The sequence below is a fragment of the Nicotiana tomentosiformis genome, chromosome 6 (assembly GCF_000390325.3).
Source record: "Nicotiana tomentosiformis chromosome 6, ASM39032v3, whole genome shotgun sequence".
Classification (NCBI taxonomy): Eukaryota; Viridiplantae; Streptophyta; class Magnoliopsida; order Solanales; family Solanaceae; genus Nicotiana; species Nicotiana tomentosiformis.
In genome coordinates, this window is record NC_090817.1 from 53,361,921 (window position 1) to 53,434,009 (window position 72,089).

Sequence of the window (72,089 nt, forward strand, 5' to 3'; positions counted from 1 at the left end):
TTCCAATCTTTAATCAATCAAGTGAATACATGTCACACTTATACAATCTTCCCATGGGATACGCTCCCACGACCTTCCGCACCAGGTAACAAGTCTGCACATCCATACCACCGGTCACACTAATGCTGAAAAGCAAATCAAGAAGCTGCAAATCAGTACACAAAGCCTCTTACACAGGACACCGATCTCAGGTGACGCTAAGGACAATACCAGCTGACTCTAACCATCTGAGTCCTTTCTCGCTCATCCGAGCTTGTGACATTTTTGTCGACATCAACTGCAACTTTGATCCTCAACTTCCAATTCCCATGCCGCTCACTGCACCTAACATACCAATACGCAAGAGTACAAGAATTTCATCATAACTCCCGAACCACCAATAGGGTACACACTTCATCGTATAGAAAATTTTCACTTAACTCATTTCAGGAGAACCATAGCGACATGCGACTGAATTCCCATAACCGTAGAAAATACAAACCTCAAGTAGTGGTCTAAACCACCGTAACTCTTCCGGGATCCCTCTACACATAACAAGGCCACAATACTCAAATGCCCCCAAATAAAGTCAATTACGGTGGCCGTCAAGCCTCGCACGTACCGCCACAAATCACATGCATGGTTTAACACGCTGAAGGAACTGATCATTGCCGCCATCATGCCAATTCAACTATTGCTAACCGATCCGACTTCTTCTAATTTACCTTAGACTTACCTTAGGAATAATGATAGCTTCATTCAACACATAACAACCTCAATCCGCACTCATCCTGAGTGATCCCATTTCTCGAGACCACATTATCTCCAAAATCCACGAACCATCTCATACCCTCCTTGTGCGCATATTCGCGTATTTAACTGGTATATCCATTCTGACAATTGCTCTATGAATCCGAAGTCGTTTTCTCCCATTCCTCTCATGTTACACCGCAGACCAAAGATAGCACAGAACACTCCGAGCCCCTTTTCATAATCCGCTGCAAAAGCTCGATACTCAACCATACTACTGACTCGAAATCCTTAGGCACCACACTTTAACTTTTGACTCCACTAGGTCCGTTGTTGAGATTCACCCACTCTGACTTGGTCCCGAATATAATCAAACTCCAAGGCTCCACTAGCACATGAACGCCCTCTCAAAGAAGCACCCGGCTGAATCACTTTCCTTGTAAATCACCTCTACACGAAGCATAAATCCCGAATCTTCCCAAAGCCCGAACATGAGTCAATAAGGCCAACTATAGCACACATTCCTCAATCCTTTTCTCAAAATTACCGCTGATGTTCTCTTTCCTTAGTCGTAATAATCCACCAATATGCCGATAACCAGAAATCTCATAAGTAGACAACCATGCAATCCCATCGTAGGCGGTGGGGCTCTCCTACTTAGCTTGAAGCTACCATCGCATAACTCTGGAACCCACCAAGATTCCTTATCCCCCATTGACATGATTTTGCACAATCAACTCGCCAGAATTCCTCAAAATCCTTTCATTAACACTTCATGAACATTCTGAATCACTAGCCACATTTATATATCCGACCTTTTACCGGATAGCTAGTAGAATCCTTCGCCGAAGTTTTGTCAACACCACACGACCGCTAACCTGCTCACGGGAGATAACCCACCTGTGGAAATTACATGCCGACATCTTCTAACGGCGCTGTACCGAGTACAATTACTATGAAATTCTTAAACCATCCTGAGCCCGTGCTCATTCACCAGCCGTACAAGCCCGTTCACTCCCCATTGACATCAACTAAACGTGCGACGATACATTCCAATCCAAAGTCATGTTGTATCCTTCTTCATATTAAGCAACTCCCCCCTGTCACACCTAATCTTCCTTAATATAGCAGCCAATATTCCAAATTAAGCCCGCAGACCTAGTCACTATCCACCATGAATCCCAAATCACTCTAACTTCCCCCAAGGCGTATAGTCATCCTACCACAGAACCCATATGTTACTCTGCCACTTTGGTCAAACCCTCTCCTTTAAGAAACTACCCGACTTCTGTTTCTCACACTTGGCCTTCTAGAAACTTAACCACCGCAAGACACCTCCCACACGTCCTTCCTCATCCTTCGTTGCCCCAATTATTGCCTTAACTCAATATATATCTCTGTAGCACTTGAACCAATAGATCTCTACCAACTTTAAACCCCTCCGAAGATCATCTTCCTCGAGCCGTCAATATTAGAAATACCCATTTAAATTTCGGAATTACTGTACTCCGTTGTCTCTAACAATCGCTTCTCCGGCACCATCTCACACTACTCTGCACCTAAGGCAAATTGATGAAGACCATAACATCGGCGAACTTAACACATTCAATCCAGGGCGACGATACCACATCATAGATGAAAATTCCACCATGCTCGAAATACCAAGTCTCGTTACTCTGTCAACCCAAACCTGAACATTCATAGCCCGATTGCCTTTCCTTCGCCGGAAACAAAACACTGGATCTCTGAATTATGCACTGAGTAAACCTCCTTCCAAGTTATTCACTGCTTCGACGCGTAGACAAGCATCTTACCATTATACCAACACTATGCGATAGCAACACGCGAATCGTCATAACAATCAATGCCAAGTCTCAAAACCTTAGGTAATACTGATACTGAGCTGAAACGACATAAAAGCCTTCCACAAGGCGACGACAATAGCCCAAAGCAAATACGCAGGGAGAAACATCCCGCACCACATCTGTAGTACCATTCGAATTCCTCGATTCCCAATTTATAACAAGCGCTTCACGCCATGCAAGATTGAATAGGAAGGAAATGAAGGCATAAACCTCACATGGATCAAATCGCACGACGAGGAATCAAGAAGAGAAGTGCTCCTAACAGCCTTGTAGCCTCTCAAAGATAAGTACAGACGTCTCCGTACTGATCCGCAAGACTCTACTAGATTCGATCATGACTCGTGAGACCTAAGTGAACCTAGTGCTCTGATACCATGTTGTCACGACCCAAAATCCATTAAAGGTCGTGATGGTGCTGGACACCGCTGTCAGGCAAGCCAAAAATAAAGACTTAATTTTGTTCACATTTTAATATATTTGAAATCATATTTCCTTCAATTAAATGGTAAAAGATGAAATTTACAAAATAAATAATAATATTTTTAACAATTCCAATACAGTGCAGCCCATAATCGCCCCAATACCCGGTGTCACAAGTGCATGAGCCTCAACTAAGAATGTAAAATTAAATACAACATATGTCCGAAATACAAATTTGACAGGAAAATATAAATACTCTGAAGGAGACTCTATTGGTTGCAGACTCGTAACGTGGAATGCAGCTCACCTAAGTCCCCGCAATAACCGCGCCTCTGCGCCCACAAGGCCACTAGTCATATATGCACCTGCACAAAAATGTGCAGCAAGTGTAGTATGAGTACGTAAATCAACGCGTACCTAGTACGTATCTAGCCTAACCTTGAAGTAGTGACGAGGGGTCGACTCCGACACTTACTAAGGGCCAACAATATGATAATATGAAATTCTAATTAAGCATGATATATGTAACAATAAAACTCAGAATAAGAAATAACTGAATAATTCATCACCATATTTAAGAACCCAAATCACTTTCTTCATTTAAAATAAATAATCTTTCAAATAATGAATTTATACCAATTATAAAAGGGACTTCCAGTTCTATTATCACGCACAAAATTCCACCGAGAACGTTCGGCCCGATCTAACATAAATGTAAATTGTGCACTATCGAGGGTCGAACGACATGAACCATAGATGCATCTATTAACCTATCGAGGCGAACGACCAGCTCCCATGAGAGTAATAGAAAGAATTATCCCGCTCGCGGAATATACTTGCGACGCGGTCAAATATAAATTATCAATAAATCATACCCTTCCTTGATTCTTTTCAAAATAAAGACAATTCAACTTGAAGCTTTTAAATCCTTAAAATCCTCGACTTAGTTCCATTTGATACAATTAACAAATATAATCAAATAACGGTGTCCACAAAGCATGGTGTAAACCTAAAATTATCCGGACATAAACATGAATAGTAGCTAGGTACGGACTCTCATCACTTCGTGCGTACGTAGCCCCCAAAAATAATAACACATATTAATTAAGTTCACCTATGTGGTAAATTCCCTCTTACAAGGTTAGAAAAAAGACTTACCTCGCTCCGAAGTTCCATCACCGGCTCCCAAGCCCTTCCAATAACTCAAATCGATGCCCAACGCTCCAAAACTAGTCAATAAATGTGCAAATCCATAAATATACACTCTAATACTTATTATAATCCAATTTATAACAATTTCTAACTTCGCTTGAAAAGTCGATAAAAATCACCCTCAGGCCCAAGTGCCCGGATTTCGAAAATTTTCGAAGATAAACTTTACCCATGACACCAGGAACTCAAATATATGATTTATTTCCCATTCCATGCCCAAATTCGTGGTCAAATTCCAAAATACCAATTTCTAGGTTTTTCTTCAAAATCCCAAATTTCTACTAATTTCCATGTTTAAATCCTTATATAAACCATGTATTTAACTCACAATATGTGGGAATCACTTACCTTGACATAGATGATGAAAATCCCCCTTCCAAGAGCTCCAAAAATCGCCCATCCAAAAGAAAAATGGAGGAAAAAGGCTAAATCCCGTCTTTTAAAACCTCACTGCCCAGGCGATTTTCGCATCTGCGGTGCCTTGGCCACATTTGCAGACCTCCCATCGCTTCTGCGGTCCAGGGCTTCCAGCCCATTTCCGCATATGTGGTCTCCCATGCGCAGATGCGCATCCGCATCTGCGGATATGCTTCCGCACCTGCACCCCCAGGCTCTTCTCTCAATATCGCACCTGCGACGCACCTCCGCATCTGCATCCTCGCAGGTGCGGACAACCTTTCACACCTGCGGTCACTGCCCAGCTTTGCCCAAACCGCACTTGCGACCGTTTCCTCGCTTCTACGGTCACGCACCTGCCGTCAAACTTGTGCAGGTGCGATTACACCAGAACTAGTGCACTTCAGCCATTCCTTAAGTCCAAAACTTGCTCCGTTAACCATCCGAGACCCACCCGAGGCCCCCGGAACCTTAACCAAATATACCAACATGTCCCAAAATACATTACGAACTTAGTCGAGGCCTCAAATCATGCCAAACAACATCGAAACTATGAATCACCCTCCAATTCAAACTTAATGAACTTTGAAATTCCAAACTTCTACAATTAATGTCGAAACCTATCAAATCATGTCCGATTGACCTCAAATTTCGTACACAAGTCGCATTCGACATTACGGACCTATTCCAACTTTCGGAATCAGAATCCGACCCCGATATGAAAAGTCCACTCCCGGTCAAACTTCTTAAAATTATCCAAATTTCTAACTTCTGCCCAAATGACCCCAAAATGACCTACGGACCTCCAAATCCACTTCCGGATGCGCTCCTAAGATTGAAATCACCATACGGAGCTATTCCCAAACTCGGAATCCCAAACGGACATCGATATCATTGAAATGCACTTCAACCCAAATTTATGAAATTCTTCCAAAATGCCAACTTTCCACAATAGGCGTCGAAATGCTCCCGGGTCATCTAAAACCTGATCTGGGCATACACCCAAGTCCAAAATCATCATACGAACCTGTTGGAACCTTCCAATCATGATTCCGAGGTTGTTTACTCAAAAATCAAACCTTAGTCAATTCTTCCAATTTAAAGCTTTCGAAATTAGAATTTTCTTTCCAAATCAACTCCGAACTTTCCGAAATTCAATTCCGACCATATGCATAAGTCATAATACCTGAAGTGAAGCCGCTCGGGGTCTCAAACCGCTGAATGATGCTCTAGGTCTCAAAACAACCGGTTAGCTCATTATAATCACATAACATCATCAATAATGCCACCTTTATTTCGCCGCATGTGCGCATAACAATGAAATGCCTTCCTTATATCGCCACATGCACATATCGCCACCCTTATTTCTCCACAAAAACATCAATAGTGAGATGCCACCCTTATACTTCACGCAACATCAACAGTGAAATACCACCCTTATACTCCACATAGTATCAACATTGAAATGCCACCCTTATACTCCACACAACATCAACAGTGAAATACAACCCTTATACTCCGCACAACATCAATAGTAAAATGCCACCCTTATTCTCCACACATCAACAATCAACCCGCACAACATGTCCACATGTGCCACAATATCACGAAAGAATAATACCAAAGTTTCATCATGATATAAGCTCACAACTTATCAACAAAATGCACATAGATATGACAATAACATAAAAGTGCCGAAGGGTGTTCAACAAATAAAGCATGACTATGGCTAAGTCAAATGTAGCGATCATGATCATGTAGTCAAAAAGTGGTTTAAGCATGTTCCATATAAAGTACATTATCAAATTAAATCATATTAATAGCCTACGGTCTAATCCAGTCATAAGCCACATATAACACCCATGTACACACTCGTCACCTCGTGTACACGCTATTTTTTTCCATAACACGAACAAGCAATTAAGGCCAAATCCTAAGGGGTACTCCCCCGCACAAGGTTGGACAAGATACTTATCTCAACTAAGTCAAATCAATACTTTAAAAAGCCCTTTCCTCTCAAACCGACTTCTGAACAGGTCAAATATAGCAAAATATAACTCAATAATATCAAACACGACTATAGAAAACGATTCCTATTCATAAAGCTCCGATCATTATCAAAAATCAAAGAGTCAACCAAAAGGTCAACCCGGTCTCACCTCTCGAAATTCGATAAAAGTTATAGATGTCAAACATTCATTCGAATACGAGTCCAACCATACAAGTTCCATCCAAATCCGACTCTGAATCGGGGTTCAAATCCCTTATTTTTATTTTAGAAAAGTTTTGTTAAAATCCCTAATTTTCTTCACTTAGATTCATTATTCAAATGCTAAAATCAAGGATGTAATCATAAATAATAATCAAATCCGAGTCAAGAATACTTACCCCAATTCAAGTAGTGAAAATTCCCTCAAAAATTAACTAAATCCGAGCTCCCAATCTCAAAATACAAAAATGAGTCAAAATTGTCCATGTACTATTTGATATTGTTTAAAATTGCCCTTAGTTATACTATTTGGTCGGTTGGGTCCCTACCGTTATATTGTTATTCAAATCTACCCCTAATTTAGATGCCAAGCCACGTGTCACTCGCAAACTCAATTGACCCATCCCCAATTTAAAATACCCGAAACCATCTCTTATTCATAAACCAACCCTAAACCCGTCACTCTCAATTAAGCTTTCTTTCTCCCCACTGTCATGAAAAAAATCCCACCCTACTCGGATCTACCTATGACTCAGATCTATGTTAGTCTAATTTTCTTCTTCGTCTCAAGCTTCTCTCAGTTTTCACTGTTTGTTCATGGCGTCATTTTTAATCATTGAAATTCAAATATAATAAAAACATAGTTACTAGTAAACAACCCCTTTTAGATTCTTAAGCTTAAAGTAACATTCTTTTTTTTCTTTGATTAAACCCTTTTAACTTCTCACGAAACACTTTCCCCAACTAACGCTTTTTCTCTTCAAAAATCTTAAAGACCACTATTTTCTTCACTAAAATTCAGGATTCTTCAAGATCTTGACACCATTTTGAACTTTATACTGAAAAAATGAAACAACTAGTGGCGTTACATCAAGGTCGCTGGAGCAACAACTTCAGAGGATTGTTAGATTCGCGTTCAGATGGGTATGTTAAGTCTCCGGCGACTATTTTCTGGCTTGTGCTTCATGGGGTTTGCCGTTTGATCAGTTTAGTTCTGGGTTTCAGGTTTTCACGCTTAGTATTCTTCTTTTTTTTTTCCACTAACTTCGCCATCTCCAAACAATGTTTTATTTCATGATCTGGCTAAAATGATGTCATTTTCCGGTAATAGTACAACAATGATGGAGGTAGAGGTGTCGGTGGTAAGGGGGAGTAGTAGTAGTAGGGTGCTGGTAGGGCGACATAGGATATTAATATAGACGTGGCGCCACCCGAATGCTATTGAGGTGGAGTTAATTGAGAGTGGCAAGTTTATGGTCGGGTAACGAGGCAGATAAGAGAGGGTTCGAGTATTTTAAATTGGGGATGGGCCAGTTGAGTCTGAGAATGAGACATAGCTTTGTCACGACCCAAAATCCCACTACAGGCGTCGTGATGGCACCTAGTCTCTAAGACTAGGTAAGCTGATTTCAATTACATTTTTGAAGCTTTTTAAAAAAAAATTAAATTTAAATAGGTAATCAAAACTAACAGTGAAACAAATATGAATATACAACCTCCCAAGACTGGTAGTACTGAGTCACGAACTCTAACTGAATATATGGGATGATCACGAGGACCGAATATGCAATACTGTTTGATTACAAATTAATAGTAAAATGAAATGAAAAGACCCCAAGGGATTGCGACGACCAAGCAGCTCTAACTTGAATCCTTATGATCCCGCTTTAACTCTGCTCAAGTCCGATATCTCCAATACCTGGCTCTGCACAAAAATGTGCAGAAGTGTAGTATGAGTACACCACGATCAGTACCCAGTAAGTATCAAGACTAACCTCAATGGAGTAGAGACGAGGTACAGTCAAGACACTCACTAGTCTGATAACCTGTGCAATATAATATACAAAATAATAGAAAACAAATAACATCAAGGCAACATAAAACAACCAATGATATGCACCATAAGACAATAAAATCACCATTTAATATCGTTCAACAATTAATAAATACAATTACAGCCCAGTTAAATCAAGTTCTTCAATTAAATATCTTTCACATATAATTCTTACGAATAAAACTCTTTTTCAAATATAATTTCGTCGAATAAATATCTTTCAAATACAATTCTTTCATATAATTCTTCTTGAATAAAAATTCTTTCAAATAAATATTTTGAATATAATTCTTTCGATTAAAGAGTCACTATGTGACACCTTATTTCAAAATCATAAAAATATGGGTCTCAGCCCATTTTCATATTTTTCGTAAATACGGGTCTCAGCCCATTTTTCATATTTTCACGGCACCTCGTGCCCATAATTAAATCATCATATTTTTCCGACACCTCGTGCCCTTATTTCATATCACAACTGCACGGACAATTCACGTGCCAAATATCATTATCATTTTATTACAGCACCTCGTGCCCACATTTCATATCACAACTGCACGGACAATTCACATGCCAAATATCCTCATTATTTACTCACGGCACCTCGTGCCCACATTTTATTTTATAATTCGCCTGGTAATAGCCACATGCTCTCAATTTCAACATAAATCAGATTGTTATCAATTTACCAACAACAAGACAAATTGCACAAGGTATAAAAATAAACACAATAGAATCACAACATCACATGAAAATTATCAACACCACAACCCCACATCATCATATATCGTCCCTGATAATAGCCACCCTTATCGCTCCTATTGCCACCCTTATCACTCCTATAGCCAACCTTATCGCTCCACCCAGACAATATCAATAGCCAGCCTTATCGCTCCTATTGCCACCCTTATCGCTTCTATAGCCACCCTTATCGTTCCGCCCAGATCATATTCCAACAAACACAACCACAGTGAAATGCCACCCTTATACCCACATAATCTCAACGGTGAAATGCCACCCTTATATCCTCAAATTAATAATTAACACAACACAACAATTTACACGGGAAATTATCACGGCAACATAACAAAATCAATTCATATCACAATTTGCCTGATGGCCACAACCAAATTCCAAAGCTACAACCAAGTCAATTAATTTCACAACAAATAGCCAAAAGCTCCACACAATATGTACGACACCCAAAAACAATCAATAGAGATAGAAATTACTCAACATAAAGTAAAGTCTTCATTAAATTCAAATTTTCAATAATTATATAAACACCTCTTCTTAAGCTCATTTAATTAATTATTTGTAGAAGGAAAATCCATAATGAAATTAAATTCCAATAATTATCAAACCAACAAATTCACGGAATTACATAAATAATCAAGTAACAATCACATCAAATTGTCATATAACAACAGATTCAACAACAACAAGGATTTAGGCACGACAAATAGATGATTAAATATATACCAACAATTATTCAATTTACCACACAATATGCTCAAGACTTTAACTCAATAAAATTTACACATATAAGCCGAGTACGTACTCGTCACCTCACGTACACGGCTTTTCACATTTCAGAAATAGCACATAAGACTCGATGCCTAAGGGGTAATTCCCCCACTCGAGGTTAAGCAAGACACTTACCTTTTTGAAGTTAGGCCGATATTCCAAAATAGCCTTCTTACTTGAATTGACCTCTGGACAACTCAAATCTATCCAAATTAATTGTATAACTCCATTAAAATTCATCGAAAATAATTTCGGATAATAATACGTCGACTTAAAAATTTATTCCAAAAAGTCAACAAAAGTCATCGCGGGGCCCGCCCCTCGAAACCCAACATAATTTTTATGAAATCCGAACACCCATTCCAATATGAGTTCAACCATACCAATTTTATCAAATTCCAATAACAGCTCGACCTCCAAATCTTAAATTTTTGTTTTTTGAAGATTTTGTAAAAATCTTGATTTCTTCCATTTAAATCCAAATTAAATAATGAATATAATCATGGATTCATGAAATATAAATACTTTAGGATATGAAATACTTACCCAAACCAAGCTTGTGAAGAATCCCTCCAGAATCGCCCAAATCCGAGCTTCAAAAATTCCAAAACGAAATGCCCAAAAATGACCATTTTTGGTCCTTATGATTCTGCCCAGTTTTGCACCTGCGGTTATTGTTCACGCACCTACAGTACTGTTCACGCACCTGCAAAAAGAACAGTAGCTGCCCAGAAATTCCAGCAGCTTTTCGTCAAGTCCGAATTGATCCGTTAACCTTCCGAAATCCACCCGAGGCCCTCGGAACCTCAACCAAATATACCAACACGTCCCAAAAATAATACGAACTTAGTCAAGGCTTCAAACTACGTCAAACAACGCCGAAATTACGAATCGCGCATCGAATCGAATTATAAGTTTTTAAATCTTCCAACTTTTATATTTTGCGCCAAAACGTATCAAATCAATCCGAAATGACTTCAAATCTTGCACACAAGTCATAATTGACTTAATGGAGCTATTCCCATTTCCGGAATCGAAATCAGACCTCGTTATCAAAAATTCACCCTTTGGTCGGACTTTTCCAAAATCTTATATTTTCCAACTTTCGCCAAAATGTGTCGAATTGTCCTACGGACTTCCAAATCCAAATCCGAACATACGCCTAAATCCGAAATCATCATACGAAGCTATTTCCATCCTCAAAATTCTATTCCGGAGTCGTTTGCTCAAAAGTCAACTCTTCGGTCAACTCTTTCCATTTAAACTTCTAAATAAGAATTGCTCTTTTAATTAAATTTTGAATCTTCAGTAAATCAAACTCGACCGCACCCGCGAGTCATAATACATATTGCTAAGCCGTTCGAGACCTTAAGCCACTGAACGGGGCATTAATTCTTAAGACGACAAGTCATGTCGTTACATTCTCCACCTCTTAAACAAACGTTCGTCCTAGAACGTGCTAAGAATTATTCCGAGGTTACCAAATTGGTGATTTTACTTTTACACATATACTTACGGTTGATCCCACGTTACCGTATTTGAGATAAGCCCGACAACACTATCTCATTTGAGATTATTTCTTTTATCCATATTTAAAACTTTAAGACCATTTTCATATACTCCAACATTTTCAAAAGGCCTGATTTTTTACAACAACGCACGTTATTAGTCTCAACTGGCTATAGCAACTCGTGTCTACGCACACATCAACTTTCTTGATAGTGTTGAAGTACTTCAAAACTTTTTCTGGGGTGTTACATTCTTCCCCGCTTAGGATCATTCGCCCTCAAACACATAACATAACTTACCTCTTCCTTTGCAAATCCAATCCTCCAAATTTTACTAATTCCCAAATTTTTCAGAAATTTCGGCAGAGTTTCCCCTGTAATTGGGCCTATCCACCTGCCAGAGTAGCACCAAAACAACTCCTAACAACACATCCACAACCCAACAAAATATCACAAGGTATATATCAATAACACCAATCTCAGCATTACAAGCACTGCATTATCATAATGATGTCAGGACATGAAGCACATCATATGTATGCTCATCACCACATCTCTGGTCTTAAAAGTTGTTCATAATTAATTCCAGCATCATCAATTAATCTCATATTAACCACCTCCTCATTTCAAATTTTCACAACACTGACAACAAAATGTGAGGCATAAAGACCTCATGATTACTTACTCGGATTAATGAGTCACATTTAATGCCACCTGGGCACTCATTTTATAGGTTAAAACTCAATGTTTACAGCTCGAAAATGGCTGAATATGCACAGAAAATATACAAGAATTATCAGATAAGCCTAACAGGCCTGACTCCCTATTAATATTATGGTACAAATTAAATTTCACACGCGGAGAATTTTAAACTCATAAATATTTCACCACAAGGACCTTGTCCTTATATAACTTCCTCCGCGGCTTGTAGCCCGGTTTAAATATTTCACATCATATATAAAATGCGAGGATATCGTCCTCAACTCCGAATCACGAGTATTTTGCACATTGTGCCAACTGAAATTTTCAATTTCCTTTCTTTTCTTTTGTTCAATATATTTCATAAACAATTTTCACAACACATAATGAACCCTCATACCGGTAGGGCATATAATTCATAAAAATTGGAATCAATTATTCCGAAACACATTAAACCCACTATGATGAATAATAAAAATTACTTTTGGACTTATAGCCCTTAATGGTGCACAAACATAAAAATGATAGACACGGGCTCGTATCCTCAATTCTCCCAACAAGGATAACATATAAGTGGGTCACAAAATTACGAAGCTTACCCATAAGCGGAGCATAATAGGAGGACTCACCTCAATATTCAGATCCGAATCAAACTAAGGGAAAATATTCTTTTATAACAATTTGGGATCGTACCTGTAACGACACCATCTGCTGTATCGGCCTCAGCTAAAACATAGCGATTATATCAACGGGTCGGGCCTCCACCTCTTAGGCGCCCACTACCCAGATGTCCTCCACCCCTAGCTGACTGTGCATATGGAGTATTAACTGGAATAAAGCTCGTAGCTGGAGTGCTTTGATGAAATCCACCCCTTCCAAGTCTGGGACAATCTCTCATGATGTGCCTAGTATCACCACACTCATAACAACCTCTCTGAGGTCGCGGCTGCTCGTATTGAGTCTGTGCTGGATAACTGGAATAACCACTGTAAGAATCTCGTGTCGGTGGTGCACTGTAAACTGGAGCACCCCGAGTAATCTGATGTGCGGACTAAGCTGACCGACTACTCGAGCCTCCGCTATAATGGGTCCTAGCTGAAGAGTAAAATCCACTGAACCCTCCAGATCTTCGAGACCTTTTGGCCTCCTTAGACTCCCTTTCCTCGCCTAAAATACCCTCAATCTTTCTTGCACTTTCCACTATTTGTTAAAATGGAGTATCAGTTTGCAATTCTCGGGCCATGCATATTTTAATGTCATAATCGAGCCCCTCAATGAATCTGCGGACCCGCTCTCTGGTTGTAGGAACCAAGATCGGTGCATGACGGACTAACTCACTGAACCTAATAGCATATTCTGACACTGTCATAGTGCCCTGACGCAACCGTTCAAACTCTGCACGCCATGCATCTCGGAGAGTCCGGGGAACAAACTCTTTCAAGAATATTTCTGAAAATTGAGCCCAAGTTGGTGGTGTTGCATCGTCTGGTCTACCTTCTTCATACATTTTCCTCCACCGATACACTGCACATGATAGTTAAAATGTAGTAAAGGCAACTCTGCTCACTTCCACAATACCCATGGTGCGGAGAATACAGTGACAATTTTCTAGAAATCCTTGGGCATCCTCTGTAGCTGTGCCACTGAAAGTAGGTGGACTATACCTCTTAAACCTTTCAAGCCTTTTTTGTTCTTCTTCTGATGCCTCTGGCCTGACCTCAAGCCGAACCAGAATAACAGGTTTTACCGGTATTGCACCCGGAACCTGACCAACGTGAACCTGCTGCTCTGGAGTTGTGGTAGGAGTCTGAGCTACTTTCCCAATCTGCGAAATATTTGGTGCAACAAAGATCAATCCCGCCTGAGTTAATGTACCAAACATACTCAGGAACTGTGCTAAGGTCTCCTGAAGTCCGGGGGTAACAACAGGTGTTTCTGGTACCTGTCGCCCAACTGGAGCTACTGGTGACTCCTCAACTGTTGTTCTGACAGGTGCTCTAGTCGCAACACGTGCCCTTCCTCGGCCTCTACCTCGGCCCCGGCCTCTTGCAGCCCTAGCAGTATGAGTGGATGCCTGCTCAGCTAACCCAGTAGCATGTGTCCTCACCATCTGTGAGAGAATGGAGATACAAAGGTCCAAATTCCAAATTCAACAAATTCCGCACTACAGGAACGAAAGAAATGGAAATTTCCTAACAGTTCTGTAGCCTCTCGAAGATATGTACAGACGTTTCCGTACCGATCCGCAAGACTCTACTAGACTCGTTCGTGACTCGTAGAACCTATGAACCTAGAGCTCTGATACCAACTTGTCACGACCCAAAATCCCACCACAGGCGTTGTGATGGCACCTAATCTCTAAGACTGGGTAAGCCAATTTTAATTACATTTTTGAAGCTTTTTTAAAAAAAATTAAATTTAAATAGGTAATCAAAACTAACAGCGAAACAAATATGAATATACAACCTCCCAAGACTGGTAGTACTGAGTCACGAACTCTAACTGAATATATGGGATGATCACGAGGACCGAATATGCAATACTGTTTGATTACAAATTAATAGTAAAATGAAATGAAAAGACCCCAAGGGATTGCGACGACCAAGCAGCTCTAACTTGAATCCTTATGATCCCGCTTTAACTCTGCTCAAGTCCGATATCTCCAATACCTGGCTCTGCACAAAAATGTGCAGAAGTGTAGTATGAGTACACCACGATCGGTACCCAGTAAGTATCAAGACTAACCTCAATGGAGTAGAGACGAGGTACAGTCAAGACACTCACTAGTCTGATAACCTGTGCAATATAATATACAAAATAATAGAAAACAAATAACATCAAGGCAACATAAAACAACCAATGATATGCACCATAAGACAATAAAATCACCATTTAATATCGTTCAACAATTAATAAATACAATTACAGCCCAGTTAAATCAAGTTCTTCAATTAAATATCTTTCACATATAATTCTTACGAATAAAACTCTTTTTCAAATATAATTTCGTCGAATAAATATCTTTCAAATACAATTCTTTCATATAATTCTTCTTGAATAAAAATTCTTTCAAATAAATATTTTAAATATAATTCTTTCGATTAAAGAGTCACTATGTGACACCTTATTTCAAAATCATAAAAATATGGGTCTCAGCCCATTTTCATATTTTTCGTAAATACGGGTCTCAGCCCATTTTTCATATTTTCACGGCACCTCGTGCCCATAATTAAATCATCATATTTTCCCGACACCTCGTGCCCTTATTTCATATCACAACTGCACGGACAATTCACGTGCCAAATATCATTATCATTTCATCACAGCACCTCGTGCCCACATTTCATATCACAACTGCACGGACAATTCACATGCCAAATATCCTCATTATTTACTCACGGCACCTTGTGCTCACATTTTATTTTATAATCCGCTTGGCAATAGCCACCGGCTCTCAATTTCAACATAAATCAGATTGTTATCAATTTACCAACAACAAGACAAATTGCACAAGGTATAAAAATAAACACAATAAAATCACAACGTCACATGAAAATCATCAACACTACAACCCCACATCATCACATATCGTCCCTGACAATAGCCACCCTTATCGCTCCTATTGCCACCCTTATCGCTCCTATAGCCACCCTTATCATTCCGCCCAGACCATATTCCAACAAACACAACCACAGTGAAACGCCACCCTTATACCCACATAATATCAACGGTGAAATGCCACCCTTATATCCTCAAAATAATAATTAACACAACACAACAATTTACACGAAAAATTATCACGGTAACATAACAATAATTTTCAATAATTATATAAACACCTCTTCTTAAGCTCATTTAATTAATTATTTGCTGAGGAAAAATCCATAATGAAATTAAATTCCAATAATTATCAAACCAACAAATTCATGGAATTACATAAATAATCAAGTAACAATCACATCAAATTGTCATATAACAACAGATTCAACAACAACAAGGATTTAGGCACGATAAATAGATGATTAAATATATACTAACAATTATCCAATTTACCACACAATATTCTCAAGACTTTAACTCAATAAAATTTACACATATAAGCCGAGTACGTACTCTTCACCTCGCGTACACGGCTTTTCACATTTCACAAATGGCACATAAGACTCGATGCCTAAGGGGTAATTCCCCCAACCAAGGTTAAGTAAGATACTTACCTTTTGGAAGTTAGGTCGATATTCCAAAATAGCCTTCTTGCTTGAATTGACCTCCGGACAACTCAAATCCATCCAAATTAATTGTATAACTCCATTAAAATTCATCAGAAATAATTCTGGATAATAATACGTCGACTTAAAAATTTATTCCAAAAAGTTAACAAAAGTCAACGCGGGGCCCGCCCCTCGGAACCCAACATAATTTTTATGAAATCCGAACACCCATTTCAATATGAGTTCAACCATACCAATTTTATCGTATTCCAATAACAACTCGACCTCCAAATCTTAAATTTTCGTTTTTGGAAGATTTTGTAAAAATCTTGATTTCTTCCATTTGAATCCGAATTAAATGATGAATATAATCATGAATTCATGAAATATAAACACTTTAGGATATGGAACACTTACCCCAACCAAGCTTGTGAAGAATCCCTCCAGAATCGCCCAAATCCGAGCTCCAAAAATTCCAAAACGAAATGCCCAAAAATGACCATTTTTGGTCCTTATGATTCTGCCTAGTTTCGCACCTGCGGTTACTGTTCACGCATTTGCGGTACTGTTCATGCACCTGCGGTACTGTTCACGCACCTGCAAAAAGAACAGCAGCTGCCCAGAAATTCCAGTAGCTTTTCTTCAAGTCCGAATTGATCTGTTAACCTTCCGAAATCCACCCGAGGCCTTCGGAACCTCAACCAAATATACCAACACGTCCCAAAATATAATATGAACTTAGTCACGGCTTCAAATCACGTCGAACAATGCCGAAATTACGATTCGCGCATCGAATCAAATTATAAGTTTTCAAATCTTCCAACTTCTATATTTTGCGCCGAAACGTATCAAATCAATCCGGAATGACTTCAAATTTTGCACACAAGTCATAATTGACTTAATGGAACTATTCCATTTTCGGAATCGAAATCCGACCTCGTTATTAAAAATTCACCCTTCGGTCGGACTTTTCCAAAATCTTATATTTTCCAACTTTCGCCAAAATGTGTCGAATTGTCCTACGGACTTCCAAATCCAAATCCGAACGTACGCCTAAGTCCGAAATCATCATACGAAGCTATTGCCATCCTCGAAATTCTATTTCGGGGTCGTTTTCTCAAAAGTCAACTCTCCGGTCAACTCTTTCCATTTAAGCTTCTAAATAAGAATTGCTCTTTTAATTAAATTCTGAATCTTCAGTAAATCAAACTCGACCACACCCGCGAGTCATAATACATATTGCAAATCTATTTGGGACCTTAAGCCATTGAACGAGGCATTAATTCTTAAAACTACAAGTCGGCTCGTTACAGGCTTGCCGTCTAAATTAGGGGTAGTTTTGAACAAGATAGTAACGGTAGGGACCCAATCTACCAAATAGTATAACATAGGGCAATTTTAAACAATACCCGATAGTACAAAGTCAATTTTGACCATTTTCCACCCAAAATATGATAAAATAATTCAAACCCTCGAAATAGAGTACTTAAAATATCTTCCTAGTTATGCACTTTGCGATTGCCGGATCCACTTTGCGACCGTGAAGGCCAAGATCTTGCCCCTTATTCGTGAATGTGAGACCCCCGCGCGAATGCAAAAGCCTACCCCTGCTACGCGAACGCGATGGCCAAATGCATGCCACCCTCAACCGGCCTTCCTCTACGCGAATGCGATGCCCAGTTCGCGAACGCGAATGCCACTGCCCACCATGTTCCGTGAACGCGACTCTCCCATCGCCAACACGAAGAGCAAACAACACCAGCGCCCAAAACACACTCCGCGGTTGTGATACCACATCCGCGATCGCGATGAACACCAAAACATCAGAAAACTAGCAATTCGAAACATGAGAGAAATAATCTGAAACTACCCCAAAACACACCCCAAGTCCTCGGGTCCCCTTCCAATCATACCAACCAATCTCAAAATATAACACGGACCTACTCGAGGCCTCAAATCATACAAAATACATCAAAATCACGAATCACACCTCAATTCAAACTTAATGAACTAATCCAAAATTTTGAATTCCAAACTTTCACCGAACATGCCTAAACAATTCGGAATGACCTCAAATTTTACACATAAATCATAAATCATCATACGAACCTATTCCAAGGCTCGGAATCTCAAATGGACCTCGATAACCACAAAGTCAACTATGGGTCAAACTAATGAACTTCTAAATCTTCAAATTGCAAACTTTTTCCAATTAGAGCAAAATCAACCTAGGAACCTTCAAATCCAAATCTGGACATAAGCATAAGTCCAAAATTACCATCCGGACCTAACCGGACTATCAAAACTCCGATCTGAGATCAAACAAATAAAAGTCAAACTTGGTCAACACTTCCAACTTAAGCTTCCAAATAAAGAATGAAGTATTCCAATTCAATCCAAAACCTTCCTGAAACAAAATCAACCATCCCCGCAAGTCACATAATCACAAATCAGCATACGTGAAGCATAAAATAGGGCAACATGGGCTCAAATACATAAAATTACTGGCCGGGTCGTTAGATTCTCCCCCTCTTAAATAAACGTTCATCCTCGAATGGATTTAGAAATATACTTGAAGTGCCAAAAAGATGAGGATATCTGCTCTGCATATCATGTTCGGTCTCCCAAGTCGCCTCCTTGACCAGTTGACCTCTCCCCTAGACCTTCACCAATGCAATATTCTTTGATCTCAGTTTGCGAACTTGCCTATTCAAAATGGCTACCGACTCCTCATCATGAGCCAATCCTTGTCCAACTTCACCGAACTGAAATCTAACACATATGACTGATCCTCACAGTACTTCCAGAGCATGAAATCATGGAATACTGGATGAACTCCCGATAAGCTGGGTAAGCAAGTCTGTAGGCCACCTCGCCAACTCTCTCTAGAACCTCAAAAGGACCAATATACCGAGGGCTCAATTTTTCCTTCTTCCCAAACCTCATCACACCCTTCATGGATGAAACTCTGAGTAGTTACCTCTCGCCCACCATGAATGGCACATCACGAGCCTTCCTATCAGAATAACGTTTTTGCCTGTACTGTGTTGTACGAAGCCGCTTGTGAATCAATATCACTTTCTCCAAAGCATCATGAACTAGATCAATGCCTAAAAACCTAGCCTGCCCAGGCTCAAACCAACCAACTGGAGAACGACATCACCTTCTATATAAGGCCTCATGATAAGCCATCTAGATGCTCGTCTAGTAGCTGTTGCTGTAGGCGAACTCTACTAGCAGTAGAAACTGATCCCACTATCCCCCGAAATCAATGACACAAGCTCACAACATGTCCGCCAAGATCTAAATAGTACGCTCAGACTGCCCGTTAGTTTGGGAATGAAATGCTGCACTCAACTCGATATGTGTACCCAACTCCCACCGCATGACTCTCTAAAAATTCAATGTAAACTGAGTGACTCGATCCAAGATAACAGAAAGGCACAACATGCAGGTGAATAATCTCTCAAAGATAAATTCGAGCCAGCTGCTCTGAAGTGTAGGTAGTCATGACTTGAATGAAGTGTGCAAACTTGGGAAGTCTGTCCACAATGAGCCACACAACATCAAATCTCCTCAAGGTCTGTGTTAACCCAACCACAAAATCCATAGTGATACACTCCCACTTCTACTCCGGTATATCTAGCCTCTGAAGCAAACCAACTGGTCTTTGATGCTCATACTTAACCTGCTGACAGTTCAAACACCGTGCCACATACTCAACAATGTCTTTATTCATCCTCCGCCACCCTCAATAATTAGCTCCTACAACCCATCCACATTAGGAACACAAATCTGGGCCTGAAGCCTCAATACCCCATCGTCACCAATAGTCACCTCCTTATCATTACCGTGCTACACCATGTCCTGGACAAGCAAGTAGGGATCATCATACTGACGTGCCTTAATGTGATCAAACAAGGACGACCGTGATATAACATAAGCAAGAACCCTGCTAGGCTCCAAAATATCCAACCTCACGAACCTGTTGGCCAAAGCCTGAACATCCAAAGCTAACAGTCTCTCCCCAGCTGGAATAAAAGTGAGACTCCCTATACTCTCTGCCTTCCTACTCAAGGCGTCGACCATCACATTGGCCTTCTGGGGATGATAAAGAATGGTGATATCATAGTCCTTTAGTAGCTCTAACCACCTCCGTTGCCTCAAGTTCAAATCCTTCTGCTTGAATAGGTACTGAAGACTCTATTGATCCATATACACCTCACAAGACACACCATAAAGATAATGCCTCCAAATCTCGAGCGCGTGTACAATAGCAACCAACTTCAAATCAATCACTAGGTAGTTCTTCTCATGAGGCTTTAATTGAGGCAAAGCATAAGCAATCACCCTACCATCTTGCATAAATACACACCCAATGCCAACCCATAAAGCATCACAGTAGACTGTATATGAATGACGAGTAATGATTTTACCATTTATTTTAGTCTCTTTACCTTAGTTTTTGTATCCTTTAATTATAATATGAGGTCATTTATTGTGTGTATTGCTAGATTTTCAGGTAAAAGTAGTCATGAAGAGAGTTGAGATCAAATGGAGTGGAATTGAGCAAAAAAGAGTTGAAGTAGTGCAAATGCAGTCACTGATTTCGCAGATGCGAAATTCTGTCCGCTTCTACGGTCTCGCATCTGCGAGAGGGTAGCCACATCTGTGAAATTGCCAAAGTTCCACTAGTATCGCACTTGCAATTAGATATCTACTTCTGCGGTTGGAGTCTGCATATGTGGAAATGCTAAGTTTCCACTGTGATCGCACATGCGCTTTAATTTCCGCATCTGCGGAGCCGCTTCGGCAGAAAACTATTCGCTTCTTCGGAGTAGCCAGGATTCCTCAAGACCCGCATCTGCGAGAAGACTGCCACATCTGCGGAGTCGCATCTACGATGATTCTTCTGGAGGTGCAGTCAACGGGCTTCAGACCATGGAAAAATTGCCAATTCATATTTTCTCTATCCCAAACTTACAAATACATGACCTAGCTTATTGGAAATGGATCTTTGGCTAAAGTTTTGTCTTCTTGACTAGATAACACAAGTCTTGGAGCTAGGGTTCTTGCACACACTAGGGTCTTGAAGATTTGAAGCTTTTGGTTGAGATTTGCTTACCCATTTTTACTCATTTCTTTATTTCCTTGCTTTGTATTGAATATCTAAGTGTGTAGTTCCAACACTTGAATCTTGTTTATGGAAATATTCATATTTAAAGTTTGGATTAAATATCTTGTTGTGTTTATGTATTGAATAATTTTTATTTATTATGAAGTGAGTTATTATTTCTTTAATTATTCTTGTTCTTAAATATTTCCAAAGGGATTAGCTAACCCTAGAACTCGCCCATTAACTTCAAGTTAATCTTGGAAAAGGTAATTTGGGGTTGAAAAAGATTAATTAAAAAGAACTTGAGGCGTTAACCCTCATTTTATAGATTCTACATAGGGATAGAATTGAACTACTTGTAGCCACATCGGGTGCACTTAATCCTCTTAATTGTTTTAGGGATTATTCAATTAGGGAGTCTTGTTATTCTTCGGAAGAAGCTAATAAAGAATTATTATCCGAGGCTAATGAACATAAACTCGCTCATATTTATAAAATCGTGAAATACATTGGATCATTACTTGAGTGTAATTCCCTATGTATCCATGCTTGTAGCCATTGATCCTTTTACTTACTTTCTAGGTTAGTTTACATTTTTGCATTTAGACATAAATATTTTCTCAAAATCCTTTTAAGTGTTTGGCGTAGCATAATAAGCGATAATTCTCTTACATTGCCTAATCGCCTACATATTGTTCTTTGTGGAATTCGACCCCGACTCATAGTTGGGTATATTATATTGTATGCGACCGTGTCCGCTTACTTTTTAGTAGTGGATTTGGACGTCATCAAAATTGGCCCCGTTGCCGAGGAACAATTTGGCGTATTTAGGTTGTTTGAGAAGTAAGCGTACATGCTTTGGTCCAAATTTGTGAATATTTGTGTAATTAGTTTTCTTATCTTTCTTTATTTTTCTTATTTGTTTTCTTGTATATTTTATTAGTTTTTGAAAAATGGCATCACATAATGAAAATTGGTCGGATGGTAGTTGTTCATACTTTGATGACCCTTGTCCTTATTGTGGAGGACCACACTCGTGGCAAAATTATTTAAATTCTCCCGGGGGCGGATTGTGCGCACAATCTCAAACCCATGAGTGGAGTATATGTGATAGGTGTGGTGGTCAAAATGGCCATTTGGGAGATTGTGCTTGTTTGTTCTTCCCTTCCCCGAACCCCCACTATGACGATTCGACTTTTGGTTTGGATATTTATAGGGATTTGAAAGTGGGAGAAAATGAGCATGGGCAGAACGGAGAGTTCAAACTCATGATGAAGTGCTTACTTTAAAGAGGAAACAAGGAGCAAAAAACCTTTGAGGAGATCTTGGAAAATAGTCTCCAAAACGGTTTGGAGCTTCACTTTGAGGAGTCAAGAATTAAACATCCGTCAACCGACTTCATGTTTGTTGGTGATGTCGAGAAAAATATGAAATTAGAGTCAACCAGTGTAATTGAGCATATGGTTGAACTTGACTCTATTCCGGGGGAAAGAAAGGATGTCAAAATCCGGAAAAAGTTACAAGTTGGCAGTTTGTTTACTTACTCTAAGCATTTTTCAACTTCGGAATTTCATGATGATAAGGGAATTGAGCCGTGTGAATCCATGTGGGAGTACAAATAAAAAAGACAAGAGCCATACGTCTTGCAATTTGAAAGTTCAAAAATGCAAAATGACATTCCTCAAAAGAAAGCCAAGAAATGCAACATGAAGAATTTGAAGTTTGGCCTTTTCATCTACTTACCACCCCCGCAGCTCGTGGTCACAAACTTGATTCCAACAATTCATATCCTCCAAGTGGAGAGAAAAGTAGTAATGTTGACTTGCATCGTGCCACGACATTAAATGCAGCTCTTGGTGAGAGGCAACCCATTATTTTCAAATGTTTTTGTTAGATTTTTATTTTTGTAGGTTTATTTGTTTTTGTCGAACATTTTGATGTGTGTGTCTTAGAGTACAGGAAATTGAAATGCGACTGCATAATTTTGTGTCTGAGCTTCAGTTGATTTTCTGCGGCCAGAATGCAACCACATAATTGTTACGCGGGCCGCATATTGGTCGCGAAAATGGTCAGAAGCTAGTAATAAAAAGTCACTCGAAAATGCGGTCAAAGGCCAATTCTGCGGACTGCATAACGGTTATGCGACAGAAAATGCTGTCACTACCCAAAATCCCACCGTAAGAACCGCGATGACACCTAATCTCTAATACTAGGTAAGCTTAATATATGAGGAGATCTAACAAAGATAACCATCTTAACTATATAAAACTTAAACTGATAAATGAGATAATGTAACTAAAACTGAACAAATGTTATACAATCCCCAGAACCGGTTGTACAAAGTCATAAGCTCTACCGACATACACTAGAATTTCTAAATACAATACTGTTCTGAAATGAAGATAAACAACAGTGAAGATAATATCCGAAAGTGACTCTGAGATCTGCGAACATGAAGCAGGTATACCTTGAAGTCTCCAGCCGCGCATACACAACTCTCAAGAACTAACACGATCAGAAGTGCTTGGATCTGCACAAAAATGTGCAGAAGCGTAGCATGAGTATACCACAACGGTACCCGATAAGTATCAAGACTAACCTCAGTGGAGTATTGACGAGGTAAGTCGAGACACTCACTAGACATAAAACCTGTGCAAGATATTAACATAAAGCTAGCAATGGAAAGAACATCAATGTAAGGCTAACAACGTAAAGATTATTAATATAAAACCAACAGAGAAATAATAGAAATGCAATTGGCAACAAGAAGTAAATGGGTAATGAAGCAACAACATAATCAGAACACATATGAAATATGAATGAACTCAAATTTTGAAAACATATGACAATTCAAGTAATCAAATTGTTCCCAACACATGACTTACAACAAGAATTATCTCGAGACACCAGACCTCGTAACTACAAATCATAAGCTACAATTCTGAATCTTACACGCATGACACCTCGTGCCCACATTATCAATCACCTCCTCACAGAAAAGTCCACGTGCTACCATGTATATTGTATCCGAGTCAAATACCAAATAAAATATTCAAGAGGTTTATTTAAATACAATAAGGCATAATAACAATCTTGAATAAAGTAAGGCGTCAAATGAGATAATGAGTTTATTTTAGAAAATAAATAAAGTAAAATAAAGTACAATTTATACAAAAATAGAGTATCAAATGAGTTTAGTTTATAAATCAATAAGGTAAAGTAAAATATCATCTTCAAATTAAGAAAATTATCAGATAAGTTAACGAATTAAATATAGAATTTGTTAAAATAAGGCGTGATAACAATTTCATGTAAAGTAAAATATCAAATAAGGTAATGAGTTTAATTTGAGAACCCAATTAAAGTAAAATATGATAATCATTTAAAAATAGCAAGGCACCGAGTGAGATAACGAGTTCTATCTTAAGAGTCATATAAAATAAAGCATGTTAATAATTATTTTATTTAAAATCGTTATGTTACCAACAACTCAACAGAATATGAGATAATGACTCCATGCAAGCAAATTCATCTAGAAACTCAATTAACCAAGTAACACGGAGGCACAAGTTGGCACATTAAAGCAACACAACAAATCACGTAGAATGCATGACTCACATAAGAACTAACAATCGTTCCCACAAAAAAATACAATAAATAACCAAATACAATCAAAATATAAGTGAGATGATTTAAGAAAAAACCAAAACCGTTCAAATCAACAAGCCTTTCAAATGTAGAATGTACAACAAATTCATACTGAGGTACCATACCTCATATTCACATTTCATAAATCACAATCACAATCTTTCCTTATATCGCCGTGTGAGCCTTACATTTAGATTTTTTTGAAAATATTTTTCCTGAAATAGCTACACGCGCTTAAGCCCCCTTATGTCGGCGCGTGGCTTCAAGTAATTCCCTTACTAGCAACACACACATAAATCCCACCTTTTGTCACTACATGCACATCAACCTCTATCCTTATACCGCACCACACGAGCCATATACCACAACTTGCCAAAATCAATAATATCAATGTTAGCATAACACATAGCCATGGCTCAACCACAATGTATACACGAATCTCAAAATAAACAAATGAATGAGAAATAATCAACAAGGAAAGATATCTCAATAATCAACAACCTCAACCTCAATGTGCTAATAGCTTTTACGACTTTAATAACTCAAAATGAAGGTATTCCCACGAAATGACAATTTCCCATTCAAATGTATAACATAAGCTTAATAATGAAAGAGATATTATGAAATAGTAACTATGTCTAAATGCATGAGAATAACTCAACACGAAGAGACTTCTTGTAATAACAACTCCAAATAAGAATAACTCAATAATAAAGGAGGTAACATGACAATAAGATAGGTAACATCTTCAATTAAGGCATATAAGAGCAAATTTGACAATAAGATATATAACATGTACTAACAACGTCAAACAAGGCATGTAAGAGTAAACTAAACAATGGAAGATATAACATGATATGACAATTTCAATTAAATGCATGAAAGAAGCCTAAGAGTCTAAACTGGTTAAAATACCACATATGAGCCCGTATACACACTCGTCACCTCGTGTACACGTGTTTCACATAATGCAATTAATACAAACAACCCAAATCCTAAGGGTTAGTTCCCCTCCACAAAGTTAGGCAAGATACTTACCTCAAACAAGCTATACCAATCTACTAATAAGCCCTTCCCGCACAAATCCACTTTCAAACGGCTCGAATCTAGCTAAAATAATTTAATATCATAAATAAAAGCCATAGAAAATAATTTCGTATAATAAAGATTCGATCTTTAACTAAAATCAAAAAGTCAACCCAAAGGGTCAACCTCGGGCCCGCACCTCGGAACCTGACAAAACTTACAAATTCTAAACACACATTCCGATACGAGTCAAACCATACCAAAATCATTCAATTCCGACCTCAAATCGGCCTTCAAACCATCAATTTATGTTTTAGAAAGTTTTTACTAAAATTTCCAATTTCTCCAATTTAAATCATTAATCATACACTAAAATCCAGGTTGGAATTATGAAATAATAACAAATCTAAGTTAAAAATACTTACCCCAATCCAAGTAGTAAAAATTTGCTCCAAATTCGCCCAAAATCGAGCTCCAAAACCTTGTGAGAAAAAGTAACTAAATTCTGAAATAAGACAAAAAAACTACAGCAGCTGTCCCAGCTTGAATCAGGTCCTAGATGATCCTGAAACTCACATTTGATAAGATCAACATGATCCTTGCGATTACACCCAAGATAGCCTCTTGAATCACACAATTTAGCCCTAAAATGAGGGACATATGATATTTTGAAGTTTTAAAAGAAATCTAAAAATTTCAGTGACATAAATGGCATTTTCGTAATTACTTACACCAGAAAAAAACCAGCAATAAGAAAATATTCGTTTTAGCACCCAAAACTCATTTGGAACCTCCCGAACACAATCTATATATGCATTTCAACTATAAAATACGCTATAAACCTGCTCGCACACTCAAAACACCGAAAAGAGGTCATCTTGACCCGATATTGACCATGGTCATACTTTAAATTCTTAACTTAACTAGTTTCTCAATCAATGATACAAAATACATACGAGCCCCTCGGGACCCCATCCAATCATACCAACAAATATAAATACATCATTCAAACTTATCCAAAGTCTCAAAATACCCACGGGAACATCAGAACAAAGAATCGAGGCTCAAACCGGATAGAATTTCTCTTAAGTTGTTAAATCTTCCTTCTTTCAGAAGAGTGTCCGAATCCCAATTAAATAATTCGGATAACTTTCAAACTTTGCATACAAGTTCAATTCAACTATGTAGACCTATCCAAATTCTCGGAACATCAATTGGGGTCCAATAACTTCAAAGTCAACTCTTGGTCAAACTTATGAACAATTATTAAATTCTTCAAATTGCCAACTTTCGACAAATAGTGTCAAATTCTTCTAGGAACCTCCAAAACAAATCTAAACATATGTTCAAGTCCAAAATCATCATAAGAACCTATCGGAATAATCAAAACCCGATTCCGAGTCCGTTTACCCAAAAGTCAAACCTTTGGTCAACTCTTCCAATTTTAAGCTTCTAAAACGAGAACCATTCTTCCAAATCAATCCCGAACCACTCAAAAATTGAAACCAATCATACACGCAAGTCATAATACATAATATGAAGCTACTTAAAGTCTCAAATCACCGAATGGAACGCTAAGCTCAAAATGACTGGTTGGGTCATTACAAATGCGATCACACATTGCCCAAGCACACACTCATCGTTTTCAAAAATTTTAAGTCATTTTTGAATTTTTTTTAGAATTGTTTACTATATTGTATTTGACCAATCTGCCAAGTTTCATATTTTTTTGGAGTTGAATTGAGAAGTTTGAGGTGTTGGAGTGTGCCAAAATAGTGGATGCCCAGTTCTGTCTCTGAGAAATCTAGTGCAACCGCACCTACAAAGAAAAGGCCGCAGATGCGGCTCTGCAAAAGCGCCCTGACAACCGCAGATGCGGTGTTTTTGGAGAAGCAGTACAAACACCGCAAAAGCGCATGCGCAGAGGCGATCAAACATCCACAGGTGCAACTCGTCGGGTAATTTTAAAGATTGAATATATTCTTCAGCAGGTAAAAATTTTAAACCCCTCTCCTAAAATCTAACTCCTCTCACGCAACTGCTCTTCATCTCCACTGCTCCCACTTAATTGCTTATACACATGCAACAAGGTATGCTCTTCCTTTCACTCTCTCTCTCCTTTCCATGGCCGAATCCCCTAACTCCCTCATCCCCACTATAAAAATGTTAGTATTAGGTGTAAAAAATTGGTTGAGAGTGTGCTTGTGTGTGCTGTGGCTGTTAAAAAAAATTGGGGAAGTCTGAATTACCCAATTCATTTTAAGAAAAACCAAATCACTCTGTGCTTTTCATGTGCTCGACAAATTGTCCAAAAGAAATGTTGTTGCTAAGTACCTTAAAATCTTGTGAAATCAAGTCATGTAATCTTGTAGAGCACAAATTTAGAAGTCTTGAGTATAAATTTTGTGCCAAAAACATGATTTGATTTGAAAAGAGTCGGCAGATTCTGAGTGTTTGAAACCTATGATGAATACATCAGAAGCGGGAAAAGAACTGCAGATGCGAAATCGCACCTGCGGTGAATGTTCGCAGGTGCGAAGTTGTATAAATTGTGAAACACCATAGAAGCGGACCATCTTCTGCAGAAGCGGAGCCGCACCTGCGATACATTTTGCGCAGGTGCGATGATTGGGCAGTTTTTTGCAAAAATAGTAGCTTTGCAACCATGTCTTGCTGGGTCCGTTTGGCTTGATTCTTTGGCCTAATTGCATTGTTTTAAATTGTTTAACATGATGATAATGCCCGACTAACTTGGTTTTGATTTTTAGGTACTTTGAGCTTAAAAAATGGACCCAAAACACAAATGAAAATGCGACACTTGATCATGAAATTGAGGAAGAGGTTGTGGAGGAACAATTTGACACTGATCGCTTCATGTCTGCTGATTTTCATCGCCGATACTATGAAATCCTTCTTACAAAGAAGGTCCTACTTGAAAAGGGAATCTTCGAGGATAAATTAGCCGAGCTACTTCCAGATTTTTATGAACGTCTACAAACCACTGGATGGTCTTGTTTCATGCCTACTCCATGTGATGCCAATGAGGGATGGGTTCGAGAGTTTTACGCAAACCTTAAGCGTACAAATTTCAATGACCCACAACCCACCATAAGGGGAAAAATAGTGAGATCTGGACCTGAGCAGATCAATGATGTTTTAGGGCTTCCAGACTATCCACTTGAGCCGGTACGAGAAAAAGATACATGCTCTAACGAAGAGTGGCTAGCATCTAAACTTTATCCCTCAGACAAGAGAGCAAGTGGGCCAATAAGAGGAAGGGTTTAAAATCCATTGACTTCACAGCTGAGGCCAAGATGTGGCTTTACATCATCTATAATAGAGTCTCACCTAATGTCTCTGATGTTTCATATGTCAGGGACCTGATGATCGCGTGCATACTTGATGGCATTCATGTGAATGTCAGTTATTATATCATTCAAAAGCTGAAAGAGTACATGCTACAAGACAGTCCAGGCTTGATGTTCCCTTCATTGATCACAGAGTTGTGCCGGCGGGCAAATATTAATGCGCATAGCACCGATCGTTAGTTACCAGCCGACAGACCCTTTCATCAGTTGAGAGTAACATATGAGGGTAGTGCAGTAAAGAGTAAGAAGAGAAAAATCACCACAATTTCCGGACCAGGGTCCTCCTCACAGGCGGCACTTGCTGAGGGACTATTTGGGATGCTAAACTCCCAGCTTGTCTCCATTCGTGACTTAGTGTCACAGCTTCCTAGTGGACCTTCACACTCTCAGCCTAGGCTTGATTATTGTACTAAAATAGAAACGAAGACATACCTGAGGCCCAAAAAAAATAGGCAGAGTATCATGAAAAGTTAGCAGGTTCTATTAAGAGGCTCTAGGAAGCATATGGCAATATGTCCAAAGTTCATGTTGATCTCCAAGCAGACTTCCAAAAGGAGAGAGAGAAAAACAAGAAGAAGGGCAAGTTCATGGTAAAGACGTGGAGAGGCATGAAGGCCATCTTCAAATGGGGGCAGCCGAACAAGAAGATACCGGTCGAGGACAAAGATGACAATGAGAAGTATTCTTTCTTGTCGAATGATGCTGATGCTGATACTGATGATACCGATGATGATGAGGCCGAGAGCTCTACACAGTAGTGAGGAGTCTTTTCCCGCAGTCTGCTAGTCTGATGCAGACCTCATGGAGACCCTCAAACTACTCTTATTTTATTATGATATTATGCAGTGAGGACACTGCATTATTTTTAGTTGGGGTGTTTTTAAGGAGTATACTTTATTTGTACATATTTGCTTGACTTGTACCCTTGTCTGGCTTATGCTTTTGTGCGAATATTGTGTGCCCTTGCCGGGCTTAGTTTGTGATTGGTGTTGTATATGCGGATTAGTCGCTTTGTTATTTTATTTTCTTTAAGTAGTTTTTCGTTATTTTATTTTTATTCCTTTAGTACTTTTTAGTTTATGTTATTTTTTTTTCTTTAGTATTAGTCGTTTTTGTTATTTTATTTTATTTTGTTTAGTAGTTTGAAGTTTATACTATTTTTATCTCTTTAGTAGTAATATACTTTTCAATAAATCTCCTTGGATTTTCTTTATGCCATGGTTCTTTCCCGAGAAATATTTTTGTGTTGAACCGGGTGACTTTTTCCTATGATGGATGGCGTGACAATTTTCTTAAGGGAATTAGCCTTGTTTATCTATTTGGAGACTTTTGGATTGTTTGGCACTAACAAAATTAGTATTTTGTATGTGAGTTGTGAATTGACATTACCCATCCGAAATCTTTCGTTGAAAAATTGAAAAAGTAAGTTGCATGGGGGAGAACAATTTTTGTGATAACTTTTTGGCTAATTTTGTGACTCTTCGCCCACTAGTTGGCATGGTATTGCTCAAATTATTCTTATTGAGAAGTGAAATTGATCAGTCTTGATTAGTTCATGTGCCATGTGTGTTAGTTTTTGTTAAAATAATTCTTGTATTTACTTTTATCATCTAGAACTTGCCCGGTTGGTCTTTCAATGCTTATCTTAATTATGTTTGGTTGGAGGGATGACCTTAGACATTCTTTGTTATCTTTGAAAAATCCTCTTTAACCTTTTGAGCCTACGATTGCATAAATATTATCACTAGTAATCCCATTTGAGCCTTTAACCTTTTATTTGGCTACTAAATTTCAAAACTTTACCCTTTTGTGAAATAATTCCCTCTTTTGAACCTTTTCCTCCTTGAATGTTAAGAATGAGGCTAAAAGCCTAAGTTGGGGGTGTTGGTGTCAATTGAAAAATGGTAAAGATGTACATTGTGTGTAGAAGCAAATACCTCAAAGGTGTGTTATATGAATATACTCAAGCTCCAAAAGAAAAGCAAAAAAAATATATGTATAAAAAAATAAGGAAGTCTTAAGAAAATTAGAGAGGCAATTCAAGGTGGTTCAATGTTGGTAACTAGAGGTAAATAAGGGCTATGTGGTTTAAAAAGAATCAAAGTGCAAAAAGAAAGACAAATGTGAGTAGTGTTAAAGGAGGGTGTAGTCATTTTTAACCCAAATACTTATCCTACCCTTCCCTAAGCCTACATTACAAGCATAAAAAGTCCTTAATGGGATCTCCAACCGAATGTTCTTGAATTGGCAGCAAATTAAAATAAGGGCAAGCTTATGGCATGATATTTGTAACACTTGAAATTCTTTGTTGAGAGTGAGTGTCTTTGTACATTTGTCCCTTGTGTTGCTGTTGTAAATATAGTAATTTTGGGACTTTCTTTCTTGTGAGGGCACATAGATTATGATGGATTTGTGACATTGATAAATTCCGAATTGAATAAATTGAGCATATGTAGTAGACTAGTGCTTTTGAGTCACTTTTTGAGGCTTGGTTGTTATCATTTAATTATTTTGAAACTCTAGTGCATCCTTGATATTGAGTTTTTAAATGAGGGAGTTATTTGATTGAAGTTCACATGCATGAGCCGAATTATTAGTACTAACCAAAGCCACAAGTGTGGTTCTTAATTGATGAATGTGATTTGAGAATGATAGCGATGCTACTTGAGCATTAAATGGTAGAGCCTCATTGAGTATTTTGGTTTTGATTTGCTTGAGGACAAGCAAAAACTTTAAGTTGGGGGTGTTGATGAGTGGTGATTTTATCATTATTTTAGTCTCTTTACTTTAGATTTTCTATCCTGTAATTATAATATGAGGTCATTTATTGTGTGTATTGCTAGATTTTCAGGTGAAAGTAGTCATGATGAGAGTTGAGATCAAATGGAGTGGAATTGAGCAAAAAAGTGTTGAAGTAGTGCAAATTTAGTGAGTGATTTCGCATTTGCGGAATTCTGTCCGCTTCTGCGGTTTCTCATATGCGTGAGGGTAGCCGCATCTGCTGAATTGCCAAATTTCCATTGGTATCGCACTTGTGATTGGATATCCGCTTCTGTGTCCACATCTGTTGAAATTCTGAGTTTCCACTGTGATCACACATGCACTTTAATTTTTGAATCTGCAGAGCCGCTTCTGTGGCACACTGTCCGCTTCTGTAGAGTAGCTAGGATTCCTCAAGACTTGCATCTGCGAGAAGACTGCCACATCTGCAGAGTCACACCTGCGATAATTCTTCTGCAGGTGCGGTCAACGGGCTTCAGACCTGGGCAGAATTGCCAATTCACATTTTCTCTATCCCAAACCCACAAATAGACGACCTAGCTTACTAGAAACGGATCTTTGGCTAATTTTTGGTCTTCTTGACTAGAGAACAATTCTTGGAGCTAGGGTTCTTGTACACACACTTGGGTCTTGAAGATTTGAAGCTTTTGGTTAAGATTTGCTTTCCCATTTTTACTCATTTCTTCATTCCTTGCTTTGTATTGAAACACATAGGAATTGCTTGCAAAATGCCTTGCTATTTTGCTCTCAATTCTTTCTTAACTTCAGCGTGTGTGTATCGCATGTAAAAGAGAACACAACTGATATATATAGATTTAGTAGGATTAGGATTAACTAGAAACCTGATGCTTTACTCTTCCTTGGTGGAGAGTTCTAGTAACTTCAATCTCTAACTCTTTCCTTATCTAGAGTAGAGTTCTCTTTAAGTTAGGAGTCTTGCTCTTATCAATTATGCAATCTTTTCATTCAGTGATTATCAGATATAACTACTTATACTTATTCCTTGTACGCGCATGCATTTTGCTTGAATTTGACCGTGCTTGTCAAACTCTGTGCTTTTCAGAAGCATGGAACATGTTTCAACTCAGCTCAACATCAAATACTATGTCAAAACACTTTCTATTTAAAGTCACAAATTATCAAGGACCATGTTCATTAGGTTTTAAACATCATAGTACAAAGAAAAAGCACACCTTATCTTTCCCGTTTTGGCATCATCTAAAAGTTTCATAATTAAGTTAAGTAACCAAATTTTAGCAGATCTTACTCATGACCATTGGGGATACTTCAAAGGCAATCATGGATTCAATTTTCTCTTGTCAATATAAGGATATTATCCATCTAAGAAATATCAACAAATAATTAGAGCAAAAGCAGTGAATATTATTCATAAGATCTTTCACAAAGCATAAAAATAAATAAAAGCATAGCACCATGAGCAAAAAACAAAAAGAATTCCCACTTGGGTCACTAGTTAGAAACTGGACTAGGAAGGGTTTAGGAGTAGGAAGGACTAGGTTCTTGGTTCTTGTCCCGAAGCAGCTTCAACATGTCTTGAAGAATGTCCTCATTCTTCTCTTTCTCCTTTGCAAGCTCAGACTCGAGAGAGTCTCTCTCAGCTTCTACTACAGCCAACCTAGTCTTCAGCCGTTCAATTTCAGCATCCTTAGCCCCACTCTCTTGCTCCAATACTCTAACCTTGATGTTCTTAGGTACCCTCTTGGATGAAGCGGGTTCTTTGGGTGCAGTTTGGACTTCACAGTCACAATCAGTCAAAGTTTCGGCCCCGAAGTAGTCTTTACTGGCGTAAACATCCCATTTCTTGAGGGGAACCTTAAAGTGAGCAAGCACATTAGTTACGATTAAGCCATAGGGAATGGCATGAGTCTTGGTGCCACAAACAACCCTATGAAGGTGCTGGATTATGAACCCTGGCCATTTAATTTGCTTTCCATTATCCAGGCACTCCATAAGAACTAGTTCCATGAAGGTAGCAATGTGCCTTCTTTCCTGCCTGGGTAGAACCACTTTGTTGACAAATTCAAAGGGTACTTTGTGAGCAGGTTTCATCTCACTCTTGTAAATGACCCTGGGTTCTTGCTCTAATTCCCTATCAACAAATTTCCTGGTGATGGCCAGTGAGGTGGGAATATTTTCTAGACTAGGCCACTTTAACTTTTTATAGTCATAATACCCCTCAGCAGGTATACCTAGAATCTTCCTAAGCTCCTTGTCATCAAATCTCACCTTCACTTCTATATGATCAATTGGTCCTCCCGAGCCTACACTCGTCAACTAGGTCCAAGAATCTTCTATATCCTACTAGTGAACTACTAAAGATCCATTAATACATCCATATCTTAAGACTGCACCACATTCTAAGGCGATAATTAAGTTTACATATCCCACATCATCACACGCATCCTTTCTTGTCATAGCAAAGCTCTCCAAGCATTATCCTTAGATGCATAAGACCCATCACATAGCTGCCTCTCCACTCTTCCACGACATCCACACAAGCTATCGGTGCTCAACGAATAACATGCTCACTTAATGCATATGACCAAATAGAGAGAAATTAGAGATCAGACTTCAAGCTGAATCAAAGCCGCACGATAGGGAAAGAAAGAAAGTGAAGTTTTCCTAATTTCCCTGTAGCCTCTCAAAGATAAATATGGACGTCAACATACTGACCTGCAAGACTCTACTATACACTTGATCATGACTCATAGAACCTATGACCCAGAGCTTTGATACCAACTTATCATGACCCAAATTTCAACCATGTCATGATGGCACCTACCCCAAACCTGCTAGGTAAGCCAACTAACATCTAACATCAACCAAACCAAAGATAATAAGTAATTACAAAAGCAAGAGTACAATGTCAATATAACTATCCCAAGACCTGAAAGTACAAGTCATGAAATACTATGATTTGGAATATACAATGTTGGCAAGAAGAAATTACAAGTCATCGGTTTGGATGTTACATAGATAGAAATTCAAATCCTATACCACTATGAACTAAATAATAGTAGATGATCGAAGCGATGTAGGTTTCAATGCACACCCTCGAGTTTTGTAGCTGCTTAGCTCCAAATACTAATCTCAGTGAAGTAGCAATGAGGCTTTTATGTCAAAAGTTACTCACTTAATATATATGCGCAAATTATAAACGTCACGGCCCAAAATCCCACCAATGGTCTTGATGGAACCTAACCCCTAAGATTAGCTAAGAAAAACACACAATGATATAAAACGTCGAAATAAGATATAATAACTCCCAATCCTAACATAAACTACGGAACAAAGTCTCAATAAAGCCAAAGCATAGGTACTCCTCTTCATAAGCTAGATTCTCATCCAACCGCACTGTGCTGAAATCGAAGACATGTGACTTATCTTCATGATACTTCCAAAGCATGGAAACATGGAACACTAGATGAACTCTTGAAAAACGAAGAGGCAAGGCAAGTCTATAAGCAACCTCGCCAACTGTAAAACCCTGGAAAAAAGTTTGAAGTAATTAAGCGCTATTAAGAAAGTTGATGTGCGCTAATTGTATTATTTTAGGTGTAGACAAGGACTATTATATGAACAATATCAATTTATCATGATAATATATGTATGAGGTGCATTAAGAATGGTTTATGGTTTAAGAAGAGCCCTAAGTCCAAGTCAAGTTTGAAATTTCATGATAGACTAAAGTTTCAAATGGGTACGCACAAGACCCAACTTTGAACGGGAATCTTTACATATACATATATATAGCTTTATGTAATAATATACCTATCAAATGAAAGATCTTCGAGTCTAGTTTCTAACACTTCAAACCATTTTTCATTTGGACATTCCTACAAGACGTTATGACCAAATTACCAAATGCTAGAAAAATACGATTCTGCGATCAATTCTGCGATCGCAGAACCATTATGCGAGCACACAAATAGTTATGCGACCGTAAAATGGTCGCAGACCTACCCAGTGAAGCCCATTTCTGGGCATCGATTTTGCAGTGCATTTTGCAACCCGCATATCCATTCTGCGGTCCTTTATGCGACCGCAGACCTGCTTTCGGAGGGTTAATTTTTTTATTTTCATAACCCGACCTCATTTTGATAAATAGCCTTTGGGGCTTATTTTGGGGCAATTATCTGAGGTTTTTTTTAGAGAGAAGTGAGAGTGTTCTAGAGAGAGGAAGTAGATGAAGTGTTTTGTTCATCAAAATCTTGCCCAAGCTTTGAAATCCAATTAGGAAATCTACAAGATCTTCATCTAAGAGGTAAGATTCAAAGCCCTAGTCTTCAATTTCGAGTTTGGGTAAAAGATGGGTGATTGGGAGTATGATTCTTGGGTGTAAGAGTATTATTTATACATGCTTGTACTAATAAGGTTTGTGGAAAGATTGTTGAGCTCAAGTAAGTAAAGATTGGATTGTGGAGTGAAGGAAATCTTGTAGAAGAACCTTGTAGTTAAATTTGCACACCTAGTGTTTGATAAAATGCTCAAATGAGATGAGACCATGAATATCTTCCTAATTATGGTTCAATTTTGTTATGTCTCAAAATAGATTGGGATTGCTAGAATTTTCAGAATGTTGTAGTAATTTAAGGAAAGTTCAAAGCGAGGTATGTTGGCTAAACTTTCTATCTTAGAATTGAATTCCATGATGTTCCCGTAAGTTCCAAGTATGGTTGTCTCAAGTTCCTTATTCTATGTTCCGAATTGTGCCCAATAAATACGATTGTCCCGAATAAGCATAGTGATGGGAATTGTGTAATCAAAACTTGTTCCGAATGTTCCTATCACATTATGTTATCCTTTGGGAATGTGTTCAAGAATGACATGTGTATTAAAATGCTATGTCTTTGAGTCGTGCTCCAAATGAAGGTTATGATGCCAAATTGTGTGAGAAAATCTCAATGATCTTAAGACTCTTAATTGCTCATATGTGTACCTAAAGTCTTGATTGGAAATGTCTTATTGTTGATAATCTATAAAGATGGTTGGAAGTGAAATAAGTGAATTGGGGTTATAGAGTGTGGTCAATGTGCCAAGAATTTAAGTTATGATTGTGGCTAGTAGTGCAAATGATTTGAGAGGATGCGATAAAGAATATGAAATGAGCCTCGACTCAATTGTTTAAAATGACTTCGAAAATAAAATTGCCTAAGAGCTTTTGTACTCAATTCATGCCCATAAGTGGCTGATTTAACTAATGCTTTGCTTTATAAATATATCCAGTGTGATTCGAGTTCTTACATACTTGTGTGTTGAAATTGTACATTGTCATTTCTGGGGAAGATTATTGCAAGATTAAATGGTGTATTGATTATTTTTGATTTTTATGAGTGTTTCTATTACTGATTGGTATGCCCCATTCTTTGGGAAGAAACCATTTGTGTTTAAAGTTCCCATTACAAATGAATTTGAAGTATATGATTTCTGAAATATTCTATATGTTGGTATTTGATGGTGATCTTTGAAATTGAAAGAGGTGAAAGTGTGGAATATCAAATACGGCCATCGTGCCAGGAATAAAGAATCTTGTGAATGGCCAAATGAGCCAAGGAAATATTGTCGTTGTGAATGACTGGAAATACTAATGAGAATTTATACAATGTGAAAGATGTTGAGGTGAGTACAATTATATTTATGTTATCTCTGTGTGCAAGTCAAATCATAAATATTTTTGGGAGCATCATTAGCAAAACCGAGGAAGGGTGGGTCATAAGGCCCACACCTGAAACTACACGTGCCGGTGTAGGGGTGATTTGTGATTATTCCCCTTATTTGGGATGAAATTGAAATATTGGAGAAATTGTGATATTATTCCCCTTAATTGGGATGAAACTGGTAATAATTATGGATTGGAAAAGTCAACCCACTCAGCATATGTGGGGAGGCGGCCTAGCTGATAGGGTGGAGATCGGACGCCATGTTGCACACATGGTGGTACTACTCTTAGTAACAACTTTATTTCGCATCACATGTCAAACCACATTGTTCGTGGGGAGATGGCACTAGCCGATCGGGCATGATCGGACTCCCTGCTAACAAAGACAGTGGTATATCAGTGCTAATGATCTCCCAACCAAAATTGTATATGAAATTCGTATTTTGAAAATTATTATGTTTTAACTGTATATTTGGATATTGTTGATTGTGACTTGCTGTTTCTATGTGCTGCCTTTTCTTATATGGGCATTCTATTTTGAAAGAGGACTTTTAGCTATCCATACTAGTGCTATTCGACAGTACTAACGTCCCTTTTGTCGGGGGCGCTGCATCTTTAGTGGATGCAGGTGGTTCTACAGTAGGCGGCATTGATCAATGATAGCAGTACACTCTTTTTAGCTGATTTGTTGAGCCCCACTTCATTTCGGGGTCATGTATCTTTTGTTTCTCATGTACTATGTTTTGATGTATAGCCGGAGCCTTGTTGCCGGCATTTCCATATTACTCTTCTATTGTACTTAGAGGCTCCATAGACAGGTTGTGGGTTGTGGTTGATGTTGGGAATTGAGCTAGAAATGTTGGTATTTGGAAATCATGTTTTTTCATTACTTCTATAAACTCGTAATATTTTGGAAATTATGAATGAAGCTGCTAATGAGAATGAAAAGGAAGTTGTTAATAAAATCTTTTCAGTGTTTGATTAATGGAGTATATCTCCTCTTTATTCATGGATGAGTTTGGGTGGAAGGAAATCTCACAGGCTTGCTCGGCCGGGTTCTATCGGTTGAGCTCCGGTTGCGCTCCCCGAGTTTGGGGCGTGACACCAACTCTCTCCAACATCTCAAAGGGACCAATAAACCTAGGGCTTATCCTACCCTTCTTCCCAAATATCATCACGCCCTTCATAGGCGAAACTTGAAGAAGAACCTTCTCACCCTCCATGAATGCCACATCACGGACTCTCCTATTAGAATAACTCTTCTGCCTATATTGTGATATATGAAGCCTCTCCTAAATTAACTTCACCTTCTCCAAGGCATCACGAACCAAGTCTGTACCTAATAGCCTAGCGTCACCAGTTTTGAACCAACCAGACGAAGAATGACTTCACATCCCATATAAGGCCTCATACGGATCCATCTACTCGACCGGTAGGTGTTGTTGTAGGAAAACTCTACTAAAGGTAGAAACTTGTCCCACTGACCTCCAAAATTAATAGTGCATGCCCTCAACATATTCTCCAAGATCTGAATGGTCCACTCAGACTGTCCGTCTATCTGAGGGTGAAATGCAGTACTCAACTCAACCTGCATGCCTGTCACGCCCCGACCTCGGGGAGCACGACCAGTGCTCAACTGAGATACCCCGGTTAAGCAAGCCTGCTAGATGCCTTGTACCGAACCTTGCCCATTAACAATATAAGAACCAGTACAAGTGAAGAGTCAAGTGTTCCACAATCTTTTCCATTACTAAAGGATATTTATTTATGATTTTCAAAATATTACAAGTTTATAGATATGATGAAAAATATGTTTGCCCAAATACCAACACTTACTAGTTTAATTCCCAATAGCATAGACCACCCACAACCTATCTACGGAGCCTTTAAGTACAACAAAAGAGTAGTCTGGAAGTGCCGGCGACAAGACCCTGGCTATACCTCAAAACATAAAGTACAACGTCAAATGACATGAAGCCCAGAACATAGTAGGGCTCACTAAAATCTGCTGAATAGAGAGTAACTGCTAACGAGGATCAAAATCGCCCCCTGACGAACCACCTGCATCCATTGAAGATGCAGCGCCCCCGACAAAAGGGACGTTAGTACATATGAAACTGTACTAGTATATAAAGCTAAATGTCCTCTTTCAAAATAGAATGCCAATATAAGAAAAGGGAAAACCATAAAAACAACATGTCACAATCAACAATATCCAAATGCCCAATTAAAACATAACAATTTTCAAAATACGAAAATAATATATATTTTTCGTTGGGAGATCATTAGCACTGATATACCACCGTATTTTTAGCACGGAGTCCGATCACGCCCGATCGGCTAGGCCATATAACCACGAACAATATGGTTTGACACGTGATGCGAAAAAGGTGTTACCAAGAGTAGTACCACCATGTGCGCAAAATGGCGTCCGGTCTCCCCACCCGATCGGCTAGGCCACCTTCCCATATATGCCGTGTGGGTTGACTTTTCAATTCACAGCTAATATCAATCTCATCTCAATTAAGGGGAATAATCACAATCACATCAATATTTCAATCTCATCCCAAATAAGGGAAATAATCACAATCCACCCCTACACCGGCACATGTAGTTTCAGGTGTGGGCCTTATAACCCACTCTTCCTCGGTTTGCTAATGATACTCCCAAAACACTTTTGTTTTTTTGCACATAAGGAACACAAAGTACAAATATATTTTATATTCACCTTTTAACGTTTCACACTGTATATATAGCTTCGTTAGTACTTTCAACCATTCATAACATCATTACTTCCTTGGCTCTGATGGCCATACGTATGATTTTTCATTCATGGCACAGTGGCCGCATCTCATATTCCACACTTTCATTTCTTTACTTTCATGGATCATCATTATAAATATCAACAAATTGAATATTCCAGAAATCATAATGTTAGGTTTATTAGTAATGAAGACTTTAAACACAATGGATTTCTTTCCAAGAAATGGAGCAAAATGATTGGCAATCGAAGCACAAGCTAAAATCATAAACGTGTAATACCTCATTTGTTCTTGAAATACTTTTTCCCATAAAGGGCAATACACAATTTCAACTCATGAAGATATAAGAGCTCAAAACACATTGGAAATACTTACAAAGCATAGCATTAGTTAAAACAACCACATTTGGGCATAACTTGGGTACATAAGCTTTTAGGCAAATCTATTTTCGAAGTCAGTTTGGAACAGTTGAATCAAGGCCTATTTCATAACCTTTCTCACATCATTTCATTTCCTCAGCACCATTGACCATAAGTATAACTTTCACTCTTGGCACGTTGGCCACACTTTATATTTCCAACCTATTTCTTTCACTTTCAAGCATCCTTATAGATTATCAACAACAAGGCATTTCAAATCAAGACTTTAGGCACACATATAAGCAATTGAAGTTTTAGACGCATGGAGTATTCTTTCCAAGTTAAGCATAATGGACTTTTATTTGAAACATGACCCAAGCTATAATATTTTAATACACATATCATTATTTAACACATTCTCGAAGGATAACATAATGTGATAGAAACATTCGGAACGTATTTTGAATACATAATTCTCGACACTGGATTACTTGGGACAATCGAATTTATTGGGAACAACTCGAAACATAGGAATAAGGAACTTGAGCCAACCATACTTGAAACTTATGGGAACATCACGAAATTCAATTCTAAGAGAGTAGTTTAGCCAACATACCTTGTTTGAGCTTTCCTTAAGTTACTACAACTTCCCAACACTTCTAGCAATAACAATCTATAGGAAGATAGCGAAAATCGGATAATAATTAGAAGGATTCTCATGGTGTGACTCTCTTAGAAATTTTGTCAAACACCTAGTATGCAAAATGGACCACAAAGCTCTACAATGGTAATCTCTTTCTCACTCAGCCAATTTCAACAAGAAACTACCAAAACTAGTTCATTAACCCCACATACTACAAGCTATTGACATATGCATGGCCTAATTCCAATCCCACAATATACTTAGACCCTAAAATAACTTGTATGGTTGGTATAGGATAGGAACTTACCCGGAAAGATGGTGGTCTAGTGAGTGGCTTCCTTTATTATTGAAGATTGGTGCAAGAATGGGTGATTAGAATGCTAGGTTTCCTCCTTCTCTCTCAAAAATACTCTTACCTTTCTCTAAAATCATCAGATATTTTCTTCAAAATGAGCCCCTAAGGCTATTTATCAAAATGGGGTCGGGTTATAAAAATAGGAAAATGGACCCTCCAACCTCAGGTTTGCGATCGCAGAATGGACCGCATAATAGATATGCGGCCCGCAAAATGGGCCGCAAAAATGATGCCAAGAACTGGGCTGGTCTGGACTGGTCTGCGACAGATATGCAGTTCACAAACCACTTATGCGGCTGCAGAGTGGACCGCAGAATCACTCTCCAAAATTCTTCATTCCAAATCTGCAACGGATGTGCGGACCGTGAAACAACTATGCAATCACATAATGGACCACAGAACAACCTTCAAAATTCAACAAACTCTCTACTCAACTCCGCGATGATTATGTGGCCCGCGAAATGGTTCTACGGTCACTAAACTGACTGCATAATCGCCTTCTTCTGCCAAAACTTTCCATCAACTCCTCAGTGCATTCTTCAACCCAAAAAATCCGTACCATGATGAGCAATTTCGCCGCGAAGAATTTCTACAATCCTTAAACACATAAGCCTACCTCGGCACCACAAAACATTAAATTCCTTGGTGAAATTTTACGGGGCCTTACAATGCCAAAAGTCATGCTGAACCGTCCTCCAAAAGTGCGAAGTAAACTACGTGTCATGGTTTGAGATAATAGAAACAGGTACACCATGCAGACGAACAATCTCCCTGATATAGATCCTAGCCAATTGCTCCAAAGTGTAGGAAGTCATGACCGGAGTGAAATGAGCTGACTTGGTCAACCGATTCACAATGACCCAAATGGCATCAAACTTCCTCAAGGTCTATGGAAACCCTACCACAAAGTCCATAGTAAGGAGTTCCCATTTCCACTCTGGTACATCAATCTTCTGAAGGAAACCACACGACTTCTAATGTTCTTACTTGACCTATTGGCAATTCAAACACCTAGAAACGTGCCCACCAATGTCCTTCTTCATCCTCTTTCACCAATAATGTTGCTTCAAGTCAGGATACATTGTCATAGCACCTTGATGAATGGAATACTGTGAACTATGAGCCTCTTCAAGAATCAACTCTCTCAAGACATCAACATTAGGAACACAAACTTGACCCTGAAGTTGCAACACACCATTATTACCAATAGTTATCTCCTTAGCACCACCATGTCCTTAAAGACAAGCAAGTGGGAATCATCATACCGGCGAGCCTTAATGTGCTAAAAAGTGCGACTGAGATACAACACAAGCAAGAACTCTACTCGGCTCCGAAATATCTAATCTGATCAATCTGTTAACCAACGCCTGAACATCTATAGCTAAAGGCCTCTCCCCAACTAGAATAAATGATAAACTCCCCCATGATCTTCGTCTTCCTACTCAAGGCACCAACACATTGGCCTTCCCTGGATGATAGAGAATAGTGATATCATAATCCTTCAACAGCTCAAACCACCTCCGCTACCTCAAATTCAAATATTTCTATTTAAATAAGTGCTGGAGACTTTGATGATCCGTATAAACCTCACAAGATATGCCATATATTTAGCGCGTGCACAATAGCTGCTAACTCCAAATCATGCACCAGCTAGTTCTTCTCATGGGGCTTCAACTGACGTGAAGCATAGGAAATCACCGTACCATCATACATCAACACACACCCGAGGCCAATACGTGAAGTATCACAATAAATTATATATGATCCCGATCCCGAAGGCAAAACAAAAACTAGAGTAGTAGTCAAAGCAGTCTTGAGCTTCTGAAATCTCTCCTCACACTTATCAGACCACCTGAATGGAGCACCCTTCTGAGTCAACTTAGTCAATGGGGCTGCAATAGATGAAAACCCCTCTACAAGTCGGCAATAATACCCAGCCAAACCCAAAAAACCCCTAATCTCTGTGGTTGTAGAAGGTCCGGGCCAACTCTCAACTACCTCAATCTTCTTTTGATTCACCTTGATCCCCTCAATAGATACCTCGTGGCCCAAAAATACCACTGAATCCAACCAGAACTCACTCTTGGGGAATGTGCATATAACTTCTTCTCTCTCAGAACTTGGAGCACTGTCTTTAAATGTTGCTCGTGCTCCTCCCTAATACGGGAATATTCCAGGATATCATCAATGAAATCAATGAAAAAAGAGTCCAAATAAGGCTAGAACACAATGTTCATCAAATGCATAAAAGCTATTGGGGCATTAGTCAAACCAAAAAATATCACCAAGAACCCATAATGCCCATAACGAGTCCTGGAAGCCGTCTTATGATTGTCCGAAGCCCTGATCGTCAAATGATGGTACCCCGATCTCAAGTCAATCTTGGAGAACACCCTAGAACCCTGAAGCTGATCAAATAAATCATCAATGCATGGCAGTGGATACTTATTCTTCATGGTAACCTTGTTTAATTGCATTTAGTCAATGCACATCCTCATGGAGCCATATTTCTTCTTCACAAATAGTAATGGTGCATGCCAAGGCGAAACACTCGGTGTGATGAAACCTTTACCTAGCAATTCCTGCAACTATTTCTTTAATTTTTTCAATTCTGCTAGAGCCATGCAATGCGGTGGAATAGATATGGGCTGAGTGCCCGGTGCCAAGTCAATACCAAAATAAATATCCCTATTCGGTGGCATGCCCGGTAGGTCTGTAGGGAATACATCTGGAAACTCTCTCACTATATAGATTGAATCAACCATGGGAGTATCAGCACTGGCATCACTAACAAAGGCCAAGTACATTAAGAAACCCTTCTCAACCATCCGTTGAGCCTTTATAAAAAGTGACCACCCTACTAGGAATATGAACATGCAAACCTTTCCATTCCAACCTCGGGGAGCGCGACCGATGCTCAACCGAGATACCCCAGTCGAGCAAGCCTGTACAATACCTTCTACCCAACTCGCCCATGAATAAAGAGAAGATACATTTATATCATTAATTAAACATCAAGAGTTCATGTAAACACCAGTCCACTTCCATTAGTTACGTCTTTAATAAGTCTCCAAAATAGTACACTGTACAATCATAGTTAAAGTGGAACAGGTGATACTATTACATCATTTTTAGTTTAACCTTCCCAAAACAGATACAACCCACACTATGTCTACGGAGCCTCTAACAGAAGTAAAAGAGTGCTACGACAGTGCCGGAAATAAGGCCCCGACTATACCTCAAAATACTATGTACATTGAACAAGAGATACAAAACCCCGGAATGAAGTGGGGCTCACCAAGTAAGCTGAGGAGAGGGTGTGCTGCTATCACTGATCAATACCGCCTGCTATGGAACCACCTGCATCCATTAAAGATGTAGCGCCCCCGGCAAAAGGGCAATTAGTACATGTTGAATAGTACTAGTACGAAAACCAAACACCTATGCAAGGACTTAGAAATACAACATGAATATGATGAATCATGGTAACAATAAAAGGCTTAGTTAGCCGTTAAAGCCATAGCAAATTTATTAAGAGCTTTCAATAACATTTATAAATTCATAAGTTGGGGATCCTCCAGAACTACCTTTACACAAAGCGGCCGTGCCGCCTCACCCCAACGTATGCGGGTGGAGGTGCAATCACAATACCAGAAACTCTACACAAAGCGGCCCTGCCGCCTCACCCCAATGTATGCTGGTGGAGGTGCATTCACCATACCACAAACTCTACACAAAGTGGCCATGCCGCCTCACCCTGATGTATGCAGATGGAGGTATATTCACAATACCACAACTCTACACAAAGCGGTCCCGCCGCCTCACCCCAATGTATGCGGGTGGAGGTGTATTCACAATGCCACACTTCGGATTCCCAAAACGATAATAGTTTGTACAAGAGAGTTCCCTTTTAAATCAACCATTTGGCACCTTTGGCCTTAGCAAGTGTAAGTTCACAAGGTCTCATCATATGAGAAATGAGTATTTAATCACATTGAGTTAATACAAGATCTTCTTTCCAAAAAAGGGTTATAACTTAATTAAGTCAAAAATAGAGAATCATTAACACACAAGAGTTCTAACACGTTATGCCAATCGGGAATCAATTTCACTAGTTTGAATACCCCACGTCAATAGCATTTCAAGTTCGACTACACACGATAGAATTTTACAAGGATTCGGGAATTCCGATACTAGAAGAAGAGTTTAGCCTTCATACCTCGCTTTGAGCTTTCCTTAAATTACTACAATATTCTGAAAATTTTAGCAACTTCAATCTATTTTGAGACATAATAAAATTGAACACAAATTAGGAAGATATTCATGGTTTTAACTCATTTGAGCATTTTATCAAACACTAGATGTGCGAATTTGATTACAAGGTTCTACCATAAGATTTCCTTCACTCCACAACTCAATCTTTACCTATTTGAGCTCAACAATCTTCCCACAAATCTTATTGGTACATGCATGTATAAATAATACTCTCATACCCAAGAATCACACTCCCCCTTTACCCATCTTCTACCCATATTCAAAATTGGAGAATTGGGGGAAGAAATTCTTACCTTTTAGAAACCCTAGAAAGTTCCTCTTGATGAAATTCCAAGGATTGATCCAAGTTGAGTAGTGAAATCCTTGAATCCTCCCCTTTCTTTCTCTAGGATAGCTCTCTCCTCTCTCTAAAATATCAGATAACCCCTTAAAAATGACTCCTATGGCTAGATAAAACTAAATGGGGTCGGGTTATTAAATTAGAAAAATGAATCCCCGACACAGATCTACGGTCGCATATGCGATCGTATAACGCTTCTACGGTCTGCAAAATGGGCCACATAATGGCCTTCCAAAACTGGGCACCCTTGCCTCACTCTGCGACCAGTCTGTGGTCCGCAGACCTATTTTGTGGTCGCATAATGCGCCGCAAAACTGCCCTCCTGAAAATATGTGTGATGGGTTTGCGATTGGCTATGCGGCCCGCAAAATGATTATGCGACCGCATAATGGACCACATAATGGTCCAAAAGAATTGCCCAAATTTCTGCCTCAGTTTGTGGCAGATCTGCGGTCCGCAGATCAGTTCTGTGACCACAGAATGGGCCGCAAAAAATGCCCTGCACTTCCAAAAACTTTCTTCAACTCCCCAACGCACTGTTCAACCCAAAAAGTCCAAACCACGAAACCCCGAATTTTTGGTAAAATTTTACGATGCCTTACAAAAGTCCATCATATTAAGCAACAAAAGATCCACTATAGTCTTATAGCCCCCAATATAAACCACACAAGAATGGTAGACATGATCCACCATAATAGAATCCCTAACGAGTGTAGACACATAAGCAGGAGTAGCCAAAGAATCACGAGACATACCCAAATATGAAGTAAAGTAGGATGACACATACGAATAAGTAGAACCCGAATCAAATAAAATTGAAGCATCTCTATAACAAACGGAACAATACCTATAATAACTGCATCGAATGCGACTGCCTCAATCCTACCAGGGAAAGCATAACAACGAGCCTAGCCTCCCCCTCTAGGATGACCTCTACCCCCATCTCCCCCACCTCTAGTTGGTTGTGCATGTGGTGTAGCATAAAGAGTCGGGATCATAGCCTAAGTAACCTGTAGAGGTACGCTCATCTAAATCCTGGGACAATCTCTCACCATATACCTAGTATCACCACACTCATTACAACCTCTCTGCTGACATGGTTATTGGGACTGAGCCCACCCCGGACGACTGGAATAAATGCTATCGGAACCCCATGTATAAGGTGCACTAAAGGATGATTGACCGGTACGAGTACTCTAAGATCTATTTCCAGATAGAGCACCATGTGAAACCTGAAGTTCAGACTAAACTGTTTGACTGATAAAGCCTCTACCATGACGAGCCATGCCCGTAGGGCAGGAGCCACTAAATCCCGCAAAACCACAATGCTTCTTAGCCTCCCTATCATGCATCTCCTACCTGTGGATACACTCTAACATCCTAGCAATCTCCACAGCCCGATGAAATGCAGTCTCAATCTCCATCTCCCGTGTCATCCCAAATCTGAGGCCGTAGGTGAGTCCATCAACAAATCTATGGACTCTTATCACGACCCAAACCGATGGGCCACAACGGGCACCTGTTACCTTACTCAACCGAATACCAACATAACATATCTTTTTGTATCATACTATCATAGATAACTGAGCTGGAGAGGATGCCATGAGATAAGTAGAATACAACATGAAATACCAACTTATACTTAAAACATATGGGCCTATAAGGCCAAAATAACCACTCGTACACTGAACATAGGCCAATAAAGCCGTACAATCTTTTACGTACATGACATTTGTCTACAAGCCTCTAAGAATACATAATTGTCATAAAGGTCAGGACAGAGCCCCGCCATACTAATCAACATATGTCCTAATCACACTGACCGATAGCAACTCCGGAGCAAACGGAGCGCACCAACATCTTCCGTTGAGGTGATAGCCTACTTGGAGGACTCTCGACCTGTCTATCGGGACCCACGGGCATGAAACGCAGCGTCCCCAGGTAAAAGGGACGTCAGTACAAATAATGTACCAAGTATGTAAGGAATGAAAATCAGTAAATAATAGACATAAGAGAAACATGGAGTAAAAGACTCGACATGTAAGTCTGAATAACTCTGTGAATCATTAATATTTAAAATGTCATGCATATGCATATAAATGTCATACCATGCATAGGTATATGCGTTCATAACATCATCAAGACTCTGAGGGTATCCCATAATATCATCTCGGCCATTGTGGGCAAAATCATCAACGTATACCGGCTGATCAGGTGGTGGTGCGTATATAACGCCATAACCTTTTCCCATATCCCATATACAAATAATATACGCGTATATAATGCTATCTAGTCATGGGTCAATGTACTTGTATAAATGCATGAAATGCATATGAAATACGTTACAAGATTTCTCGGAATATCATAAAATCAATATGCCTTTTGGATAAACTTTATCAAACACGTATTTTTCTGAGACCCATGAACAGAAGATATAATAATAATTCACATGGGGAATCAAGAATATAGATACCCCTAGTATTTCTATGAATAGAGTCATTTATGAAAGTTGCATATTTTTCTCATTTTATTTGTATTATTTGGATCATGCCAAAAAGAAAGAAGGGATAGCCTTGACATACCTGAACCGATTTTCTTGAGAAAGATTGCAATGTATTCCCTTATAATTGCAAAATCTCACAATAGTAACATAAATCCAATGCCTACCAAGTGCTCCATCGTATGTTATTTGGTATTGGGGTAGGAAAATATTATGATTTCCTTCAATATGCTCTAATGTGAGTTTCTAATAGAAAGAACAGTATACTTGAATCTCTTGAAAATCTCAGAGACCAAATGAAGCAAAATGGTCACAATTCTTTAAGTGTGTTTGAATGGGTGTGGGCCCGCTTCGAGTGGTGACTAAGCCACTTTAATCTTCCACAATATGACATCTATGCAAGACCTTTAAGAGTCATTTTAATTAAAAGGGGGGCTGCACGTTTTGGGACTCTTAGGCCTTTTCCCAAGGTTTTAATTACCCACTAATGTCTTATTTAACTAATTAATCCCCCATTAATCAATAATCAACCAATTACCCATATAATTAAGAATTATCTCAATTTACTTAAAATACTACATTTTTAATACACTTTATATACCTTACTATCATGGCCATGTGGTACCTTTTATGGTACTAGTCCATAAATACCGGGTATTTTAGCTCGAGTCGTATTTTATCCAAAAATGTCAAACTTCGACGAAAATTTATTTTCTTCGATTTGCTTACCCTCTCACCTTTATGAATTTACTCATCACTTGTTTGAAATAACATAATGCCTATAATCTCAAAATAATCTCATTCCCGAGCTTACGTCGATTAACTTACAATGAAATTTAAACGTCCGAAATTACGGGATGTAACATCATTTCCCCCTTTAGAACATTCGTCCTCGAATGTTGACTGATGCACTTGTCATTATCATAACCTGTAGTTCTTCCGAATACTTTAGTACTCTTCTTTCCATCTAGGCAACTGTTCTTGTAAATAAATCCAAAGGCCAGGGCATTCTTCCATTTAGGCCTCTTTTCACACCACGACTTGTGGTCGGAATCCTTCCAATCTCGTAACTGTTGCTAACTTCTATCATGCAGCCTGTACGACTTTTTCCCTGTAAGTGCACCTATGCGACTCTTCTTTCCTTTTTCCTCCAGTTTTTAGCCCATCTCTAGGCTTCACTTTGTAAACATATACAGAGCCTGACAAGATGTCCCTCTGGGCATCTATAAGTATACTGAAGTTCTTCGCTCGGTACTCTGTCGAACTTACAAATATTGCTATATCTTATTTCATAGACCCGGTTATCCATCCGTATGACTTTACTGCATCTAGGTAGGTCATACTATACCATAACTCTTACTTTGATTTATCGTTACTGAGGTCTGCTACCGAACTCTAGGCTACTTTCGTTGCTTATCCCATATGTATAAATCTAAGTCCTTTAATGCTTCCTCATTACTGTTCATCTTAAGAATGACGGCCTAATCTCATCTCATACTTTGTGACTTTTGTCCATCCATTGTTGATTCACCTCAATATTGATCTACAATCTACCACTTATAACTTGAAACCTCTTATGTAATCACTAGGGCTCACGTTGCATCGTGAAATATTTGAAGTGATTTTTCGATCCACCTGGGGGTGATACGATACTATACTTCCATAATCGTATTTCATAGCATCCAAATGTGATTCTCCTTACGTGGGTATTTTAATCCTGTACAATTCATCAAATCATTACTCAATCAAAGGACCAATCGTCATCCTTTATCTATCACAATTACACCCTCATTGTACTATCAGGGCAACATTTTATCTCTTCTAAATGCCATTAGTCTTAGACTTCTTTGAGTTCATTCAGGCTATACTGAGCTTTCTATAACTTAGAGAAATCATCATCTCTCTTGTTTTCATGGGCTTAATCCTGAGGACTTATCCATTCTCGTCACCTTCTCACTCGCCCTTTCTTATCCTTATTCCTGTCATAAAGCCTTGTCTCTTTACTATACTTTAGATTGCGACCTATACGTATCTATTTATACTAATCTCAACCTTCCTTCAACTTGCTTGCACCATAGATTTCCTTATGTCATCCTGGAACATCAAGCGAGACATCACATCATCTCTAACTCTTCTTTACTCTCTTAATTAGACCTCTCGATACTTAGAAACCATAGGTTGGGAGATATGCCACTGACGACGCCGGTACCATTCCTGGATACTGAATCCCGGCGCTTCTAACCTTCTATCTATAGTATGGATTATTCGCAACCTTCTGCATTTGAATATCCCGTACGTTGTTCACCTTTACCTTACTTACCTTAAAATCTCGTATCACGTCTTCTATATCTTTCATGACCTCGCTTTAACACAACTATAATTCACATCCACAACTTGAAGCTCTATTATAATACTTGCACCTTTGGTGCATACATAATACAGTGAGAGCTTCATGCTGACTTCTTATGAGGCTGGTACTCTTCTGATTTGCTTTATCGTAGAGCCGTTATAGAATATGGCTATTGTACTATTTGTCTTGTACCTCTGATATTAAGAGTGATTTTGCTATGTTCTCAATCATGATGTCTATAATTTTCTGGGTCCAATAATCAGACTCCCAATTTACTTCGTTGATGTAACTCTTCAGTTTCCTCTTCCCTCTGATCAACCTTTATGTAGGCTTAAGCTATCTTCCGATCTGCGGCTCATGGTATTAGTTATTACTTTAAGCCCATCATGGGCGCTATGGAATATCCATGATACAATCTTCTAACAATTCAATCCTTTGTCTATGACCTGGATTCAATTATTTCTTTTAACTTATACCAGAGTCTTCTACTGCTGTATGATTGTCATCATATACGCTGCATGGATAATACTCTGAAATCTTATGTACGTTCATAACGTAACTAACTCTGGATCATTGATCGAATAATTCCTTTCGTTCCATCTCAGCTTTCTTTAAACGTAAGCAATTACTTTTTTGGTCTTTCTGCCCCCTTGTTGTGTGCATACTTAGCTTATCTTAGTTCCCACGCATGCCGGAATTTTTGTGCAACTCACATGGTCTCGAATATTACCTTTGGTTTCATTTTCCGCTCATTAGCTACGATAGGTGCCACTTTCTTATAGAGTGCATACAATTTTGTAGTGATACAGTTTTTACATGACCATTTCTCCTTCAAGTTACCATGTTTAGGTTGAACCCTTCTTCCAAATTTCCTCAGCTATTCTTTCACTGAAGTACTTAGGGAGGACCCTCTGACTCTTGTAAAGCTGCGAGCTTATTACATCGTATACTTGGCGGACCTTTTGATGTCCTTCCTTGCCTATAATTATCCGTAGTTACTTACCTCCACGCCCTTGTGCTTGTGGGGTTGCTTCTAAACTGATATTTTGACTGTCTTCCCAGTGGCACTCTCTTTTATTTCCATAACACTCATTTGGTACCTTTGACTACCCCAACTCCTATCTGAATATATCTTAATTATTACAATTTCATAACTGCATGGCTGAATTCACTATATTGGGTTTTACTATGTTTATCTTGCACGATATGTTGATTTGTCTGTATCCTCTTGTTTAGCCATAACTAGGCTCTTCCTGAATCAACTACTAACTACTTGTTGGCCCATTCTCATATCAATATTCCACGTAATCTTTCTTGGGTTATTTCCTTTGTCTTAACTTACGTCTCGCACTGGTTCCTTATCTATCAATAATATCTCGGGTAGGAACCCTTACTTCCTCTCCTTGACGTCGTGCTTGCATAATGTTCTAGAATCATAGCATATCTGTAGCATTAGGATAAGTGAAATCTCATCCCTTTCTCATTTTCATCACATTCTTCCTTTACCATTCCATAGTTACTAGAACCACTTAATTCTGACTTAATGCCACATCACTCCATATTCCCCCCTTTAGGGGAGCACTAAGATTTAGTGCTATGATGATCTACGTATAGATGTTTTACCTTCTCATCTTTTACATCTTTTCACATCATCGATGATCCTTACTCGCCTCGCGATAATCCTTATGTACAAAGGGTAACGAAATTCCTCACTCGCGAGGGTGACACTTAGTGTAACTGGCACATACAGTCCCTTAAGCTTAACTTTACTCACCTTGCTTGCTTTAGGGAAGCGACTTCCTGAATGACCTTTAAAGGGTATTCTTCTATCGCCCATTCCATTATCGTCGGGATGTAATCTCTGAAATTCTCATGATGGCGACTATTACTCAGTCCCTAGTTCATGTTTAGTATATCTTGTTCATCAGTCCATACCGATTTCTATCATTCTGGGGTCTAACTTTTCCTTTTGGTAATCACGTTAGAGTCACAAACTTATTTTTCAAAATGAGGATATGACTTTATGGCCTATATTCTTTTGTTGTCTCAAGGCCTGTCACCTCTCGTCTTTTCCTTCACTTGACTATAGACTCTATAATACTATCATCTTTTTGATCTACCGTTGTCATTCATGTATCATATCTTACTCATAATGCTTCATTGACTCTCTTCTTATTTCCCGCTAACATCTATGTCTATCACTTTATTCTGAAAACTCGAACAAGACATTCTTTTGCTTTTAGCTCCCCTTGCTCCATCCATTGGCTCTTTGGGTTGCCTAACATTCTTTCTCCACTGGGGATGGGAGCTACACTAAGTTAATATTTATCCCTTCAAGGCTTCCAGTGCCTATCTTTGTAGTATTCATATCTAGCTGTACTATTTTAGAGTGCACCCTCTGGGTGTCTCACAAGGAGATCTATTAACACATTTGCAATAACCTTCGGAAATGTCAGCTAACGCTAACAATCCATCCACCATTTTGGGTTACCCTAACCCCAGCTAGATCCTGACATCCTGCCTTCTCTTATACTAATTCTGTTAGCCCCCATAGGGCATAAATGAGATGGGTGTGGCCTATTGTACATACCTCTACTACTGTTGAAGGTAAATAATGATAATCTTCACTTGCTGGGTACCTCGTACCCTTTTTCATCTTGCTTCTTTAACTTGTTGAAGCTTGTATCTACCTTCTAAATCTATCGTTGCTTTTTACCATAAGGGTGGATAGATATTCATGCCTTATGGCTCCTTTTCCAGAAGCTTACACATCTTAGTACACACATGATCTGCTGAATATATCATATTTATCCATCATAAGAATGATGCAAAAATCGAGCTTCTCTGACTCAATTCTTCCACAGCTATATCACTTACCAACCATCTTTCTGGATGTAGACATCGTCGTATTATAAATAAGATAGAGTTTAGGAAATTGAGTTCTTACAACTGAGCTCTACCACACGATCTAGAATAATAAGAAAGAGTGACAGTCCTAAATGCCCTGTAGCCTCCTACTTATAAGTGTGGTGCATAACACACCCATAAACAAGACTCTACTAGACACGGCTTGTAGACTCCCTAGGACAAAATTACTCTGATACCACTTTTGTCACGACCCAAACCGATGGGCACCCGATACCTTATTCAACCGAGTACCAACATAACGTATCTTTTCGTATCATACTATCATAGATAACTGAGCCAGAGAGGCTGCCATAAGATAAGTAGAATACAATATGAAATACCAACTTATACTTAAGACATACTGGCCTATAAGGCCAAAATAACCACTGAACATAGGCTGACAAGGCCATAAAATCTTTTACGTACATAACATATGTCTACAAGCCTCTAAGAATACATAATTGTCATAAAGGTCAGGACAGAGCCCCGCCATACTAATCAACACATGTCCTAATCATACTGACCGATAGCAACTCTAGAGCAAACAGAGCGCACCAACATCTTTCGCTGAGCTGATAGCCTACTTGGAGGACTCTCGACCTGTCTATCAGGACCTGCGGGCATGAAACGCAGCATCCTCAGGCAAAAGGGACGTCAGTACAAATAATATACCGATTATGTAAGGAATGAAAATCAGTAAATAATAGACATGAGAGAAACATGGAGTAAAAGACTCGACATATAAGTTTGAATAACTCTGTGAATCATTAATATTTAAAATGTCATACATATGCATATAAATGTCATACCATGCATAGGTATATGTGTTCATAACATTAGCAAGCCTCCCATCATATCATCTCGGCCACTGTGGGCAAAATCATCAACGTATACTAGCTAATCAGGTGGTGGTGGGTATGTAATGCCATAACCTTTTCCCATATCCCATATACATATAATATACGCATATATAACGCCATCTGGTCATGGGTTAATGTACATGTATAAATTCATGAAATGCATATGAAATACGTTACAGGATTTCTCGAAATATCATAAAATCAATATGCCTTTCAGATAAACTTTATCACATACGTATTTTCTGAGACCCATGAATAGAAGATATAATAATAATTCACATGGGGAATCAAGAATATAGACACCCCTAGTATTTCTATGAATAGAGTCATTTATGAAAGTTGCATATTTTACTCGTTTCATTTGTATTATTTGGATCATGCTAAAAAGAAAGAAGGGATAGCCTTAACATACCTGAATCGATTTTCTTGAGAAAATTGCACCGTATTCCCTTATAATTGCAAAATCTCACAATAGTAACATAAATCCAATGCCTGCCAAGTGCTCCATCATGTGTTATTTGGTATTGGGGTAGGAAAATATTATGATTTTCTTCAATATGTTCTAACGTGAGTGTCTAATAGAAAGAACAGTATACTTGAATCTCTTGAAAATCTCAAAGACCAAATGAAGTAAAATGGTCACAATGCTTTAAGTGTGTTTGAATGGGTGTGGGCCCACTTCAAGTGGTGACTAAGCCACTTTAATCTTCCACAATATGACATCTATGCAAGATTGTTAAGAGTCATTTTAATTATAAGGGGGGCTGCCACGTTTTTGGGCCTCTTAGGCTTTATCCCAAGGTCTTAATTACCCACTAATGTCTTATATAACTAATTAATCTCCCATTAACCAATAATCAACCAATTACCATATAATTAAGAATTATCTCAATTTACTTAAAATACTACACTTTTAATACACTTTATACACCTTACTATCATGGCCATGTGGTACCTTGTATGGTACTAGTCCATAAATACCAGGTATTTTAGCTCGGTTCGTATTTTATCCAAAAATGTCAAACTTTGACGAAAATTCATTTTTTTTGATTTGCTTACCCTCTCACTTTCATGAATTTACTCATCACTTATTTGAAATAGCATAATGCCTATAATGTCAAAATAATCTCATTCCCGAGCTTACGTCGATTAACTTACGACAAAACTTTAACATACGAAATTGTGGGATGTAACAACTCTCTATCTCCCTCTCTCATCGGAAACCAAGGGAGCTGCATGGCAGGATAACTCTACAAACCTCATAGCAGACTCAGACACATTCATAACCTCCCTTGGCGTAAATGCTCAAACTCACTGCACAACTCGTCCCTGTGGTTCTGTGGAATAAACTCCCCAAAGAAAATATCGGAGAACTAGGACCATGTAAGTGGTGATGTGCCAGATGGACTACTCACCTTATAAGTAAGCCACCATTTGTATGTCAATCCTGTCAACTAAAAAGTAGTAAGGTTGACCCCGTTCGACTCCACCCAACCCAAAGTAGGATGAATCTAATGACACTTATCCAAGAAATCTAGTGCATCCTCGGAGATCCTCCACTGAACTGAGGAGGATGAAGTCTCTGAAACCTCAACGACATCATTTGCTCCTCAGCAGACACAAGTGGCCATACCTTAGGCTGAACTGCAACTACTAGTTGCACTGGCATAATATCTGATGTTTGATAAATATGAGACAGCTGCTCTGGTGTACGAGCGGCGAAATCTAGGCTCCTCCCCTAGCTTGTGAAGTAACTAGTGCAACCAGAATAAACCTTGCTTGGTCCAAACTCTCGAACGTACTTATAAAATGATCTAAGATCTCCTGATGTCCAGGGGTACCAATAGGCCCCCCAGGAGCCCGAACGGGTACCACCTGCTAGATATGATCAGGCTCCTGCTCCTCACCTGGAGCTACTGCTGGCTCTACAAATTCTTCTCTAGCAGGGGTTCTAGCTGCAACACATATCCCACCTCGGCCCCAGCCTCTCACTACTCTAATAAGGGCGTTGGTGCCTGCTCAGCTAATCCAGCCGGGGCTCTAGCTGCCGCGCATTACAAGAAGTTTGTGGAAGGATTCTCTACCCTTGCCTCTCCATTGACTAAATTGACGCAGAAGGCGGTTAAGTTCCAATGGTCAGATGCTTGTGAGAGGAGCTTCCAAGAGTTGAAATCGAGATTGACCACGACACCAGTGTTGACTCGACTAGACGGTACAAATGGGTTTGTGGTATATTGTGATGCTTCAAGAATTGGACTTGGGTGTGTATTAATGCAACATAGCAAGGTGATAAATTATGCTTCTAGGCAACTCAAGAATCATGAAAATAACTATCCAACACATGACTTAGAGCTTGCGGCGGTGGTATTTGCATTGAAGATTTGGTTTCCTTATCTGCATGGGGTCCATGTGGATATATTCACGGACCATAAGAGCCTACAATACATTTTCAAACAAAAGGAATTGAATCTAAGGCAGAGAAGATGGCTTGAGTTACTCAAGGATTATGACATCGATATTCTATATCATCCGGGGAAGGCTAATGTTGTAACGGATGCTCTTAGCCAGAAATTTATGGGCAGTTTGGCTCACTTAGAGGCATATCAAAGGCCGTTGGCCAAGGAGGTTCATTGGTTGGCTAGTTTGGGAGAGAATTATGACTGAGGCTCACGCTTCTAGGTATTCCGTGCACCCGGGCTCTCAAAGATGTATCGTGATCTTAAGGAAATCTACTGGTGCAATGATATGAAGAGGAGTGTAGCGGACTTTGTGGTGAGATGCCCAAATTGTCAACAAGTAAAGGCCGAACACCAAAGGCCCGGTGGGTTGGCACAAAACATAGAAATTCCGATGTGGAAGTGGGAAATGATCAATATGTACTTTGTGGTGGGACTAGCTCGCACGCCTAGTAAGTATGACTCGATTTGGATGATTGTGGATCGACTCACAAAATCAGCTCGCTTCTTACCTGTTAAGGCTACCGACACAGTAGAACAACAAGCTCAGTTATATATCAAGGAAATAGTCAGGTTGCATGGCACTCCAGTTTCTATTATCTCAGATCAAGGGGAACAGTTCACAACTAACTTTTGGAAGAAATTTTAGGAAGGGTTGGGTACTCAGGTGAATCTTAGTACAACTTTTCACCCGCAGACTGACGGGCAAGCAGAGCAGACTATTCAGATGCTCGAGGATATGTTGTGCGCTTGTGTTATCGACTTCAAAGGTAGCTAGGATGATTATTTACCGCTCATAGAATTTGTGTACAATAATAGTTATCATGCTAGCATTCAAATGGCACCGTTCGAGGCTCTATATGGTAGGAGATGTAGATCTCCCATTGGGTTGTTCGATATTGGGGAAGTGGAGTTGATAGGACCAGATCTCATGCATCAGGCTATAGAGAAGGTTAAGATCATTACAGAACAGTTGAAAACTACCCAGAGTCATCATAAGTTCTATTCGGATATACGCCGTAGGGATTTGGAGTTCAAAGAAGATGATTGGATATTCATGAAGGTTTCCCCTATGAAGGGTATAATGCGGTTTGGTAAGAAAGGGAAATTGAGTACGAGGTATGTCGGACCATACAGAATCATTTAGAGGATTGGCCAGGTGGCTTACAGGCTAGAACTACCTCCAAAGATGTCTGTAATGCACCCGGTGTTTCATGTATCCATGTTTAAGAAGGTGGTTGGAGATCCGTCGCTTATTGTTCCGGTTGAGACTATTGAGGTTAATGAAGAATTGACGTAAGAAGAAATTCCAATTGCCATTCTTGATAGGCAAGTTTGAAAGTTGAGGAACAAATAAATTGCCTCCGTGAAAGTGTTATGGTAAAGCCAACAAGTCGAAGAGGCCACCTGGGAAACCGAGGAAGAGATGAAGAAAAAATACCCTCATTTGTTTGAATAACCATGTATTTATAAAGTTTTGTTCTATGAAAATGCTAAGAGGTTACCTTATATGAATTATGTATCATTTGTATAGTTGATGTTAAGGTTGTTCCTTTTTGGTGATATACTGCTCGTGAGGCCACGATTGCCATTTTTTTATGTTATGATGCGTTGTTGGTTCATGTATATGTTGTTAGGGTTGGTTTCTGGGATTCTCTGACATGTGAAAAGGCCCAGTTATAGGGGAAACTCTGGCAAAAATTTTGGAAATTTGGGGAGTTAGTCAAAAGTCTGGAACTGTTGGTATGTGTTATAGCACCTGAGTCACATTGGTATTCTAATGGAGGATTTTGGCTCTCATTCGAGGACGAATGATCTTAAGCGGGGGAGGATGTAAGGCCCCGTGAAATTTCACCTAAAACCGCAGACCGGTCGCAGAGTGAGGCAGAAGTGCCCAGTTCCGGAGGGCCATTATGCGTTCCAGTTTGCGGACTGTAGAAGCGTTATGCGGTTGCATATGCGACCACAGATCTTCATCGGGGCTTTATTTTTTCTAATTTTTGAACCCGACCCCATTGTTATAAAACAGTCTTACGGATCATGTTAGAAGGTTCAAACTTATATTTTAGAGAGAGGAAGGTGGTCTACAGTGAGAAAAGGAATTTCCAAGTCACTTGTTCATCAATCTTTTCTCAAGCCTTGAAGAATTCTCTAGGGTAACTCACAAGGTCTTCAACCAAAAGGTAAGGTTCTAGCCCTAGCCTTCAATTTCGAGATTTGATTGAAAATAGGTAAGAAGCCAAGCAATTCTTGGGTGTGGGAGTTGTTCATTATGCATGCATGTACTATCTAGGGTTGTGGGGATATTGTTGAGCTCAATTGGGTAGATTTTGGGTGGTGAAATAGAGGAATCTACCATAGGAGGACCTTGAGATCATAATGGCCACCTAGTGTTTGATAAAATGCTCAAATGAGCTAGAATCATGAACTCCTTCTTAATTCATGTTCAATGTTGCTGTGTCTCTAAATAGAATAAAGTTGCTAGGATTCCAGAATTGTGTAGTGAATTAAGGAAAGCTCAAAGCGTGCTTTGTTGGCTAAACTCCTCTTTTAGAATTAAACCTCACAATGGATTTGTAAGTCCCGTGATGCTCATTATAAATTACCTATTCCAAATAAGCCTTGTGTCAAAATAAATATGCGTTCAATATGTATTCCAAAGATTCTTGTTATGTTGAGTTACTGTTTGAGAATGTGGTTTAAGTACGGGCTATGTGTTATTATGTTATGATTTAAAAATGTGATTCTAATGAAAGCTATCATGTCAAATTGTGTAGGAAATCATATGTGCCTAATACCCTAAATTGCTCAAATATATGTTTAAAGTCTTAATTTGAAAGGACTTGTTGTTGATTATCCATGATGATATTTGAAAGTGAAAGAGGAGAACCTGAAATATGATGTGCGGCCAACGTGCCAAGAATGATATTGTGTCATGGCCATTGGTGCCAATGAAATGAATGATATGCAAAAGATTACAAAATAAGTGGTAAATCCTTTTAATAGTAAATGCTTTGGGAGTATCGATTAGCCACCGAGGAAGGGTAGGTCGAAATAACCTAACCCCAAAACTACATGTGCCGGTGTAGGAGTGATTGAGGGTTAAATCCCCGTGTTAATGTGATGAGATTGTTTTCACTTATATGGGATGCGATTGATGTGTTGAGTTGTTTCTCCTTATATGGGATGGGATTATTTCAAGCAAGATGTGATGTGATGTCGACCCATACGGCATTGTGGCGAGACGGCTTAGCCGATCGGGCTGAGATCGGATGCCATGCCGCGCACATCGTATTGTGAGTGGATGTCTCGGGGTGAGACAACTTAGCCGATCGGGCTGAGATCGAACTCCGTGCTAAAACACGATGGTGTATCGGTGCTAAAGATCTCCCAACTTAAAAAGATTGGTACTTACTTGAAATTTGCCTTTCCCCTAACTTGACACCTTGATACTATTTGATTCATTATTGATTTTCTATTTCCTTCTTCGTTTACTGTTACTCGTTCTATTGAGAGGGTGTTTAGTTTTACATACTAGTACTATTCCATATGTACTAACATCCCTTTTGCCGGTAGCGCTGCATCTTTAATGGATTCAGGTGGTTCCATAGCAGGTGGTATTGATCAGTGATAGCAGCACACCCTCTCCTCAGCTGACTTGGTGAGCCCCACTTCATTTCGGGGACCTGTATCCCTTGTCCTTTGTACATAATGTTTGAGGTATATACGGGTTCTTGTTGCCGGTACTATCGTAGCACTCATTCGTTTATGTTTTAGGCTCTGTAGACATAGTGTGAGTTGTATCTTGTCTTTGGGAAGGTTAAACTAAACATACTGTAATCGTATCATCTGTTCCACCTTAACTATGATTGTACAGTGTACTGTTTTAGAGACTTGCTAATGACGTAACTAATGGAAATGAACTGGTGATATTCACACGACCTCTTACTGTCTAATTAATGAAATATATTATTCTCTTTATTTATCGGTGAGTTGGGTAGACAACATTGTGCAGGCTTGCTCGACCGGAGTAACTCTATTGAGCACCGATTGCGCTCCCCGAGGTCTGGGCGTGACAAGCATCCCCGGCCAAAGGGACATCACTACGATATAATATACAAAGTATGTAAGGCAACATACAATAGGGTCAAATAACTTGTAGATCAGAGCTCACATCATACAATAAGTTTAGAAGGTCATATACCATAGTCTTACCAAACGGGACCCATAGCATTTCTCTGTAGCTTTGTTTTCCTAAACATTCTATAACAATATCTCACAACCCATACCATTTCTTGTCTATCATATGCCAGTCGTACAAATACATAAAACTGAAATGCTAGCTACTCGTATCGTCTTGTACGTATATGCTAGCTACCCGACTCGTAATTATGTACTTTCCCAGCACGTGAACCGATATTGTTATATCATACCGGACTAATAAGCTGGTACTTCAGGACTAGCATATTCGTCATCCACCATGCTATCATGCCCATATCTGCGAGGCTAGCACTCCTATACTACCAGGTGTTGACGATCAATTTTGACCCTCCCTTTAAAAATTTATTTATTTATATTTAGTGATTTGTAATAGATGTGTTGTAAATATTTTCTAATCAATAAATATCTATTTTAATATAAATTAGTAATTAATAGTGTTGAAATTGTTAATTTGGTAATACATAATTTGTAAAATATATTACCCTTACTATTTTTGAGACTATTAAAGTAACCTTTATTTGTTACACGGGTTTTATAATTAATTTAACAAGTTAATCATTAATTTTTAATTAACTAGCCTACTAATTAACATACCCGCGGCACACACCGCTACACACAAGCGATATGTTCCACCTGTATATGTCACTTGAGAACCTACCTTCATACTGCCTGCCACGGTTAGGGTGCCATACGAGATCGATCAATATGCTGAGATGGAGAGGGAAGCAAAGTACAAAGAGGAAGAGTCAGTATCAGAATAGTTGTGAGCTTTGAGAAAGTAGATGAAGAATCTTCAGGTTGCTCGAGGGAGCGAGAGCCTAGATTATGAAGACTAGTGTATACATCCTAATGTAGACATGCATGTAGGGTATAAGACTCTGAAATTCGACATATTTGATGGAACGGGTGATCCCCATCCGCATTTAAGGGCCTACTGCAATAAGTTGGTCGGGGTAGGAAGGAATAAAAAGCTAAGAATGAAGTTATTAATAAGGATTTTGACAGGAGAGGTGCTCACTTGGTACACCCCCCCAGAAACCGGAGAGAATGGCAAGACTTGGCAGAGGACTTCATGAACCATTTTCAGTTTAATACCAAGATCACTCGAGATAGGTTCGCTATAGTGAATTTGCAGAAGAAACCATCAGAGTCATTTCAAAAGTATGCCCGCTGCTAGAGGTCGGAGGCTGCCAGGACCCAACCCTCGCTAGATGATAATGAGCTGACCAAGTACTTCATCAAGGCATAAGAGAAAATTTACTTTGAAATGATGATAGGCATGATGGGGTAGAATTTCCCCGAATTGGTTAAGATGGGAGACTTCTTGGAAGAAGGTATAAAATTAGGCAAGATACAATCAATGGCCGCTCTACAAGCTACCAACAAAGCAATTCAGTCCGGTTCGATAAGCACTAGAAAGAAGAAAAAGGAAGAAGTATCATCAATTGTTCCCTACTACCAGCCCAGTCCACCTCGTAGAAACAACTCTTACCCTATGAACACTCATCATTTACACGCACCTACTTACGCTCCAGTATACAACACACAACCATACTATAATACCCAACCTCAATATAACCCACCTCGTGCCCATATAAATCCAAACCCACCACGACTATATTCTCTAGTCCAAACCACCACCCATCAAAATCGACCCGCCTATGCACCCTGGCCACGCCCAAATTTTGAAGAAAAAAATCCCAGAAACTACACCCCGATTGCTGAACCCTTAGCCCAGTTGTGTGAAAGGCTGAGGAGAGCTGGTTTGATATATCAAGTGGAAGGGAGAATTCCCGACCAACCTTTCAAATACTTTGATGCAACCAAGCAGTGTGCCTGCCGTTCAGGTGTACCTGGGCATGATACTGAGGACTGCTTTAGGATGATGAATGAGACTGAGTCTCTGATCAAGAGTGAAGCCATCCAATGTACCCTGGCTTTGCCGAATATGAATCGTAACCCACTGCCGAACCATAGGAATCAAGGAGCTAATATGATCGCTCTAGGCGAAGATTATGATCTGAAGGGGACCATCGTCACAATTGGGAATGTCGAGGCTACAAGAGTTCCAACCCAAAAAACTCCACTGATCACTGTACAGTTAAAACCTGGTGATGGTCCAGACATACCAACAACAGTCCACCGCCGCCGTCACGAATGAAGAGAATCAAGAATACAAGACGGTTCCATGGACGTATCAACAGAAAGGAAAAGGAAAGATGACAAATTTCGTGGCTATCCATGGAAAGACCAGGTCAGGAAGGTGTTACGCTCCAGTAGATAACAGATTTAAAGGAGAAACATAACAGATGTCGAAGCGGATGAATTTTGGAGGAAGATGCCAGTTAAGGAGTACTCCGTGGAAGAACAGTTAAAGAAGACCCACACACATATATCAATCATCGATTTGTTGATGAGTTCCGATAGCCATAATGATACCGGTGAGGCGTTAGCAGAAACCATTAGAAAGATGGTCGAAGCAAACATGATTTCCTTTCGAAGAGACGAACTTCCTGTAAAAGGTGTGGATCATAACAGAGCCGAGCACATCACAGACAAGTGCGCGGATAAAGTGGTGTCTCGTGTGCTTATTGACGGAGGATCCAGAGTGAATATCTGCCCACTCTCTACTCTACGAGAGTTGGGTATCCATTTGAGAGAGGTGAAAGAAAGTCATGTAAGAGTGAGGGCTTTCGATGGGTCTCAGAAGGACCTCACTGGAGAGATCTATTTAGCCCTGCAGATTGGGCTAGTTGAGTTCCCAGTACTGTTTCAAGTAATGGACATTTCATCTTAATATAGTTTGTGCTAGGAAGGCATTGGATACATATGACAGGGGCAGTTCCGTCCACTTTCCATCAATGTATGAAGTTCGAGGGGGATTGCCAAGAGATTGTAATTCATGGTGAATGAAGTCTGTCTGCTTATCTAGAACATGCAGCTCCATTCATAGAAGGGTTGGATGGAGTCGCCTTTCAAGCGGTTGAGATCATGCAGACTACGAAGATAGAAAAGACTGAGCAGAATCTGGGTATGTAGTCGCCATACAGATCAAAGATGTCAATAAGAGAGATGATGAAGTATGGATACCAACCAGGGACCGGGCTAGGAGCCCGATCAGATGGGATAACATAACCGATTGAGCCGAAATGGCAAAAGGGTACTGTTGGAGTAGGGTATCTACATCCAACTAGAAAGACTTACATCAATAACTTTGGGAATAAGGCTTTTGTGCAAGATCGTGTTTCGGGTCCGAGTCAGAGCTCAACACCAGAGGATGCCATTGTTGATGTAACGGGAAGATTGTTCGTGACCATGATCGAGGAATGCTGCAACGAAGCTGATATCAAGACACCGACCATTTGGGATGCCGAACCAGGAGAGGCCTTGAAATATTGGACCGCCAGCCCATCTCTAGTTCGCCGGGAGTCTTGGTGGTGTGGAATTGTAGTAGTTTTTAAAAACACACGGTCAATTGAGGCCTGAACCGTGCTTGTACCTTTTTGTAAATTGCCTCCTTGAACGCTCAGATGTTCCCCTTTTAATGAGATAAAAGAACCACCTTTTTTAAATCATTGCAAACTCGTTTTTGGCTCTTATTTATACTTAGTTTTCTTTTCGGTAATAAAATCGATAAAAACCCGTGTTTCGTGATTATGACATGTAATGAAACCCTAGAGCAAAATGATCCAGACTACGAGGAGTACGACAAGAGCATGATTCCTGATAACCTCCCGCAAGTGACCGAGCAGTTAGAAAACCAGAAGAAGCCTAGCCTTGAAGAAACATAAGTAATCAACTTGGGAGGTGAAGAAGCATGATAGAAACTCCAATCAGTATCCACTTGGATGCAATACAGAAGGAAGAATTGGTAGAGCTCCTATGATAATACATCGATGTGTTAGCATGGTCATATGACAACATGTCTGGATTGAGCATCGACATTGTCTCGCACCAATTGCCCACCGATCTTGCCAGACTGCTAGTTAAACAATAACCTAGAAAGTTCAAGCCAGATTTGAGTTTGAGGATAAAAGAAGAGGTCACTAAGCAGATGAGAGTTTGGCAAACATCGTACCAATGCCAAAGAATGATGGGAAGATCATGATATATGTTGACTATCGAGATCTCAACAAAGCTAGTCTGAAGGATGATTTCCCTATGCCGAACATTCATATCCTTATCGACAATTGCGCGAAGCAGGAGTTGCAGTCATTCGTGGATTTATTCTTTGGGTACCACAAGATCCTGATGCATGGAGAGGATGCGGAGAAGACAACGTTCACTACGCCATGGGGAGTTTACTGTTATAGGGTCATGCCATTTGGCTTCAAGAATGCCAGTACTACTTACATGAAGGCCATGATGACTCTCTTTCACGGCATGATCCACAAAGAAATCGAGGTATATGTAGACGACATCATCATCAAATCTCGAAAGAGTGCAGAGCATTTGAATGACTTGAAGAAATTCTTTGAGCGTTTGTGGAGGTGCAACTTGAAGTTGAATCCTGCAAAATGTGCATTCGGAGTCCTCGCCGGAAAATTGTTAGGCTTCATTATCAGCAAGAAAGGGATATAATTGGATCCTTCAAAGATCAAAGCCATTCAATACCTATCGCCGCCTAAGAGCAAGAAGGACGTGATGAGTTTCCTTGGCAGATTAAACTATATCAGCAGGTTCATAGCCGGGTCTACGATAATCTGTGAGCCTATTTTTAAGCTGTTGAAAAAGGATGCTTCTACAAAATGGATAGAGGAATGTGAGAAAGCTTTTGGCAGGATCAAAGAATATTTATCAAATCCACCAGTGTTAGTTTCTCCCGAACTCGGTAAGCCGCTGTTACTATATCTGTCTATTCTGGATAATGCAATTGAATGCGGGTTGGGACAACACGACGAGACGGGAGGAAAGAGCAGGCTATCTATTACCTGAGCAAGAATTTTACACCGTAGGAAGCCAAATACACATTGTTAGATCGAACCTGTTGTGCTTTGACTTGGATCGCTCAGAAGTTAAGGCACTGCATGTCGACATATACCACACACCTGATATCTCGGCTCGATCCGCTCAAGTACATCTTCCAGAAGCCGATGCCTACAGGAAAGTTGGCCAAATGGCAAATTCTTCTCAGTGAGTTTGATATTGTGTACGTGACACAGAAAGCTATCAAGGGAGAAGCATTGGTCGACCAACTTGAAGAGAACCCAGTGGATGAGGACTACGAGCCGCTCACCACATACTTTCCGGATGAAGAAGTTTTGTTTGCAGGGTAGGACATTGCAGAGTCCTGCCCAAGATGGAGAATGATTTTCGACGGAGCAGCAAACTTCCAAGGTGTAGGGATTGGGGCGGTCCTGATCTCTGAGTCAGGACAGAATTACCCAGCTTCAGCTAAGATAAGGTTCCCTTAAACCAATAATATGGTAGAGTATGATGCATGCATCCTAGAGATTAGGATGGCACAATCGACATGAACATCAAGGAGCTTCTGGTCATAGGGAAATTCATTCAGAATCTCCTATGAAATTCATTGTGAAAGAAATTCATCAAGATCGAATTCAGACATATTCCCAGAATCCAGAATGAGTTTGCCGACTCTCTTGCAACCTTGTCATCTATGATCCAGTATCCAGATAAGAATTACATCGACCCTATCAAGATAGAGGTTCGGGATCAGCATGCGTACTATTTCCATGTAAATGAAGAGCCAGATGGTAAGTCGTGGTACTACCACATCAAAAGGTTCCTTGAAACAAGATATTATCCATAGAATGCCACCAATGATCAGAAGAGAGCACTCATAAGGCTAGCGAATCACTTTTTCCTTAACGGGGAAGTCCTGTACAGGAGGACCCTAGACTTGGGTTTGTTAAGGTGTGGAGATGTTGCTGAAGCAACCAAATTACTAGATGTAAGGACCTCACATAAATGGTTTCACTTTGGCCATAAATATTTTAAGAGTCGGATACTCTTGGATGCCCATGGAAAGCGATAGTATCTGTTACGTGCAGAAGTGTCACCAGTGCTAGATTCATGGGGATTTCATCCGGGTTCTACCTAATGAGACGAATGTAGTGGGTTCCCCCCTGATCGTTCACTGCTTGGGGCATGGACGTGATTAGACCTATAGAGCATGTCGCATCAAACGGGCACCCGTTTCATCCTGGTAGCCATCGACTACTTCACCAAATGGGTCGAAGCTTCTACATACAAGGCCTTTACGAAGAAAGTGGTAGCAGATTTTGTCCGTAAAAACACAGTCTACTGATTTGGGATACCAAAGTCAATCATCACTAACAATGCAAACAATCATAACACTGATCTAATGAGAGAGATTTGTGAGAAGTTTAGCATCGTCCATCGTAATTCCACAGCCTACATGCGGCAAATGAATAGGGCAGTTGAAGGAGCCAATAAAAACATCAAAAGGATCTTACGAAAGATAGTGGACAATCATAGGCAATGGCACGAGAAATTATCCTTCACTTTATTGGGTTACCAGAACACCGTGAGAACATCCACCGGGGCAACACCATACATGCTGGTATATGGCACCGAAGCTGTGATACCCGCAGAGGTCGAGATACCATCTTTGAGGGTCATTCAAGAAGCCAAGTTAGATGATACAGAATGGTTACAGGACACACAGGAGAAACTATGCTCATTCACAAAAAGAGAATGGACACAGTAGGCCATGGTCAGCTATATCAAAGTAGGATGGCCAGTGCATTCAACAAGATGGTTTTGAAGAAAATATTCCCTCATCAAGAAGAAGCCAAGGCAAAGTTCGCTCTGAATTGGCAGGGTCCTTATGTGGTCCATCAAGTGTTGTCGGGAGGAGCATTGATCCTAGCAAAAATGGACGGTAGGGTCAGCATGAAGCCCATCAACTTAGATACAATCAAGAGATATTACATTTGAAGATAGTAGAATTGAGGTTTGGCTGTAAAAGAACTACGCCCGACCTGACTTCCCACGGTGGGATACGTAGGCAACCTACGTAGGGTGCGGTCTCCCTCCCCCTTTTTGTAATATAAAATCCAAATATCATCTTGTATGTGCTCGAAACTACGCCATTGATTTCCTTTGGCAGGAATACGTAGGCAATACTCATCGGATTCAGTCATCTATTATAATATAACTACGTATTGGCTTGATTCCATTCGGATACCTAGGCAGTCTGAGTCAGACTCATCCACTTCATTTCAATTTCTTACCATCTTGCATCTATTGTAATTGAACTATGATTTCACCTGATTCCGTTTGGATATGTAGGCTGCCTGAGTCAGGCTCGGTCATCATCATAATTCATTTTATCATTTTATTACCCTCGAACTACTTTCAGACCCGATTCTATTCGGATACGTAGGCAACATGAAAAGGTTCGGTCATAATCCTAAGAAAATCTTTGCAATACATTCGTTTAGATTAGGACACAATCGCGACAACAAGAAGCTACGTCATTAGTGGCATCTCCAAGTATCAACATCAATGGGAGAGAGACATCCAAAAAACAACGTTTGCATCAGAAGGAACTTCTAACATGTCATAATCCGAAATGACTGCATTTGACATAAAAATGAACAATTTTCAAAAAATATGTTTTCTAAAAAACTATTATTCCACCTACAGAACTTCGTGGCATAATCTCACCAGACCAGGGGCAAGGCCATGTCTATGATCAACACAAACCAACCCCCCCTGCTAAGAATTTTTCTTTGAATGCAGGACTGACAATACACGAATGATGTTGGGACACACTCAGAACAATGACAGACCCGCTACTCTCTCATGAACCCTTATCTCTTTTTCGTTATTTAAATTCATTCCTTTATGTGACTAAGGACTAACTCCAAATTCTTCGCAAGGTATTCTGGATTCAAGCTTCTGATGCAATCGAAGCATATCGTAAATAGAAAATCATCTGCTCAACCAAGCGGAGCACCTTGTATATAGCGAGCCGCCGGCCCTGCCAATCGTAGTCATGTATATATCAAATCGTTTGCTCAACCAATCAAAGCGCCTTGTACAAATTGAGCCGCTGGCTTTGTCAATCAAAGCCGTGTTATAGCAAACTATTTCCTTCACCATCTAGAGTGCTTCGCACAGATAACACTGTCACTCCACCATATCCAAGATTCCAAATAGATAGTTTCAAATTTTGTCACCAACTTTGCCAATCGAAGGATGAACCATCGTACCCCGGTATACGTTATGCCGATCAACAGTCGCAATTTAGTTTTGTAGTCTAGAGTATCTCTTGGGCATGCTCCTTTATTTCTCCATTTATCTTGAATGTTTTGACGTTTTATTTATGCAACTCACAGGCATTTTACATTTTTCAAGTCTGATACTTCCATCTTGCGGAGATACTTTACATTTCAAGTCAATTACTCCCATCGTGAGGAGATACTCCTATCGTGCAGAGATATTTTACATTTCAAGTCAACTACTCCCATCGTGCGGAGATACTCCCATCATGTGGAGACTTAACGCTCCGACAGTTGTAGAATGGTACACAGCTCAACTAACAATCAAGTCAAATTCAAAGGCACATCCCCAGCGTCCCAAATAATGCTCCAGAGCTCGGACACTTTAGATTCAAATATCCCATCACTCCGATCCCAAATAATGGCTAGCTGGCAGCCAGACATCATCATTCCTACATCATTATATCACATCTTAACATATCTACATTACGACATATGGGTATGTGTGTACTTTGTTTTTGAAAGATCAAACATCATGACGTGGAACTTCTTCTGTGCAGCAAACTAAGCTACAACGCTATGAGTAACAACAAACTCATCAGCGGGCCAAGGATCCAAATTTAAACTCAAATATAATCGGTATAACTCTAAATCATCGAATCTTTCAAGTCTTATAATCAAGCTGCAATCGAAGTCATTTTAGGTGCCAAAATCTTCTTGTCTTGTAGTATCGTCATTACACGATACTGGGGCAATTTCTGGAAGCATCGCCTTCTCCAAATCATCATTCTCGAACTATATGAGGACTGATCCTCGTTAAGCCCGAGGTTTGTAGGCAATTCAAAGCCTGAATTTGGTCCCAATTTTCCCAAAATTCCCCTGAAACCCTACTTAACTCCTGTTTAGTCCTACAATGCATAATCCTTTCAAATCCATACGATGTTCTTGCAATACATGCTTGAAGTAAGGACAAAATTGGTCTTGGTTCGATTTCTTTGCCCGAAAACTCTTTCATCGTCTCCGGTCTAAGATGGGCAGCAGTTGACGATCAATTTTGACCCTCCCTTTAAAATTTATTTATTTATACCTAATGATTTGCAATAGATGTGTTGAAAATATTTTCTGATCAATATATATCTATTTTTATATAAATTAGTAATTAATAGTGTTGAAATTAATAATTTGGTATTGAATAATTTGTAAAATATATTACCGTTACTATTTTTGAGACTATTAAAGTAACCTTTATTTGTTACACGAGTTTTATAATTAATTTAACAAGTTAATCTTTAATTTTTAATTAGTAGCCTACTATTTTAAATAATCCGAAATTAATGTCATAATTTGAGAAATAAGGTATTTTAATAAATAATTAATTAATTACAGTAATTTATAGAGTATCTGATGATTATATTTTTATCATATTTAATTATGATTAATTAAGTTTAAATAAATTGATTTTAAAAAGTTTAAAGACTGAATGGCTATAATTACAATTGCACACTTAAATACAAATTGGCTATGTTTTAAATAGATATCAGCCCAATACACAGGCCCAATCACCTCCAACCCGGACCGAAATCCACCCAATCCATCCAAGTTGGCAATCCATGCCAATCCCCGTG